The 67,503-nt window shown below is 46.0% G+C and overlaps 1 protein-coding gene and 1 long non-coding RNA gene across 2 annotated transcripts; one reads left to right on the forward strand and one right to left on the reverse strand.

Annotated features, from left to right (window-relative positions):
- Window positions 1-4,105: 4,105 nt before the first annotated feature.
- Window positions 4,106-17,096, reverse strand: CAV3 (caveolin 3). Its single transcript, XM_012502229.2, has 3 exons — window positions 16,914-17,096; window positions 4,982-5,329; window positions 4,106-4,885 (listed from the first exon to the last, which is right to left on the reverse strand). The coding sequence occupies exons 1-2, from the start codon at window positions 17,025-17,027 to the stop codon at window positions 4,988-4,990; spliced, it is 456 nt and encodes a 151-aa protein (XP_012357683.1). The 5' UTR covers window positions 17,028-17,096; the 3' UTR covers window positions 4,106-4,885; window positions 4,982-4,987.
- LOC115832121 lies at window positions 5,817-48,587 on the forward strand. Its single transcript, XR_004027561.1, has 5 exons — window positions 5,817-6,006; window positions 8,262-8,405; window positions 16,285-16,286; window positions 28,215-28,502; window positions 48,374-48,587. It is a non-coding gene; the product is annotated as an uncharacterized LOC115832121 (long non-coding RNA).
- Window positions 48,588-67,503: the final 18,916 nt, after the last annotated feature.

A 67,503-nucleotide genomic window follows, 5' to 3' on the forward strand; every position in this document is an offset into this window, starting at 1 on the left:
TAGATTGCAACACTTGAATATAAAGAGCTCGTTCCTTAGAACCAGAATGTCCCATTTTTACTCCTAATGTATGACTATGCGCCCACAACTGTTTATACTCACAACTTGTTCAGCAGGCCTTACCAGAACTGGGCGTTCTTCTCACAGTATTTCTCGGGTCCCTGTTCCGGGCGCCACCTCTTGCGGTCCTGCCGCAGGGGTTATTCAGGGATGCACCGAGAAGTAGTGAGAAGAATGATGAAAGAAAGACACAGAGAAGCGGGATTAGGAGGGACGGTTCCCTGATAGGGAAGCGCCGACAGCTCTGGTTTATTCAGTGCTTTTATACATGCCAGGGGTCAAAAGTCCACACAATAATTGTTTTTGTCTTCCTTTGATGCGGCCTCTGCAGTCTGTCCTGTGCTAACTATTAACTATGAAAAGCCATTCACAGTGCTTCACTGATCTGGTAAGAACAGGAAGGTACCCATAACAGGATCTTCGGTGGGGTCTTTGCCATGCCACCTACTTCGGTGGGGTCTTTGCCGTGCCACCTACTTTCCTGTCTGCAGGCTTTGCCAATGCATGGGAATGTGAATTTGGCTCCCCATATATCCACACAATGCAACATTATTAGACTCTAAAAAGAAGTGAAGTACTGATACATGCCACAACATGGATGAACCTTGAAAACATGCTAAGTGAAAGAAGCCAGGTGCAAAAGACCACATATTGTCTGATTGCATTGAATTGCAATGTCTAAAATGGACGAATCTATATAGAGTGAATATAGATTAGTGTTTGCCAGGGCCTGGAGGCTGTGGGAGATGAGGCGTGACTACTAAGGGTTTGGGGTTTCTTTTTTGGGTGATGAAAATGTTCTGAAATTAGTGGTGATTGTGCACGATTTTGAGAATGTACTAAAAACCAATGAACTTTAAAAAATAAAAATAAACAAAAAAAATTTCAACAGATGAATTCAGAGAAGGCCAGCTTGGTGGATGAATTCCTTGGAATCTCTTGCCTCTCACAGCTTTTGTTTCTCTATGTGGCTCATTGCTTGAGAGGGATCTCATGATTTTCTTACTTGGTTTTACTGCAAGAGATGATGTCTCTATTTGGCAAAAAGTAAGAGCAGTGAAAATATATCCCTAATTTGTAAAGGCACAAATGATGCCTTGTAGCTGCAGGTTGTTATGTTTTATTTAAAATAGAAATTCACTAGGGTGCCAGAAGTTTTTCTTACCTAGTGAACATGTTCTCAAATGTCCTCTCAGCCTTGAGGTTAGGACATGACCATGTCTAAGAAATACCTTTAGTCACTAAATACAGGACACTATTGATCAGAGGTTTACTGTCAGGGACTGGCCAGCTCAGTGCATGGTGGGGCACCTTTTAAGTTTCCAGACACATTTTTGTACCTACTGAGATACAGCAGGAGCACTCTCAAAGGCCACAGATCCACTCTCTCTCTTTATAACACACTTTCTTCTTCCTCCATGCTGCAGTAGCCACGTAGCCACACACACGTGCATACACACACAATAGAATGAGCTAGCATTGTCTAGAGGTTCTGGGAGAAGAGAGGCTTGCACTGAAATGTCCATGTTCAAAGTCTAAGGATTTAGCACAAGATCTTCAGTATTACCCGGAGACTGAAGATAGTATCATCTTTGGACTGCAAGGCATTGCTCAGTGTTGCTGGGACATGCATGAAGAGGGTCAACACCAGCCAGTCCTTGCTCTTTGGGAAGCTAACATGATGCTGTTCTGGGGCCTCTGTGCACGTGTACTGGAACACTGGTGTGCTCTGGGTGCAAATGCAGCAGTAGTGGGGTCTGTTAGCATTCATGCCTTGCTGCCCACCAGCCAGAGATGCCCCAGGTCTCTGCTGTTCCCAGGGAAGTTGCCATCCTAGGAGCCAACAGAGGCCACTAGGGATCAAAGGGACAGCAACTCGCAGTAGATTTTCTGACCAGGAGCACAGCCTTCCTGAGAACCCTGACATTTTAAGATTCTTGGGCATCAGAACCAAGTGGGATGCTTTGTCACTCTCTTCATATGAAAGCTCTGGTGGGTACGTTAGGTCTTATTATGGCACAGGAGTCTGTTTTATGGCAAATAAGTGACATTCAATTTCAACAGCCCCACTGGATATACACCCCTACCCCCACCCATCTCCTTGAGAGCATTATCACCATTTCTTAGTCTTTCCCCCAACTAAAGCCTAGAAGAATGAGCGCAGGGGTTCAGAACGCTACCTCGGGCTCGCTTTTTTCTGGCCTCCTCCCCAGACCCCATGCCTGAGGTCTGCCAACCACCTTTCCCTACAGTTTCAGACTTGTTTACAACCATATGCACGGCCGGGGTTGCCAGGAAGTGGGAGCTGCAGATTGTCTTCTGCAATGTTTCATGGCTGTGATCATCAAAAGTGAACGTGGAAACTCTGAGCCTTATTTCTTTAAGCGCTGAAAAAAAATCTGACACATACTTTGGTCTCCTTTTGGGTTGAGTCTATGTGTTGCCACTTCAGGAAATGTAAGGGGACAATGCAGGCTGTCTTTTAAGAAAATCCTGGTTTCAAAGTGTTTAACCCTTTTTGTATTCAATAGCAATGAAACGCCACTTAAGGCAAAATGTGAACACCTTGATTTTGTTCTACTGTGGTGACCTGCTCTGGCACCCCTCTGTAACTGTGCCAGTTGGTGAATGGCATGGCTGATCATAAGGTGTCAGCTTCATTAGCTGCTTGATAGAGAGTGCACTAGATAAACATTTGTCTCCATACATTGCTTTGCCCCCGTTCTTCCTCCCAAGAACGGTGACTGGAACTGGTGGCTTGTAGACCCCAGATCCCTGCAGGGCTTCAGAGCTATTGGCCGGATTATGGCACAGGTGCATGGGCTGTGGCAGGGTGTGGAAGGGGGCCCTGGTCCCATTCTCTGGAATCACAGGTGGACTCACTTATCAGAGTTCTGTGGGAAGATGTTCTAAGACTCAGGAACAAACATTATGTATGATGTCCCTGAACCTGCTCTGAACCACAGTTGATCTCTGGGGATGATAGGATTCTAGACTGTTACCTTGAAAGAACCCTAACAGGTATTTCTTAAAAGTGGATTTGGGAGCCATCTGCAGCATCACAAATGAGTTTATGTTAAAATGCAGATTCCTGGGCCCCACTACTGAATCAAACTCTGGAGCTAGAGCCTTGAAACCTGCATTTCAAACAGGAGTCCCTGGTGGTCCCTATGTATCTTATGAGGGGGAATGGAACTCCATCCTCCTGCCTCAGGCCCATTCTCATCATACCCCCAATGTGATTTTCTGCCTGATACTTCTCAAGGGGATTCCTGGAGGGAGAAGAATTCCTTGGAAACCCATGTATCTCAGATGTGTGTCCTGTCTCCAGTTCTGTGAACTTTGTGGGTAATTAAGCACCGACCATAGTCTGCCCTTAGAGAAAGAGAGTGAGCTTGAAAAATTGGAGTCATCGTCAAATCCAGTTATAGCAAATACCAAGATGGCAAATTCTCTACATAACCCAAGATTCCAAGTCTGAAACAGATGGCCTCGTGATTTCAAAAGACGTTTGAAAGGGCAGGCCCTTTGAGGAGGACATAAGTAACATCAGCCTTCATCCTTTTCAGCGGGGAGGAGCCTGGGCCTGCTGAGCCCCCTGACAATGTGGAAGAGCCCCAAGGGAGAGCACAGGCTGGAGCCACAGTGATAATGCTAGCTAGGTGGGCGCCTTTTGGCAAGGTTGCTGACTTCTCTGGACTGTAACTTTCTCATCTGCAGAAACGAGGGATGAATGACGAAGTGTTTAGGGGTAAAATGTACTGATCTCTACAATGTATTTAAACATGCATAAAGATGAGATTAGTAGGATGGATAGAGGGGTGGATAGACCGATAGGGATGTAAGAAAGCTGGGATAGAAAAATGTTAATGGTAGACCCAAGATGGGTATGTAGCTGTTCAACTTTTCTCTGTGTTTGAAATTTACATAAAATGTTAGGAGAAAACCAAAATTGGGTAAAATTTTGGAGCCAAATTGCACATTAGAGATCAATTAGAGAGTGTGTGTGTTTGAGGAGGGAGGAAGTGATACATGCTCTTTCTGTTGTATTTTATTCCCATAGTGAGTCCACACATGCACAGATTAGACCTTGTTCCTTCATCATATCTCTTGAGGCCAAAGCTACCCTCATGTCAAATGGCAGTGCTGGGCATTTCAGGGGCTCGGTTAGCCAAAGGGGAGGTTCAGGGAGGCTTGAACCCAGGCCCTGACCTCAGTGGTACCCTGGGAGGGTCACTGCCCCTGCCAGCCCAAGGGTCATTTTCCTCCATTGGTGCCCATTATTGGGCTCAGGCAACAGGAGTCACTTAAACATGATCTCCCAAGGAACATGTACAATTCCAGAAAACAATAGAATCCAAAGAAGAAAAAGACTCTGTTCTTCACTTGAATTTGGCCAGGTGAAGAGACAACCAACTTTCCCTGTGTCTGTTTTTCAGGGCAGTGAAGTATATTTTTGGAGCTGGTCAGGACACAAACCAATCTTACAGGCACGAATAAAATGCAGCATTCCCCAAATGCAGCCAAAACCCTTTATTGGAGCCACCCTCCTAACGCCAATGGTCATTGGTCACTTTCCTGAGTGCACGTGGACAGGTTGGCCCCGGGTGGGAACCACGTGCTGGTTTATGTTGTTACAGTACAAGTGAACGCAAAGACTTGCAGTAGCTGCCTCTTAGCAAATGATCTTCCCTCACGCCCAGGCATAGGGGCATCGTGGTGGGGCTGGGGGAGAGCGAAGGGCCACTGTGCTTCCGTGGCTGGGCTGTCTTTTCTTTCTGGCTTCCCTACACTGTGTGCTCCATCATGGGGTATGGAGCAGTCCCTGAAGAGAAAGAGCTCGCCAGCAGCCCCTGTGAAGAAGTCCCCCGGGGACCAGCCTGGCCCAACGCCCCCTGCCCTGCCACCCCCGTTGCCCCACCTGGCTTTAGACCTCCTTCCGCAGCACCACCTTGATGCTGCTGCAGACCTGGCCCAGGGCCGCGAAGAGTGGGTTGCAGAAGGTGCGGATGCAGAGTGAGTAGATGTGGCTGATGCACTGGATCTCGATCAGATAGCTCTTAATGCACGGCACCACCGCCCAGATGTGGCAGAAGGAGATGCAGGCAAACAGGAAGCCCCAGAGCAGGGCCAGTGGGACGCCCAGCAGCGTGGACAACAGGCGGTAGCACCAGTACTTGGAGACGGTGAAGGTGGTGTAGCTCACCTTCCACACGCCGTCAAAGCTGTAGGTGCCCACGGGCTCTGCAATCACGTCTTCGAAATCCACCTGCAGGGGCGGCAAGAGGAAGCCTCAACTCACAGAGGCCACCCGATTCTCAAGCTTTTGGGTGCGTGCGTGCATGTGTCAGAATCCCCTAGAGGTCAGGTTAACCTTGGCAGCTGGACCCTACCTGCATTAGGCTATTCTTGCATTGCTCTAAAGACATACCTGAGGCTGGGTAATTGATAAAGAAAGGAGGTTTAATTGGCCCGTGGGTCTGTGATCTGTGCAGGAAGCATGGTGCTGGCATCTGCTTGGCTTCTGGTGAGGCCTCAGGGAGCTTTCAATCATGGCAAGAGAAGGGAGAGCAGGCGTCTTCCATGGTGAGAGTGGGAGCAAGAGAGAGAGCTGGGCAGGGGGTGGAGTGCCACACTTTACAACAACCAGATCTTATGAGAACTCTCTCACTATTGCGAGGACAGCACTAAGCCACGAGGGATCTGCCTCTGTGATCCAATCACCTCCCACCCGGCCCCACCTCCAATATTGGAGTTTATGTTTCAACATGAGGTTTAGAGGGGACACCGATCCAGACCATATCATCACCCCAGGGATTCTGACTCCCCCAGATCTGCAGTGGGGCCTAAGGCTCTGTATTTCTAACAAGCTCCCGGTTGAGCCCAAGCTGCTGTTGTTCCTAAGCACCGCTGACCAACGCTACGTGCTCGTTCAACCCCCTCAAGGTGAACAACTTGCTTAAAGCCAACAGTGACTTAGCGGCAGTGCTACAGCCACAGCTCTCGAATTCTATTGTTTTATCATCTGAAGGGTGTTGGATGGTCGTATGCATCCTACAGCGACTGACTGAGCACCTGTAGAGTGGATGGTGAACAGGCAGAGGTTCCTCACATCACTTACCTAACCTCTCTCGAGCCCTGCTATGCATGAAGCACCTTCCTAGCTGCCTACACATGGGTGATGTCACTTAGCATCACTAATCCTCAGCTGTTTTGTCTGTAAGATGGAGTCAATGACCGTCTTCCAGTGGTATCATGAGGATGAAAGGACGGGAGGCTGTAAAATCCACTGGTCCATGGTGAAACCCCATCTCTACTAAAAATACAAAAAAAAAAAAAAAAAAAAAATTAGCCAGGTATGGCGGCAGGTTCCTGTAGTCCCAGCTACTCAGGAGGCTGAGGAAGGAGAATGGCATAAACTCGGGAGGCGGAGCTTGCAGTGAGCGGAGATTGTGCCACTGCACTGCAGCCTGGGTGACAGAGCGAGACTCCATCTCAAAAAAAAAAAAAAAAAAAATCCACTGGTCAATTAAACAGCAGTGAACCAAATTAGCTGCTTCATGACTGGTCTCCCCATGATTGTTACCAGTACAGCCTGCCAAGTGGGAGGTTGCAGAGCTGTTTGCTAATGCCTGAAACTGTTCTGAGACATTTTTTTTCTAGCAGTGCTCCTGGGCCATTCAAATAAAAAGGGGGTGAATGGAGGTACAGACTCATCAGATCAACAGGAGGGGCCTGTGTGGCGGCCTGCAGGGCCGAGGCTCCAACTTCAATCTTCCTGGTTAGTTAGTCCCTTTCCCACTTTGGTTATGGGGAGGGGATCCTCTCCTCTATTGCATCGCCAATATTAAAATTATTTTCATTATAAAAAAACATGGCCATATCACAGAGAATTAACAGAATAGAAAAAAGAAAAGAGTCTTGGGTTTGTATTTCTCTAATACTAAAGATATGATTGTTTTGGTGTATTTCTTTCCAGCACAATATTTTCTGTGGAAAGAAGTGACTAGAATCATATTGCTCAGACAGTGTTGGGCCCTCTTTTCTCATGTGACTTTAGCTTCTGAGCTCCTGCACCCCACCTCAGGTCCCTGATCCCCCTGTGCTCTGAGGCTGGGGATCCCTGAGGATGAGGCCTCACTCAGGGTAGTGTGTTAGCAGGCAGCACAGTTTACAGGGTGAGACTCTGGGCTTCAGGAGATATGGAAAAGCTGACAGCTGACCTCCCAGGACCTTCGTTGTATAATCTCAGCCCCCAGCTTTCTCTGCTGTAGGTTTCATCAGAGATGACTTAATCTCTTATGCAACCCTGTGGATGGGAGGAGAGGAAGAAAATGGGCCTCATCTTCTCAGAAAGGATGTCACTTCTTCTTGGAGGGCTTCCAGGAGGTGGTGGCTGGTTGGGAATTTGGGGGACTTTGGGATTGGAACAGGGATGGAAAAGTCATATTCACTCCCCATGTTTATGGAGGTTCTAGTCAAACCCCCAGGGCCTGGATCCTGCCGACTGAGATCATTTTTCTTCCATGTATTCATCCATACATCCACGCCCCACTGAGATGGTTTGGATGTTTGTCACCTCCAAATCTCATGTTGAAATGTGATCCCCAGTGTTGAAGGTGGGGCCTGGTGGGAGGTGTTTGGGTCATGGGGGCGGACCCTTCACCATGGCTTGGTGCCCTCCCTGTGGTCATGAGTGAGTTCTTGCTCTGTTAGTTCACATGAGACCTGGTTGTTTAAAAGAGCCCCACATCTCTCTTGCTCCCTCTCTCGCCATGTGATATGCCAGCTCCCCCTTTGCCTTCTGCTATGATTGGAAGCTTCCTTAGGCCTCACCAGATGCAGATGCCTGCACCATGCTTCTTATACAGCCTGCAGAACCATGAACCAAAATAAATCTCTTTTCTTTATAAATTACCCAGTCTCAGGTATTCTTTTATAGCAATGAAAAACAGACTGACAGTCACCATCTATCCATCCACTCATTTATCTATCCATCTATCCACCTATCTGCCTGCTCATCTATCATCCATCTATCCGTCCATCCATTCATCCATCCATCCATCCACCCACCCACACACCCAAATAAATACTGATTGATTACCACTTTGCCCAGGCACACTACCTCTTGAGCAGTGCTTAGCACAATACCTGGCTATTGTGATGGTAATATCGCTCAATGATGGTAATTATTCCTTCAGGTGCTCTGAAGATTCCTCGAAAATACATCTCAGAAATTCCTTTGATATCCCGGATTATTCTCCAGCCTACCTAGTTATAAATGAATCTGCGTGTGTCTCAGTCTGTGCTGATAAGACGGATGGAGTCCTCCTTTCCTTACAGTAGTAATTACAGTACTTACAGTAATAATCCTACCGCCAATGGCTTCTGTATGTGTCTTTTAATTATCTTTCTTCTTCTTCTTTTTATTTTTTTATTTTTATTTTTTGGTGTTTGCAGAAGCCATTGGTGCTAACATTTGAATTATTTCCAGGGATTGCCTTTGGGTGCTGTGTGTGGGGCAAGTGCTCTATTTTCTGTGAATCTCAGAAAACATGCTCTCAGAGGGCTAGGCTGGGCTTGGAGGAGGCAGCTGTTCCCCTAGCTCAGATTTGAGCATTGAGAGAGCTTTGGCCACAGCATGCTAGTTTGGGGAGATATTTATAAGGCCCGGCTCAGGCAGCTCTAGGCAGCTGTACCAGTGTAGCACAAGCACACAGTGACTTCATTTCTTAATTCCTTTCCAGAAGAGAGGAGATGGCTTTTTCTTGGAGGGTGGTGGGCTGAAAGCCTGCATCTGCGGGCTGAGGCTCAGGACAGTGTGTGCAATTGGAGAGAGGGGCTGGAGGGTGAGGAAGGGGGAACGATGGTGCACATTCTGTCGGTGTCCCCTTCTCTGGCATATTTATTTTTGGAACAGCAAGAGACCCAGTTGATTAATTGAAACCAGCCAGTGCAGTCCCTGAAGTCTCTGAGAGGGCGGGGAAGGTGCAGGATAGCAGGGCTGGGGATTGCTTGAGGATGCGGGCGGGGGGAGGATAGCAGTCACCCACGGTCAAAAATACCTCCCCCAGAGTCCTGCATGACTCAGTCCATAGGCATCCAGGGCCTTGGACAATTCAAATGGATATCTGTGGGTGGGGAAATAGCTCTTAGCAGGGGCGTAGGTATACGGTCCCAGTATCCACTGGCCATTGAGTTACTGTAGGATTTGGGGCATGGTACTTTCCCTCTCTGAGATCCTAGGCTTTTTGTTTGTTTTCTTTTTTCAACTCTACACAGAGATGATTGGGCCAAGATCTGTAATGACATGGAGTTAGCTTCATAGTCAGCAAACCCAAGTGAGAGGCTTAGCTTTTGCCGGATCCCAGCTTCCTCCCCTATTACCTTGCTACTTAAAAGGCAGTTCATGATCAGTGTGTCCTGTCTCCCAACAAGGTAATTATAGAAGTTGAGAGTGCTTAGAAATATTCATAGAAATTTGATGCAGTAATTTTGTGTTTATTGAATCTAACAATAAAAATTGTTGCTTATAACTGCATGGTTGTTTTCATTTCATTTTTCCAGTGATTAATTTTTGCTGTATTTTGCAAAAGTATAGCTGTACAATGGATTAGAATAATAATACTAAAACTGGTCCTTCACTCAGTTTTAGAGGCACTGGCCTATAAAATAGGAAGTAAAATGAGGTGATAGATGCAAAAACTGTAAAAATGACAAAGCTCTGCATCTTTTCTTATAAATGGTAGCAACAAAATAATAGAATTCTGTACAATCTGGGATAACCATGCTAACACCCACAATGTATTTGGCCCTTTATACATGTCAGTTTGGAGCCATGTATCTTACATGTGTTATTTCACATGGCACGTAAGGGACTGGCAGAGTGATGCTCAGGTCAGCCTGACAGCAGGGTGATTGAAGGGGCCAGATACCCCAGCAGGGCCTGAGGCCAGAACACAGCATAGGTTGGCTCTGATGGGAGGAGGAGGTGGCCAGGCATCATCTGGAGCTTGGAGTCGAGAACATCTCTGACTCATCCTTCAAGAAGGTGCTCTTGGAGTTGACAGCATCCTAGGTAGGACCACATACCTACCCCCATCCTAGTGCCCTCCAGCCTCTCTTTTCAGCTCCACGTCTACCTTAAGGGATGTAGGGCACCTGGGCTGGGGCATAACAGGACTTGGTTTTATGTAAAGGAGCTGGGAAGAGACTGAGATAACAGAGGGCTGCAAGGAGAGAGAGAGGGAGAGAAGAACCTGTCAGAAGAAGCTCCTCAGCAATCCACTGAGCCCTGATCTTTGCCTCACTGCCTGTCCCTTCCCATCCACTCTTCTGCTCTCTCAGTCTCTGCCTTCAAGAAATTTGGTGCATATTGGAATAGGGAGCAATAGAAGTACCCTGGGTGGAGCTCTAGGCTTGGCTGTGCATGAGCTTTCAGTGGATAGTTTGGTGGTCTCCAAAGATGACCCTCCATTAGTCATGCTTCTCAGTGTTTGTCCTCAGATAGTCTCATCCCATCTTGAGTCTGGGCTTGCCCTGTGACTCACTTTAACCACAAGAATGTGGCAGAAAGGATGTTGTGCCAGTTCTAGGACTAAGCCTTCAGAAAGCCTAGTAGCTTCTGCTTTTGGGAGCATTGAGCCCCCATGTTAGAAGTCCACTTTTACACTCTGCTCTGGAGACTGGCAGAATTAGAAATGCACTGCTGAATGCTGCTCGAGAGACTAATGGAGAGGCATGTGAATAAGGAGGCCCGAAACTACACGGAGATAGAGGGCCAGCCACCCCAGCACCACAGCTGAGCTGTGCCTCCCAGCCATCTCTGCCAGTACTCCAGGGCTATGAATGAACCATCTTGGATGTTCTAGCTCAGTGGAGCCCCCAGGTGATTGCAGCCTCAGCCACCATCTGACTGTAGCTGCATGAGAGGCCCCCAGTGAGACCAGCAGGGCTGCCAAGCTGAGCCCTGCCTACCCACAGAACTGTGAGAAATCAAAAAATGGTTGTTTCCTTAAGCCATTAAGTTTTGGAATGACTTGTTACTGAGCAATTGATGACTGATACAGCTGTCTTTAGGGAAAACAAGGGATAACTCTGGGCTCCAGGTGTCTTCTATAGGATGAATGGGACTTGGTTGCTGACAAGCTGACAAGTTTGAGCATGAAACTCTTTTTTTTTTTTTTTTGAGAAGGAGTTTTGCTCTTGTTATCCATGCTGGAATGCAGTGGTGCGATCTCGGCTCATGGCAACCTCTGCCTCCTGGGTTCGAGCAATTCTCCTGCCTCAGCCTCCTGAGTAGCTGGGATTACAGGCACCCACCACTACACCTGGCTTTTTTTTTTTTTTTTTGGAATTTTAGTAGAGACAGGTTTTCATCATGTTGGCCAGGTCAGGTTTTGAGCTCCTGAGCTCAGGTGATTCACCTGCCTTGGCCTCCCAAAGTGCTGGGATTACAGGCTTCAGCCACCGTGCCTGGCCTGAGCATGAAACTTTTATGCTTAAAGTGTAAACACTCACCAGCTCAGCTGAATAAGAACTTCTGGGGGCAAGGCCAAGGAATCTGCAGTTTAGTAAGTGCCCCCACCACTGGACCCTGGGAAAGTGGACTGCATTTTGAAAAACTCTAGATCAGTTGATACCCAGGAGTCCTCATAACACTAAGTTGTAATACCTCAGTGTGAATTAGTCTGATGCAGCCCTTCTTAGAGGTCATTGACAGAGGGCAAGACATTTCCAAAAGGAAGGAATTGCCAATATGGAATGGCAAGTGGATTGGATGACCCTCCATTATTTAGTTTCAACCTGCCCTTCCTGCCTTCTCTCCCAGAAATTCCCTTTCAGATCCTCTGTCCTAATCCTCTTCGATAGTTCATTATTCTCCTGCAGACAGAGCAGCGGAGAAGTGTTATCTGTTGTACCCACTATGACTAGCTGATGGTGCATGGCTTCCATGGAGCAGTGCTGTGATCCATTAGTCATGGAGCAGTGCTGTGATCCCTTAGTCATGTCTGCCATGAACACTGGAAGAGGCAGTGGTAATGACAGCCTCTTACATTTGCCAACTCTGCCCAACATTCTTCCCAGTGTTGGGAAAGCCTTTGCTTATTCCATTTCTTCTTGGAAGGCTTTGTTCCTCCATTTTACATTTTTAATTTTTCTCATTTTTATAATGCACCATGGATACCACCTCTCCATAAAGCTGGCTTCCGATTTTTCCAGATGAAAGTAATTCTTCCTCTCCTAACCTCCCATGACACCAAACCTGGCACTCATTTATGGTGTTCAGCTCCTTCTCCTGTATGTTCTCATTGTTCTCGTCTCATCTTCTCCCCAGGACTGGATTCCCTTCCAGGAGAGGTACCAGGTCAGTTCCATCTTTGTGCAACAGGGTGTCCCTGATGAGCACAAACCTGGAACAAGTGTTTGTAGGGCTGGTGGGCATCCGGTTCCTCTGGGTGTTGTGTAGCCTGAGCCGAGGGGCAAATGGGTGTTTGTTTTTCTGAAGAAGGCAGGAGTTCTGTGGCAGATGTGGGTGGAGGGGGTTGGGGAGTAGTATCATGGAGGGGCTGGGATCCTATCTGTCTCCTTCCTCTGCTTGAAGGGCAACTTGGGAGAAGCTCAAGAGGGAGGAGTTGACTGCAGAAGCTGGGGGACCTGCATAACTCTCAGGTTCAAGCATCACTGCTTTAGGGCCTTGGGGGCCTATGTGTGAGTCAAGAAAGGGAGATAGAGAGAAGAGAGAGAGAGGAGAGAAAGAGAGAGAGAGAAGACAGAGGAGAGAGAGAGAGAGAAGACAGAGGAGAGAGAGAGAGAGAAGACAGAGGAGAGAGAGAGAGAGAGAAGAGAGAGGAGAGAGAGAGAGCATGCTGTCAGTGAGGTGGCCCCAAGCCCTCTCGGAAATAACTTGGAGGCACCTTGGGGTGGCTCTGAGGTGCTGAGGTATACCTGTAGTGGGGCTAGGACCTTTCCAACCTGGGTCTGAAGGTTGAGGCATCCTTGAGTGTACCTGCTGGTAAGCTGAGAGCCCTGGGGACCTTTGGCAGACATTCCCACCCCTGCAGCCTGGAGGGTTTGCATGCAGTGAGCCTGCCCTGCTCATCACTATGTCCTCTGGGACAGCACAGTGCCTGTGCTGAACACGCATTCAGTTGCGACTTGTGGAATCAGTGTTGGTGAGGAGGGCAAGTGGCAACAGGAATGGGGGTGTGCTCCCCCCAGTTCCTCTGCTCCAATGTCCATGACCTTCTACACTGCCCTGGGCCCAGTCCTGAGCCTTGGAGACTACAGTTGGAGTCTGTTGGAGTATACAGGGCTCTTCTTCTGTTCTTGGCTGCCCGGGTTTAAGGGCAGGGCCTAAAAGGGGTGCCTCCCCTCTACTGGGGGTCAAATCCATGGATGTAGTATGTCTATCTCCTACTCTTCATCCTTGGCTTTTTTTAAATGTGAAACGGCAGTGGCTGGTGGCACCAGCGACTTGGGCCCAGAGAGGGCAAAGGATTTCCTCAGAGTCACACAGCAAGTTACTGTCAGGTCTTGGGCCAGAATTTGAATCTGTAGCCAGGTCCTATTCCAGCATTCTTTCCCTGTCACTCATCCTAGCCCGTGAGAAACGTGCTACCACCTGTGAGGCCACCCTGCCACCTGCCACCTGGGGCACTGCCAGGGCCTCCTGCACCTTCCTCTCAGCCTCTGTCCAGTTTCTCCATCCCTCTCGGTCTCCCTCATTCCCTTTTCCTTCCCATCTCTCTTTTCCTCTATCGATGGCAAAACCCAGGCAATTGAGAGGCTGAACAGTCTGGCTTCATCCCTCCTAGCCACAGTCCCCTCTCTCCTTCTTTCTTTTCGTTATTTTTTAACAGACTGTAACGGAGACCTGAAATCTACCTAAACCTGTATGTGATATATATCTGAGTCTGCTTTATGATCCTTGTTCTGCAGTAAACTTTTTTCATTTCTCACTCACTAACAATAAAAGAAAGAAAAAGTCAAATAAATCCCTAAAGCAGAGAATGTCCAAAATGTAACAAATAACCACCTCCTCTGGACAAAATTATTTGCGGCACCTTTTCTTAGCCTTTGCTATTTTTTCTAGGGCTCAGGGCCTCCAGGAGAGGACAGCTCTCAGCCCCAGGAGGGCTGCGTAAAGCCGCTGCACCTGTGCCGCCGCCCCCGCTGCTCCCTCTGTGTCATAATCCAGGCCTGCGGCTTGGAGCTGGCTCCCTCCTGGCTCAGAGGGATCCAAGGGCTCCCTCTGTACTTACCACCCATAGTGGGTGTCTAGAAACCATGTTCTCCTGTGGGATCCTCTTTACCATCCCATCCCCCTGCAGCCCACCAGGGTGTGTACCAGATGGTTACCTGGGCATGACCCAGGCTCCTGGCTTAGCTCTCTTGCCCTCTAGACTGCAAGCTCTTTGAGACCCTTCTTTGACTCACACTGTCACATCCTTGCTGGGTGCCAGGTACCGTGATAGACACTTTCAAACCCTTCATCTCATTCAATCCTCATGTTATATTTCTAATGCACAGTGCTGGCTGCTTTCAGATTCATTTACCTGGTGGAGGTAAATTGGGAAATGATATTATTCCCACTTTACCGGGGAAACTGAGTCTCGGAAAACCTAGCTGGCTTGTCCAGTATTATCATTTTTAGGTGAAACGGACTGGATTTGAAATCAAGTCTATTAAAGTCAAGTCCAAGACTATTCCTGCTAGATGACACTGATGGAAACCATAACTAATAATATTTTACATGTACAATTTTATTTACATGTATATGGTGCTTTACCATTTGTGAAATTTGTTTCCTAATTTTCCTCATTGCAGCTTTCACACCGTGCTATACTATATACTCTATCTCCATCACTAATGATGTATAGAAATATAATAGTATAATAAGAGCTGTTGTGGAGGAATGCCCTGAGTGAAGCAGGGGGACAGAAGTGGGAGCAACTAATTGCCTGGAGGAGTCAGGGAAGGCTTCCCGGAGGAGGTTGCATTTGAGTTGGGCCTTGAAGGCTGAGTGAGGCATTCACCACCTGGAGAAGAGGGGACATGCACTTATGGCAATGGCACAGGAATGTACTCTGGTGGGTGGGCTGGCAGGTGGGAGCAAACCAGGCAGAAGAAGCAGGTTGGGGCCAGATTGTGTTGGGTTTGGACAGCCACGTGGAGAGGCTAGGCTTCTCCAGCATGGGAGGTGCCCCATTGAAAGACTGCAATACAGGCCTGTGCTTTAGAACAAGTCCTCAGCCACACAGTCTGACCCAGTGGCCAGGAGCTTTGAGCGCTTGAAATGTGGCTAGTGAAACTGAAGAATTCTAGATTTTGTTTAACTTTAATTAAAATGTAAACCCTGATTTCATTATTGAAAAATTTTTACAGAATATTTGAAACAGTACAGGCATGTGAATCAATTTTCACACGTACATTTTATGAAATCTAAATGCAGAACAAACATTTTGTATGAAGATGTGGAGTCTGAACTGAAATATACTGTGGGTATAGGAAGCACCCTGGATTTCAAACTTGAAGACTGTAGAATAGTTCATTGATAATTATTTTATATTGCTTATATGTTAAAATAATACTATTTTAGATATATAGGGTTAAGTAAGAAATATCATGAACGTTAATTTCACCTGTTTGCTTTTGCATTTTAAAATGTCACTGCTAGAAAATTTAAAATTCCCTGTGGTAGCAGTATCCCTATTGGACAGCACCGGCCTGAGATTCCAGTGCTTTCAGTAGGATTTCAGAGGCCCCAGACACTGGCCCTCTTAACAGCCCCTCCAGTGACTCTGATGCTGGTGGCTGGGGACCCTTCTTGCAGGAATTCTGCTTTAGAAAGGTCCCTCTGAGCCAGTTGCGGAGGCTTGCACCTGTAATCCCAGCACTTTGGGAGGCAGGAGGATCACTTGAGCCCAAGAGTTTGATACCAGCTTGGTCAACATAATGAAACCCCGTCTCTACTAAAAATATAAAAATTAACTGGGCATGGTGGCACTCGCCTGTGGTCCCAGCTAATCAGGAGGCTGAGGAGGGAGAATCGCTTGAGCCTGGGAGGTTGAGGCTTCAGTGAGCCATGAGTGCACGACTGTCTCAAAAAGAAAAAAGAAAGATCCCTCTGAGTGCTGGGTGGAAGTTGGATTGAAGATGTGGGCCTGGAGGCAGCAGGGCTGCTAGTGTCACCAGGAGGCAAGGAAAGAGGCCTAACTTCAGACGTTGAGAGACTCCCTGAGGGCTGGACAACCCCGAACATTCTCCTCCAGGGTCCCGGGTGCCCTCTGCCCTGTCCTGGCCACTAGACCTGGGGTGAGGGGGGAGCTGGGGGAGGGCTGGGCATGGCCTCCAGCCTTGGGGACAGATATTGGGTAGTGTTCTGGGGGAGTGAGTATACCTCGAGGGGCTGCCGGCCCTGCTGGACGCTGCCCTCTGGGGATTAACCCTGCACCCACTGGAGAGACCGCAGAAATGCCCCCTGGCAAGGAAAGGAGCCCAACTTGGCCGCCTGTTCGTTTCCTCCCAGGACGAGGGCCAGGAGTGAGTGGCAGGAGCGTCACAGTAGTAAGGAGGGATTTTCTTTGTGACTCGCTTCTCCCGCCCTGATTAGCACTTGGGTCATGGAGATGAGGCTAATTTTTTGCTCTTGATTTTACTAAAGGTCCTTCGGTGATTTACAAGCCTTTTTTGGGGGGGTGGGTTTGGGTTTGGGGGTGATACAGAGACAACAGAGCAACAAGTCTCTTTTCAGGGAAGCTGTGTCTGCAGCAGTTACCCTCCCCTGCCAAGCGCCCACCTCTCGCAAACCTGACACCCTCCGCCCGCCGAGGCAGGCCCGCAGAGCCTACCTTGACAATGTCCTCGTTAATGTTCTTGGGGTCTCGGTTCACCAGGTCAATCTCCTTGCAGTGGATATCCTTGACGATCTGGGCCTCGAGGTCTGTGTGCTCTTCTGCCATCATCGCGGAGCTGGGGGGATCCACAGGAGGAGATCTGAGCCCTGTGGCCGGCTGGGGCTGAAAATACTTGGGGCAGAGAGACCAATTCAGTGTCCCCAGACTTACGTCCCTGCCAGCTAAATAGGCCCCACCCAGCATGCCGGCTGACAGCTGTCCCACATAACTTCAGCCTGCGTCTCGCTAAAGCCTCCTGTGGCAGGCCTCCAAGCTAAAATTAAGACTGGAGCTCTTCTGGAAGGCTGATCACTCCTTAAAGGGGGCTGCCTCAGGGCACTGGACCTCGGGAAGGGTGCAGAGGGCCTGGCATTTCCTATGTGTCGTGTGGCTGGGCCCCCTGGAATTTGCTCCACTGCTGTCAGCATTTGGGTTCCTTTGGGGTACACTGCCCACGGAAGGAAGTGGGGTTAGTCCCTCCTCTACTTCTGGCTGGCTGTGTGACCTTTGGCACACTTCACCTCTCTGGGCCACTCTGTCCCCATCTGTAAAATGGGGACAAGATAATAACAATCAGGGCTCTTCCCACAGGGAAGGCTTCCTGTGGGAGGTGGCTTTGCAGATAGGTATTGAATGGCAAGCAGGAGCTCACCACCTAGAACGCTTCAAGTTACAGGATTATGGATACTGAGGAGTGGTATAGACAGGAATGTTGAAAAGTGTGGAGTGGCTGGAGCACAGGGTGACTGGGACTGAGGCAGGACATATAGCTCAGCTCAGGCCTGGGGGGTGCAGTATCCCAAATGCCATACTAAAGAATGTGGATTTTGTCTAGGGGTGCTGGAAAGCCACTGAAGGCTTCAAAGCAGGACAGAGTTGGTATCAGATTTGTGTGTGAGGAAGCTCCCTGGTGGCCAGGTGGAGGGTGGATTGGAGCTGGGTGAAGTTTGAGGTAGGAGGGGGAAAACCAGAGGTGATTAAGGCTTTATCAATAATTACACCTGGCTACTAATACAAAGGATGCAAAAGTAATAGTGGCTTGAATAAGGTAGGAACTTTTTTCTCTCACTTAACACAAATAGTTGAGAAATATTATAGTGGCTCCATGATGTCGTCAGACATCTGGACTCCCATCCTTCTGTTCTGCTAACCTTAAGGCCACCTCATAGGCACAAGATGGCTACTGCTCCTCCAACCATCATCTCTGAGTCTGGATAAGAAGAAAGAGGAAGGGGCAGGGACAAGAAACGACATCTGCGAACTGAGTCGGCTCTGTTAGAAAGCTTTGTTAGAAGTCCAACCCAACTACTTCTGTTTAGATCTCATTGGTCACTCCTGTCTTGGCAAACAATGACGGAACTGTAGATTTTTAGCTGAGCACATTTTCAGCCCCCACAGTGTTACTAGGAATAAATGGTGGGCAACCAGAAAACTGTCCCTAAGTCTCTTAGGATTAAAAGGTAACATTTTTTTTATTGCTTTTCCATTCCCTTGCCTGGGTCCCCAGATCCCCCTGGTCCCAGGTATGTGAATATTCTGCAAAGAGATTGTAACAAAAAAAGAACATTGCTGCTTGTATTCATGAGGGATGTGGCAGGGATCTAAGCCTGAGCTTAAGCTTTGTGCACTGTAGAACCAGATATGTCTCGTGAAAGGTGGGCCAGCTAATGGCAGTCTTGTCGCAAGGGGTGGAAGAGCCACCTGGAAGAACTCATCATCCTAAAGGGGAAGTAATAATAATGACATAGTAATAATGATTATGGAAGGCCGTCTTTTCCAAAGATGAGATTGACACTCCTTCCACCGAGAGAGAGGGTCTGTGTTCCCTCCCTGGCTGGCTTCCTGGCTCTCTCCTCTCAGGATTCTTGCCCTTGGACCTCAGTCACCATGCTGGGAGGAAGCCCACACCAGCCTATGTGGGGAAACCACATAGAGAGGAGCTGAGGCTCCAGCTGTCAACCAACACCAGCCTCAGGCACGAGGGTGAACAAAGTTTTAGATGTTCCCAGTCCCCAGTCTTCAAGTCATCCCCAACCTTCCTGTCTTCCAGCCGAAGCCTCCGACACCATGAAACAGAGAAACTGTCTTCTCTGTGTCCTGTTTGAATATCTAAACCACAGAGTTCATGATCATAATCTTTTTTTATGTCACTGGATTTTGGGGGAGCTTGTTTCACAGCCATAGTCACTGGATCAATGAGCGCTAATGGCAATAGCAACTACTGTTTGTTGAGATTCATTATGTGCTTGGCTTCCTTCTAAGGCACCCTTGGTGTGTGTAAGGAGGCTCATTTGTTATCTGAAAGGGTCACTGCCCCTAGCTGGTGATTAGTGCTGAGGGCCAAGGGAGTGGAGCAACTAATACACATTGTGGATTTCACAGGAAGGAAGTATATACTTCAGCTGGGCCAGAAGGATGAGTGGACTCAGAGAGGCAGAGAGGAAAGGGCCAGATGCCAGAGGCAGAGAAAGAGTCATCTCTCACTTTCTTATGACAATTGTATTTCCAAAAACCTCGCTGGTGAAAAGAGCACTGAAGCCGGGAACCATTAGTTGTTTCTTGGCCCTATCATGAAGCAACTCTGAGCCCCCTCTCTGAGGCTTGGGGTCCTTACTTGTCAAGTTTGGATGGTAAAACCTGCCTGTATTTCCCACACATGAGTCTGTGCTCCCGCACTCAGTGGGAAAACCTAATGGGGCACCAGAGGGACTGTGTACTCACAGAAAAAATGTTACGAAGAGAACGTACTGACAGATGAAACTTTCAAGTCAACCCTGGGGTGATGTAGCTAACAAGAGAAAGCAATTAAGGAGAGAGAGTGGCTTTCTGGAGCCCATTTTGTGTCTGGGGTTTTATAGAGGACGCTGCGTTCTTATTTTAAAGGATTTTTTTGTCGTTGTTGTTGTTATTTGGCTTGCCAGGGAAAAGAGAGAGAAAAGAGTTTTGAAAATGGGATGTGCAGGAAGACAAATTTGTGGAGTATGAAAAGGGGAAGTAATGGGAAAGGGAAAGGTTACATGAGCTGACTCACTAAGAAAGTGATGGTACCATGGACTGAAAACTCAGTGAGCCAACAAGTCCAGGGCTACTGTTAACAAGCAAGACTGATCACTCATGCAAATGTTTCCAAGGCTAGTAAGTCTAGAATGATCATCGGGAAAGGAAGCGATTTTTTTTTTGTTTGTTTTTTCCTACAAGTTTTAGATCTGGGCTGAGAGCTTCTATTATCTTCATGACTTGGCTTTTGGGGTCTGCATTTAGAAAATAAATCACAGTATGCTTGAGCTGGAAGAGACCCAGCTTTTCCATTTTACAGATGAAGAAACCAAGGGCCCAAAATCTCAGTTGGTGGACGAGAGAGCTTGGGATTTGGAGACAGAAGAACTGCTATATGCCCGTGAGCAGGCCACTCCCTTCCAAACTTCAGTTTACTCACCTATATAATGAGCATAACAGACCATCTTTTCCTACCATCAGGGATCTGGGAGATTTTTGGAATGGGTTCCAAAATAGACAGAGTGATCTCAGGATGCATCAATAGAGATAAGCAATCTAGAATAATGGAGGTGACTGTCCTACCCAACTGTGCACTGGCCAGACTACACTTGGAGGTCTATTGGGCCTCCATGCTTGAAGAGGGGTGTTGGGAAACTAGATCATATCTATAGAGGAAGGAAGCTCCTTTAAGAAAGAGCTTGAAACATGTCTTGTGAGAAACAACAATTTTGGGTTCTAAAGAGAAGACTCAGAGAGAGGGATGGAAGAACTTTCCTCAAATCTCTGAAGGCGTAAGGGATGAGATTTATTCTGGGAGTTCCCAAGGACTGGTGAGTAAGTGGCAGACTTTGGCTTGACTCAACCCAGGGTCTGGGTCACAGTTGGCCCCACTGATAATGATAGCTGATGTAGTTCTCGGTAAGGGTACCAGGAAGGACTGCCTCAAAGTTTCCCAGAGATGTAATAGACTGCTTCAGAAAGGGGCTGGCTTCCTGGGTCCAGAAACATTAAGGTAGAGGAGTGAAAGGGAATCAAGGACTAAAAAAGGAGAGGAACAGGGCAAACTGTAGGACCATATAGTAAGTCTTTCAGGCAGGACTGGCTACATAAGTTGAGGGGTCCAGAGAAAAACAAAAATTCAGCTCTTGTTAAAAAATGATTAAAAATTTCAACATGGTGAAATCAAGCTGTGGCGTCTCCCAAGCATGGGGCCCTGTGGGTTGCACCACCCTGGTTTCAGATTCCCTGGGTCATATGGTCTCTGTCGCGACTACTCACTTCTGCCCTTGTAGCTCAAAAGTTGCCATAGAAAATGCGTAAACGAAGGGGCTATGGTTGTGTCTCAGTAAAACTTTATTTACAAAAATAAGTGGCAGCCAGATCATAAAAACACGATTTTGGCTCATGGGCTGTATGTAGTTTGCAGACCCTGTTTAGAGTCCTGGGTCATCACAGCCATCTTGGGCTGGTGCTGTCCTGAGCCATGTCTGGACGGCCTCGGTTTCACATTTGAGCCAGTACAGACTCGCTCTCCTTACCTACTTCCCCCACCTGGGGGAAAATAGCTCTGACTTGAGTCCCACGTCTGACTGGGATTCCTTCCACCCTGACATGGATTTTCCATCAGAGATTGAGAATGAGTAAGTGAACCCCAAGTTGCCATACTCCCCTCCAAGAGCAGATGCCAGGACAGAGGAGACTGGCCCTTGCCATACTCAGGTAGAACCTGCTTTGCTTCCCAGGTGAAAGAAAAGAGATGGAAAATTTTCCAGCCTCCAGGACCAACAGTGAAAACTCCCTGTTCAGAGACCATGCTGGAGCAGGTTCCAGAGAAGGGGCATGTGTTCTTGTGGGTGGGAATAGCGTTTGCTGTTTTCTTTCAGCAAGGCCCAGGTTGGGCCTCAGTCTCTGAGAATATCAGGTGCTTTGGCATTCAAAACGTCTTTATGAATTCACAGAGTCCTGACACTCAGGCGGGGCTCTCTGGGCTGGGGTTTCCGCATGTCTCTTTGAGCTCTGTGATGTATACCCCAGACCCAATGGATGTTCCAGAGACTGGGTGCCCTGAAGATGAGCCCGTGGTTCTGTCTGCAACCTCATTCTGCAGAATTCATGAGGGATGAGGATGAGAGAGAAGTCATCACTCCTCCTTGTCTTTGTCTACTTAGCCTCCCAGAGGATCTTGGTTTCTGAGTCAAAAAGAGCTGGCTTCAATTTCATCTGGCCTAAGCCTCAGATGTGAGCCACACACGCTGCCCTGGAGATTCAGAGCATGCCCCACCTCATACACCACACTGCCTTTTTTGCAAACAGGTTGAACTCAACTCTTCTGCATTGAGGGAAGCTTTCCTGGGGCCATATTTTCATTCAACACATAGTGATTTCACGCTGGTGTTTTTCCTAGGCTCGGTGGATGGGAAACAAAGATGAATAATGCATAATTTCAACAAACGCTTACTGGGTGTGCATCACGTAGCAGATGCTGAGGATAAAACAGTGAAGAAGACTTGAACCCTGACCTGGTAGATTGCACAGTTCTGCTGGGAAGGCAGACAAGAAAAAACAATGATGAACAGAGGGCCTGGCACGCTGCCTGCTGGGGTAGGCAGGTGGCAAACACTGGGAGGAAGCCCTAGGATCACGGATGGACATGGCTCCCGCCTGGGAGGATTTCCCAGTCTTGTAGGGAATTAGTGAGACCCTTGAGCACCCCCAGATCCCTGCAGCTTTGGAGGCTGGACATCCGTGCTGAAGCGCGTGCTGAAGTTCCAGTGAGTCGGTGGGGGAGGTGAACACTGCCCCAGAGCACTGGGTGTTGGCCTCTGGGGAACAGAGAGAGGGAGCTTAGGGAACAGACAGAGGAAGTTGGAGGGTCATTTTCTTGCAGGGAAATAATTATTGCCCTCCTCCCCTGCAATTTGTAGAGGAGGGCAACTTTTAGGAATAATGGTGTGTTAGGAGTTGAACTGTATTCCCTCAAAAGATGTAGAAGTCCTGACCTCCACTACCTGTGAATAGGACCTTATTTGGAAATAGGATCTCTGCAGATGATGAGAGTTAAGATGAAGCTATTAAGTCATTGAGGTGGGCTGGAATCCAATATGACTGGTAATATTAGATTCCAGCCTATATAATATTCTTATAAAATGGGGAAATTTGAATATATAGACACACACACACACACACAAAACACAATGTGAAGATTGGAGTTCTGCTGCCACAAGCCAGGGAACTACCAGCAGCTCAGAGAGAGGCCTAGAACCGAGCCTACCCTGGCGCCTTCAGAGGCAGCATGACTGCCCACCTTGATCTCGGATGTCCAGCCTCCAAAACTGTGGGATAATACATTTCTGCTATGTAAGCCCCCAGTCATTGGTCATGGCAACCCTAGCAAACTAATACATGCTAGAAGGACCCAAACTTCTAACTGTATTCGTTTCCTATTGCACCTGTAATAACCATAAACGTATCTTAAAATAACACAGATCTATTATCTTACAGTTCTACAGGTCACGAGTCCTCAAATCAAGGCATCAGCAGGGCTGCATTCCTTCTGGAGGTTCTAGGGGAAAATCTGTGGCCTTACCTTTTCTAGCTTTCAGAGGTCACCTGTGTTCCTTCTTCCATCTCCAAAGGGCATCCTTTCAACCTCTGCTCCAAATCAGGAGCTGTGATCCAGGTTCTCACCTCCTCTCTGCCTTTCCTGTTCCCCCTCAATCCCACACTTTTGGTCAACCAGGGGTTCCTGTGCTTCTTGCCTGTTGGCTGTGAGTTCCTAGATTCCTTTCCAGCCCACAGCCACTGGCTCCGTGGAAATCCTGGGGCCCCATCTCTAGGGCTGTCCATCCAGATAGTGAAGACACTGCTGGTCCCCCGCTGAGCAGAACCTGCTGGTCAGCCAACATGCACCTGGCGCCCAAACTCACTTTCCCTCCCTCTCTTTCTATGTGTGTGTCATGTTTGCAGCTCAAAAGCAGATTGGGGGCTTTATTTAAGGAGGAATTTCCAACTGCCAGTGCTCTCTGGGAATAGTGCAGGGTAGGGTCCTAGGGTAGCTCACTTGAAGAAGGCAGGATCCTGCAGATCTTAAGAACTTGGGCTTTTGAATCAATTGACCTGAGGGAATCTGCTAGTTATAAGCTGTATGACCTTGAGCCTCAGTTTACTTGCCTGTAAAATAGGAATGATAATAATAGGATGATGTGAGGACCATGTTAGGGTCACAAACTGAAATGCCCTCAAGGTAAATGAATGAAGCAGCCCAGGCGGAAGACACCCACAGCCTCATTGATCATCTCTTTTTTGATAGACATGGGGATGAGAAACACACCTCTTTCTTTAGAGCTATAGGGAAACTGACAGGGCAATCATTACCATAAGAATCAGGGGCTGGGCACGGTGGCTCATGCCTGTAATCCTAGCACTTTGGGAGGCAGAGGCAGGCGCATCACCTGAGATCAGGGGTTCAAGGCCAGCCTGGCCAATATGGTGAAACTCCATCTCTACCAAAAATACAAAAATTAGCCGGGCGTGGTGGTGCATGCCTGTAGTCCCAGCTATTCGGAAGGCTGAGGCAGGAGAATCGCTTGAACCTGGGAGACGGAGGTTGCAGTTAGCTGAGATTGTGCCACTGCACTCCAGCCTGGGTGACAGAGCGAGACTCCATCTCAAAAAAAAAAAAAAAAAAAAAAAAAACCAAAAAAAAATTCAGGGATGCCCAGCCTCAGTGTGGGGAGACAACAAGGAGAAGTGGGGACTGTGGAAAATTGGAGATCACATGCCCAGCTCACTCCAAGAGCAGTGGGGGTTGCAAACCCAGGGATGGGGCAGAATGGCCCAGCCTGAGAGGGGACCTGCAATCTGCGGCTCTGACCTCATGGGCTTTAAAGAATTTCAGTGCCCGGGCCACACCCCAGACCAGTGATAGCAGAAGGTCTGGGTTAGAACCCGGGCACCTGTAATTTTTAAAGCTCCCCTCCAGTGATTTCCTAGTTTTAGAACCACTGTCTGGCAGTGGGGAGGAGGCGGTCAGACCATGGGGCTCCCAGGTGGTTGGGCCAGGGAGACAGACTGAGGGAGAGAAGGAGTTGGTGGTGAGATTTGGGGGTGGAGCACCATCCATCTGCCCTGCAGTGCGACTCCTCACCATGTTCATAAAAGCTTCACAAGTTCAACGTGCCTGATGTCACTGGATTCTGGAAAAGGGGCTGAGTCTAGCATTAAATGATGGGGGAGGGAGGCTGGAACAGCTACTGTGAATAAGAAGAGCGGCTGCTTCAGGTGGAGGAGAAGGCTGATATTCTTGTGGCATTGCCTAGTTGTGGTGGGTCTTTCATGGGGAAAAACACAACCTTTTTCAAAATCCAGGCAAGAAAATTTACAGAATGTGCATCTACACAGTGTGGGGCTTGCAAAGCCACACTGAATCCTGATGGATTGGAAATTAGAAAGACAGAGCCTTTGGGAGTTACAGAGTAAGCAACTAACATTAGGAGCAAATGTGCAGGGTTAGCTGCCCAGGACCCGAAATGAAATAAAATGCCTCAACCACCTCCAGCTTGGTCGACTCTAGCTTAAAGTTCAACCCTGCCTCAAAGGAGATGAAGATAATGGCACGTGTAGAAAATGACTGTCAGAAGTTTAATAGAATGTTTAAACAAATGGGATCTTGATCACCTCGAGGAAAAGCTGTGAGACATTCAATTGGATCATTAAACAGAGGCAATGAAGGAGAATGACTCATTAGGTCGCATGTATCTGATGAACTTGGCACCTCTGCCAGGTAAATAAAAATTACTCTCATGGAAATAAAACTTTTGTGGTTTGCTATTGGTCTTTATTTTGTTTTGCTCAGATATGTGAGGCTCTCCCTGTAATATTTCATTTCAACATCCTGTAGGGCGGGTGTGGGGTTTAAGAGAGGTTTTAATTTTTGTCAGCTTGCATATTTACCTCCATTGTTTATTTGTGTGTGGTAATGTAGGAGGCATTCATTTTATTAGGGAAAATGGGACGTAATTTTTTGTTTTTTGAGACAGGGTCTTGCTCTGTCGCTCAGGCTGGAGTGCAGTGGTGCGATCATGGCTCACTGTAGCCTTGACCTCCTGGGCTTGAATGATCCTCCCACCCCAGCCTCCCAAGTAGTTGGGACCATGGGCGCATACCACCATGCTCAGCTAATGTCTTTTTTTTTTTCCTTTTTTTAAAAAATCTTTTTGTAGAGAGGAGGTCTTGCCATGTTGCCCAGGTTGGTCTTGAACCCCTGGGCTCAAGTGATATTCCTGCCTTGGCCTCCCAATGTGCTGAGATTACAGATGGGAGCCACTGTGCCTGGCTGCAATGTCATTTTAATAGACCTTAATTTTATCTTTGTTTAGTGGACCAGGTAGAGTGGTCCTGCTGTATGGTTTCCTGAAGCCAAGCGTTGGAGAAAAGAAGCAGGAATTAGGCGTCTGGCTCTGCAGAGGTGCGGAGGAGAAAGTGGCTCTGCGGTTGGTGCATGGAGACCAGTGCAAATGGAAGAAAGCTTGCAAACTGAGCGAGGAGGGTAGAGCCAGAATAAAGGAAAAAATATGGAGGGAGAAGCAGAGCCTCATAACCCGCCCCAGGCAGGCTTGCTGGAGTGCCATGGATTTAGCCAATGGGTTGGCACAGGACAATCTTTTCTTTAATAGAGCTAGGTTAACTGAGAATAATTGAGCCCATGGAATTTTCAAGGTTTCTGACCATATGTTCTGAGGACTTCACTGTACCAACCCCTGCAGAGACCAAAAGGAACTTCTGGAAGACACCGGTTCCTAGGAAGTGAATAAGAACTAGGAAGAAGTTGTTGTTGTAAATTTAGCTTTTGGAACAGGGCCTGGCACCCGGTAGAGACTCTATAGATACTTGTTGAATGACAACATGAAGGTAAGGTCACACTGATTCATATATGGAGTGAATAAATGAAGATAATTTCATACTGATTCATATCTGGAAAGAAAATTAGAGCAGAAGTGCTCAACCGAGAAATTCTGTGAATGAAGAATGTTGGAAAAAATTGTGCCTTGTTGTATGTGTTCATGCGAGCTATTCAGGTTTGAACCCCTGGCATCTCTGCATTTGTTTCCCATGGAGAGAAGAAGACAAGGATTGTGAATGTGGGTCTGGCTCCAATCAAGGTGAATGTCTGCTCTAAGAGCAGGGAGGTGGCTGACAGACAGTCTGCTTTGCATGTGCTGCCTCTTGGTTCTTCCAAAGCTTTTAGGGGTGGCTATTTCTATGCATATGTAATGACTCATGTCACAGGTGAGTCAAGAAGTCCCAGCAGCTTTCAGCTAGATTCTCAGTACCTTTGAATTGATATTTAAGGCCATCATATTTACATTAAACACAGAAAATCTTGAGATTTGTGTTTTTGAAAAGACGAGGTGTATATTGGGTCATATAAATTTGGATTCCTCCTAGCTCTTACTTACTCAGTGTGACTTCAGGCAAGTTACTTAATCTCACCATGTGTCAGTTTCCTCCTCTGTAAATGGGGTGATTATGTTTCCCAAGTCACAGGATTAAGGGAGTGACCCCATGAGTTAATGAATGTAAAGTACTTATAACAGTGGTGAGGAGTCCAGGTATTAGTTACTATTGGTATTAGTTGGTTCTTGCATTGCTATAAAGAAATACCTGAGATTGGATAATTTATAAAGAAAAGAGGTTTAATTGGCCTATGGTTCTGCAGGCTGTACAGGAAGCATAGCAGCAGCAGTAGCTTCTGGGGAGGCCTCAGGGAACTTACAATAATGATGGTAAGCAAAGGGGGAGCAGACGTCTTATATGGCAGGAGCAGGAGGAAGAGAGGGAAGAAGAGGAGGTGCTGCACACTTTTAAACAAGCAGATACCACGAGAACTCACTCACTATCTTGACACAGCACCAAGGGGAAAATCTGCCCCCCATGATCCAATCACCTCCCACCAGGCCCTACCTCCAACATTGCAATGGGATTACATTTCCATGTGAGATTTGGGGACACAGATTCAAACATATCAGTGTAGTTGTTCTGTTTTTTTTTTTTTTTTTTTTTTTTTTTTTTTTTTTTTTTTTTTGAGACAGAGTTTCATTCTGTTGCCCAGGCTGGAATACAGTAGCATGATTTTGGCTCACTGCAGCCTCTACCTCCTGGGTGGAAGCAATACTCCCACTTCAACCTCCTGAGTAGCTCCTAAGTAGGCGTGCACCAACATGCCTGTCTAATTAAATTTTTTTTTTTTTGTAGAAACAGGGTCTCACTGTTTTGCCCACTGACACTGGTCTTGAACTCCTGGGCTCAAGCAGTCTTCTCGCCTTAGCCTCCCAAAGTGCTGGGATCACAGATGAGAGCTACCGATCCCAGCTATCATTGTTCTTAATCAATGGTAGCAATGTTTTTTTTTAATGGAGGGAGGGGTAAAATTTGTCAGTTATATGTTTGTTTGTTGAATGCATGGGCTCTGAGGATTAGACACCAGGCACTGTGCTAAACACATTGTATCCGCTGTCACTGGATCTCCACCATGACTCTCAGAAGAAGGTGGGTGCTACTGAGGTTCAGAGAGGTGCAGCAATGTGCCTGCTGGAACACAGCTGCTAAGCAGTGGTGCTGGGATTTGACTGCAGTGAGGCCAAGGCTTTTCCTTAGGCCTCAGGGTGGTTCTGAAAAGGATCAGGATGACCTGTGGTTTACAACTGAGACGACCTTTGGGTTGGGAGTGGGGATCAGCCTGTGGGAGTGGGGATCCATGTGCTGGATTCCTCTTGGTTGGAGGGTCCTCACTTGGAGTGTGAGATTGGGGCTCATGGCTCTAATTGGGCAAGCAGTCTCTAGACTGTCACCTTGGTAAGTCAGTTCCTCCTGGTGGAGAGGGGGAAGCCCTTGGAACTGCAGCCAGGAGGAAAGTTGCTTGGGTGAGGGCCAGGTGGGCAGAGCTGAAACCAATGTGGTCAGGAGCCCAGGAGGCAGAGCATCAAAGGAGCCCAGGGCATCGAAGCTGCCATGTGTGGGACTAGGGCCGGCAAGAGGGCACAGTGGTGGAAGCTTCAGCAGTGACCACCAGTGTCTGGGGTCAAATTTAAAACAATCACAAAAAACACCAACCCCTGAAGCCCTCAGGTGTTGGTTGATGGTAAGATATTTTTGAACCCAGGTGAGATTCCCTCGGGTGAGTCCTGGAAATTGGGATGCAGGTCGGGTTGGAGGGAGGGCTGGCATTCAGCAAAACCAGGCAGTAGCAGAGAAACTTGGTAGTTATCTTTTTCCCATTTCACAGATCAAGAAATAAAGGCCTGGAGAATTGTAGCAACCTGCTCAAGGTTGATCTGGTAGAAAGTGGAAGATCTTGCTCATTAATTCAAGCACCACATGTTTTCCATCTTTTGAATTGGCCATTAATCCATTCAGCAGGATTGTAGCCTCAGAGTAATATGCGGATCTAAGCAGGATAGAGGGGCAGGGTAGAGACACGAATGTAGATGCAGGATTAAAATGCAAAATGCTGTTATGATCTGAATTGCTTCTTCAGGAAGGCACCCTGGGCCTTCAACAGGGTTAGGGAACCAGAATCTGCAGCCAGGAGGCTGTGGGTCTGCATCTTCCACCCTCCCTTTCCGAAGGTGGGCGAGGATAGGAGTGGACGTGGCTCCCTCTCAGAGAGGTGTGGGTTCGATGTTGGGCAGCGCTTCTCTGGGAAGACTGAGAAGTTCAGTAACAGTGCCTGGGACTGAAGGTGGGCTGAGGGAGGGGAGCATCTTGGGGGGATCACAGGAACTGTGGGTGCCTTGCCCCTATCCCCTGTCTGGGTGACCCGATGGCCTGATTCCCTGTGCCTGACACTCAATGTTTCCCTGCCGAGGGCTTTCCTTGGGCCCTGGATCCTGCTTTGGGGAATTGCTGCCCTGTGGGAGAAGCCAGCAACCACTGACTGTTGGGAACTGGTGTATTATAAATATATACACCCGAGCTCCCTCACCCTTGGAAGCCTGGGGAGATAAGTCTGAGGCATGTGCTTGACACTGCCGCCTAGAGGTCCCCAGCAGGATCACAGGCCAGTCACCCCCAGGGGCCGTTATCTTGATCAGCCTTTATCGACACCTTCCTTTTCCTGTATCAGTTCCCTACCCCCTGTCAGTCTTCCTTGCCCCTTTCATATAAGCTACTTGTTCTGGAACCCTTGTCTGAAGGTCTCCTCCTGGGATACCCAAATTAAGAAACTCTCTATTCTAAGACCTGGCCACTGATTCCCCTTTAAATGCTCCGTTGGTACTTTTGTCCCCTCTTTGTGACAGTGGACCTGTTGGAACATATCCTCACTGTTGACTTGGGAACTTGGATTATTTCTTCCTGGGCAACCCTGCCACCAGGGCATCCCAGTTCCCTCTGGCAGCCCAGCACACAGGGCATTGGCCATGCATTTAGAACAGTGGATCTCAACCAGGAGCAATCTGGGGACATTTGGCAAAGGCTAGAGACACTTGATTGTCATAGAGGTGCTCCTAATATCTGGTAAATAGAGGCTGGGATGCTGCTGGACATCCTATTCTGCACAAGACAGCCCCCCGCAACAAAGGATTATCCAGCCCCACAGTCAGTGGTGCAGAAATGGAGAAACCCTGTTTTAGATGATGGAAGCCAGTAGCCCTGGCCTGATTCTTGGGAGTCCCATGCTACAGGACAGACCATCAACAACAGAAGCAGCCCTGGAGACTCACCCAATGGCACCCAGCAAGGTAGCTGGGGGCGGAGGAGACCAATTTCTTGCTGAGAATGTGCCAGCATCTTTGAGGTGCTAAGGAATCAGCTGGGAGGAATCTCAGAGAAGTAGCACCACAACCAGATAAGTCTTAGCTGCCTGATTGTACAGGTGTGAGTGGCAAACTCAAGATATTACAAGTTATGTAAAGGAAATAGCGCATTTTCATCCGCAATGGAAAAATGGAAGCTGCCTGACGGAGCAGCTGTGGCTGTAGCAGCCACCACCAGCCCCAGGCTTGGCTACTGTGGAAGGTGCCACTATTTGCATTTTTATGAATCTGGAGTTAAAGTGGCTGTGAAGATCAACCTGGACAACAGGCCAGAAGGGAGGGGGTACAGTGAAAGCCTGTAGAGCTAGAGAGGAGAGACAGTGGTTTCTGCAGGAGCTGGGCTCCGATTTGGCTTTGTTTTCTCTCCCACCACTGCTTCAAGCTCCTCTCCACCCCTTGTTGACCTTCTGGGCTGAGCCTCCAGCCTTCGGTTCTCTTTGGGGAATTGGAACAGACTCAATTTCAGGCTTAATTAAGAAAACCCACTGTAGGGCATCCAGCAGGAAGGGCCCCCAGGAGCCGCCTGGGGAGGTGGAGGTACGGTAAATATCTGGGTGCCGGCTGCTTGGGTGTGTCCGTGTGTGGGCATTTCTGCAGCTGTTCATGTATTACACCAGCGCTTCTCAAACGTTTGTGGGCTTGTGACTCACCAGAGGTTCTTGTTAAAATGCAGGCGGTAGGGCCTGAGACTACGTTTCTGCCAGGCTCTCTGGCGATTCTCCATTTTGGATCACTCTTTGGACAGCAAAGTGTCACACTTCAATTTAAAAAAAAAGTAAAGAAAGCCCAACCCATTACAACTATAATTTAATTTCATTTTCAGCACCAAGCATTTCTCCTCTCCTCAGGTGAGGCTGCCCCTGCTGGGACTGGAGTGGGGAGGGCTGTGGTCTCATCATTCAAGTTGCAGCTTTTTTTTTTTTTTTTTTTTTTTTTTTAAACTGCCACTGCATCCTGGAAGAGGCCGAAAGGCCTTTTCACACAGCTAGTGCTGTCTGGGACTGCTCTTTCTGGGTGGACAAATGGCTGACACCCCAACCCAAGTTCCCCCTGGAGAATGCTATACAGGGACCTCTCTCCAACCCTCCCCAAATGCACTCTTGGTCTGATTGTTGGTCCTGGCCCAGGCTACATACCCCTGGGACTCCCAGAGTCTGGCAGGCTGCCCTCCACAGAGTACTGGTGCTTGGGAATAGGCACATACCCTGGGTGCCTTAGTCTGCTTGGGCTGCCATAACAAAATACCCTAGACTGCATGGGCTTAAACAACAGAAATTCTATTTCTCACTGTGCTGGAGGCTGGAGGGCCAAGATTATCCAGGAGCTGGCCAGGTGGTTTAAGGTGAGGACTCCATTCTTGGCTTGCAAACGGCCACCTTCTCATTGTATCCTCAGGTGGCAGGGAGAGCAAGTGAGCTCTCAGGTGCCTCTTATAAAGACACGGATTCTATTGGATCAGATTCCCAATTTTGTGGCTTTAATTCAAACACAGTCACATTGAGAGTTAGGGCTTCAATATAAGAATTTGGGGGAGATGCAATTTAGCCCCTAGCATTGGGCCTGCCACACTAGCAGGCTGCTCTCCTGGCTCTGCCGTTGTAGGTGGCTCCTGCCAGCCACCAGCCTTAGGCTTACCTTGCATGACCCTGCGCCCCACCCCCTGCCCCCCCAATTCCTGGACACTCATATTAGGCACCATCAAGAACTCCATGAACTTTGTTGACACTTAGGGTGGCCTTTGTGAATCTGCAGCTCAGTAGAAATCCAGCAAGGGAGAGGACAGCTACGTCCTCATCCTGCAAGCCCTCCCCACCAGCCTACCCAAATAGTTCTCCTGGGCTTCCCCTCACTTGGCTTGGGAGGCAGAGGAATGACCCCCTCTTCTCACACCCATAGCAAAATGCTGTGGTACTTGCTACCGGAGCAAATTCCCTCCAAAAATCTATAGCCTTCCCTTACAGAGGTAATGGCAGTTGATGGGTTTGACAGTTAAGTAGCCCATTTGACTATCTTTTAAATAAATAAGCACTTACATAGCACTTGCTAAATGCCAAAAGTTGTTCTAGGTGCTTTATATCTTATTTAATCCTCATAGTACTCCTGTCTGATAGCTATGATTATTAACCTTACTTTACAGATGAGGAAACTGAGGCTCAGAGAGGTTAGGTAACTTACAAAAGTCACACAGCTTGCACATGGCAGAGTGAGGATCTGAATCCCAGCAGTCAGGCCTCCCATCACTGCTCTCTATAGCCTCTCAGAGGCTGGGATGTAGGTGTTAGCATCTCTCTCACAAGAGAGGAAAATGAGGCTTAAGAGGGGAAATAATTTTGCTGAGTTTACATACCTCCTAAGTGGCAGAGGCCAAATTCTAACTTGGGCTGATGGCTCAAAATCCACTGCTCTTCTCCCCAGGGTTATATGTTAAACATCTCTTTCTCACCTACTTCCCCCACCGTTTGGACTTTTGAAAACTTTCAAGCACAATCAGACGTAGAGAACAGAACTACTTCCAAACAGACTGTAATGTGCTTTCCTTAGGATGGAGGTCTCTGGGGATCTGGGAATGAATTCCTTGGCTAGGTTTCCAGAGGAGCTATCCCTTTAGAGTCCTAGAACAAGGATGAGCAGGGATTTGTCCTGCACACACTTCTCTGGAGGTCTTGTCAGAGTGAGCATTTTCAGAAGCCTGGAGCACCCAGGCCACCCACGCCCCCATCTTTCCTGTGCCCTCTACTGCCTAGCCCACTATTCTCACACCCCTGATACTCACACCCTCCATCCTTAGACTTGACTGTTGACAAAAGGACTCTGGCTTTCCAGAGTCTCAGATCCTAAAGACAACTCTGAACCATGCTGTCCTCTGTGACAAGCCCTCCTAACAGTAATAACAACACCAGCTGCTAACAAATAGCATTAAAGTCCCAGCTCACCAGATCTGTGATTCAGCTCCCTGCTTCTTTACTCTGTTGATCATTCTAAATTAAAATGAGACAGGCCGATTGCCAATTTAAACCCTGTAAAGCATTAGCTGATGACCATCTGAAGGTGTGACATCACCTGGCCCCTGGTAGAGGCTCTGTAAATATTTGTGGAACTAATGGGTAAACGGACTTACGAAGGACATTTGAACAGAGGATCCTGAAAGACGCCAAAGCCTTCCCTAGAATTCATCTCCGGTGGTGGCATGACAGCCACTGTGGTTCAGGGAGCTGGCAGAAGTTCAGCAACCTCACCTCCCCGCCCCAGGCCCCTCTCCCACCTTGCAGGCTGAGGCAGCTTTTGAATGATATAATAAGTAGAAGTGCTTAGCTTTATGCTGGGCCGTGACAGCTGTCACAGATGGCCACCTGCTTCCTTGGTTCCTGGGCCTCCCTGCCCACAGGAGGTGCATGACACGTCCTCAGTCCCCTGACACCATAGCCAACACATCCAAAGCCCTTCTGCTAATTTCTGGCTGAAATCCAGATGACCAGCCCACTCATCTGGCCATTGTGGGCTGTGTGTCCCAGCCTATTCCCACATGACACCCAATCCGTCACCTCAGTTTCCACACTACCAACCCACTAGCACTGAGTACTCATCACCCTAATTACTGTCATGGAAGTTGTTGGTGGAGTCGCTGAAGGGGTTACTTTGCCAAACCCATGCCTTCCTCCCATCTGCTCGATCCTCTTTTCTCATTTTACTTCCCTTTGGGGAGCAGAAGGATGCATTTCCTCCTTGGTTTCCATGTGGAATCATTTCTTCCCTTCTGCCCCAAGTACAACTTTAAAGTCAAGCATTTATCAAGACTTTCCAACCAGGCCTTCTCAACGTGTGGTCCCCAGACCAGCAGCATGAGCATCTCCTGGAAGCTGGTCAGACATGCAAGTTCTCAGGCCTCACCCCAGACCCACTGACTTGGGAGCTCTGCAATGGGGCCCGGCATCTGTTTTGATGTCCTGCAGGGGATTCTGACTGGTGCTCAAGCTTGAGAAGCTTTGGTCTAAACAGCAAGTATGCTTTCCCTTGGGAGATTTCTGGCTAATCAAAACATCTTCTTGTTAAGAAAGTTTCAAGGGGAGTTGGGCTTTGTGGGAGGCAGCTCAGCTTCTTCCTATTCAGCCAACAGAGCGTGGGCTTCAGAGTCATCCTGCCTGGGTTTTGGTCTTGCTGTCTGCCTCTTATAGCCTGTTCAGCACTGGGGAGGGTGGTTTACCTCTCGGGGTCTAATTTTCTTTCTCAAATGAGTCTTCATTTTACCTTTTCCCAGGACTCGTGAGTCTCAGGGGAGATTGAAGACATGGAGGTCCTTTATAAACCATAAACCTGGGAGTCAGGGTAGGGGTTACCGCATGACCTTTAGGCACTTCCCAAGGTGGGGGCTCCAGCGGTGTCTCTCTCTCTCTTCCTCTGCACAATCTCTGGGTGCTGAAAGCCTGGGTCTTCTGTTGATGAAAAAAGGAGTTGGGTGTGGGGTGCAGGGCCTGTTGGGAAACTGGGTTTGAAGACAGTGAGAGGCATGCTGGGCATGGGCCAGAAGGCTCCCTCCACACCTGACCTCAGGCTCCCTGGGCAGCTGCCCTGACCCTGCAGGTCGCACCCTCTAGGAACCCTGAGCTGAAGGGAGAAGCAAAGAAGAGCGTAACGTGGCACTGTGCAGCATTCTTCCCATATATTATGTCATTCATAACCCAGATTGCAGGAAAAGGAGAGAGGGGAGAAAGGAGAGGAGAGGGATAACACACTGCTTCAGATTGCTTGATGCAGAAACTGAGGCTGAAAATTACCCACACTCCGTTAGCCTAGCAAAGTACAGCACTTTTCATTATCCTGAGCTCTTTTTATTGTTGCACTCCTGCGTATATAAATTTTCCATAATTGTAATCCCAACTTCTATAGGCTTTTCTTTTTTGCACTAAGCATATTAAAAACATTCTTTAAGATGCTACATAATCTTCAAAATTACCGTTTTAGATGGCTCCCAAATATTTCATTAGGTGGACATATTATAATTTGTTGAACTATTTTCATACTGTGGACATTTAGATTGTTTTTGTAACTTTTTTTGGTGCCATCAAATTATGTTGCAGTGCCAATGTCTTTGGGCATTTAGCTTTTAAAGTCTTTTAGAAGAAATACTTTGGAGTTTGATCATTGTTGGGTTATAGGGTATCAGTCATTTTATGGTTCAAGAAACTTACTTTCCAAAATACCCTGCCACTAGCATTATTTGAACTTAACAGCTTTGCTGCAACCTTGCCAGCATTGGGCATTATTGTTATTCATTCTTTTTGCTAATTTAATAGCTATTGTGTGTCACATCGCTTGCATTTCTTTAGTACTTAGTGATGCCAAACATTTTTTTCTGTTATTTTCTTATTTTTATTCCCTCCTGGGGAAATTTTCACCTCCTGTCTTTTGCATATTGTCTTAACATTATGATTGTTTGGATAAGCTCTTTATATATATATATTAGCTCTTTGATGGGTTTGTTTGCTTATTTGTGGTAATATTCTTCCCTCAGCTCAACCTAGTTTTTAAACCAAGAGCTGTAATCACATAACTCTGTGTACCTCTAACTTATGATGCTTGATAAACTCACGGCATTGCCAGAGGCTGAGCACTTCGAGTACTGGAAGTTTAATTTGCAATGAAAAGAATTGGCAGTCTGGACAGGGGTGCGTTTCTGAGAGTCTGATGTCTTAAGTGCAGTGCCAACTGTGAAGTTTGGCATTCTCCCCTCCTATGCCCTGAGTTTCCCTTTTCTTCTCCTTTCTTCTAACTGCAGCTGGGGATGAATCCAAACAGGCATCCCGCAAATAAATAGCAAGCTCTGTTGCTGCCATCGGTCACTGCAAAAGAAATCACTGTTGGGATCTAACTTCCTTTACCACCTTTTGGGACACCCCCCTACCCCCCTGGGTATCTTTTGGGTTCCCTGGGACCCAGGTAAAGCTGACTCTCTCTACTCACGACTGCCTATTTGGTCAAGGAGTCCACTGAGTCAGACAGTTTCAGGGAGGCTAAGAAAGGCAATCTGAACGGGAGTGTTAGTGCAAGATTCCACCCCACATTTTATGTGATGACTTTGATGTCAATATTCCCAGAGCAACTCACAGAACCCATCCATTGTAGTTATTGATTACTGGCAACTTTATAACTCCTATAGCTTTAGTTTGCATCAGAAGCAAGGGACTTTGTGAGCTCATATGCCCAGGAATGGATGGGGAATAGCTTGCAGGAACCAGGGCCCCAGAGACCAGAGCAGGGGTTTGGTGGTACCAGGGTGCTCTCTGTTTCACTCCCCATCTCCCTAGTTGTCTGCTAATCTCCAAAGGGCTCCATTTCCTCCTGCTGCCAACAGGCTATCTGTATGCAGCAGGAAAAATGGCCTGTCAGGTCTTAGCTTCCGGTTCTTCTGACACCAAGGCAAGGCTCCGGTCCCAGATCACCACAAACATCATCTCAATATGCACCCAGGGACTCCTCCCAGAAACTTCCAGCAGCCCAGAGAGGACCCACCTGGAACATCACTGGGTGACTAAAACCCTGAACCATAAGTTTAATCTATGCTAGAGTAATACAGCTTTTTTCTCAAAGAAGTTTTAAAAAGGTTCCTCGTGAAGAGGATGAAATGTCCAACCTCCTCAAATGGACAGTGTCAATTAAAATGCCCAAGTCTTCAGCCCTGGCCTCCCTGCTCTGACCCTTCTTTCCCTCCTTAGAGTCACCATCACACCCACAAATTCTCTGAAGTAAAGAAGGTTTGGTCTAAATCTAATCTTTGCCATTCAGTTGCCTTGGTTAGACAGTTCCATACCTGCTTCGGACCTCAGTTTTCTCATCCAACCAGTCTTCAGATGATGCACTGAAACAGAGATGGGGCGACATTCACGAGTGACCTCTGCTAAGATCAAAGTAAAACTCACCCCAACGGGTCACACTGGATTTAACATAAACCAAGTGAAAATCGCACCCAGTGTTTACAAGGACGTCTCTCTGAAAAATAAAATCAAAACTGTAAAACGAATATATCATATTGTAAAATTGCTCAGCAAAAAATATAAGTGCAGACTCTCTCTTGTGATAGAGTAACCTGCCAGTGTCTGTTTTGTAGCCAAGTTTTCCTTTTGCTCTGTTTTAGAACAAAAGCTGCTCCAGCATCGATTTTTCACTGAGCAATCTTCCTGGATAGTCCCGCGGGGGGGCTCAATGATTACGTGCAATATGGAGCATTGTCTTGTTTTTGTGAGCCGGCGAGTCTAGTCTTTCCCCCTCTGTTGTGCTCAACTGTCCACACAAAAATAACAGTTTCTAAAACTCCCTGACATTTAACAAATTTAACCATTGAGACTGCCCATGAGGCAGGTAGGATAGGGACTCTAATCCTTACTTGGTGGCTGAGTAGACTGGGGTCTAGGGGGTTAAGAAGCTCATCCAAATCAGGATGCAGGTAGAGTCCAAGACTGGCTGAGGAGCCAGAGTCCATATTGCCCAGTCGCTCCTGTCTGAGCTCCAGGCCACAGGGCTGTCTGGTTGGTCAGCTTGAGTTCCCACGCGCCCCTCCCTCTGATTGGTCAACTCGAGCTCCCAGACGCTCCTCTGGGACTGCCCCAGGCCTTTGGCACCTCTGAACTTATGAAGCAGGGAGGTGGGGAAAGGATCAGTGGCTGGGGACTTAGACATGTGTTCCTCATCCTGCCTCTATGCTACTTTGTTGTGTGACCTCAGGGGCAGGTCATCTCACCCCTCAGAGGCTTGGGCAGTCGAGATCCAGCTCAGTCTTGAGCTAGATGAAGTTGTGCAGAGGATCGCTTGTGGCCCTCAACCATTTCGTCATTTCTGCCTTGTCCTCTTGAAGATGATGCCTCTGTTAGAACTGGCCTCAGCTTGCTGTGGTTTAGAATCTTTTAGATGCTTCTTGTAGCGTTTCCATTTCTTTTCTCATTGTTAACCACCACTTCTTGTTACTATCATCTGCCTCCAAAATTTCTGTCCCCTCTTAATTCATTATATCTAATCTGCTGTGATTTGGAATATCAGATAACTAACCCTGTTAAAATTTTGTCTCAAATGTGAGTTATGGCTATGAATGAAGGCTTTGGTGATTGCGCTGGGTGATGACAATAACTTTGACTTTTTCAAAGCCTTTTTTTGGCTTTTTTCTACATGTTGAGTAATGAAGGATGAAATTCCCACATCAGTTTTGACATTTGACGATAGAAGGGGAAGTGTGAAAAGCATGGCTCTGAGGGTGGAAGTAATGGTAGATGAGATGGGTCATTGCAGGTTGTCCTGTGTTCAGGGGCAGTGTGATGGGCAGGAGATGCATGTACCTGAAGGCTGATCCACTCTCTTCCATGCATCACCAGGCCCAGGTGATTTCTCCTTTCATGTTTGCAAACAGCTAAAAACCTTGACCCCATGGAGTCTCACTTCAAGCCTTGGACTTAGACAGCTGGCACTTGGTGTTAGATTACTAAGAAGTAATAGCCACTGTAGCTGAAGTCATAGATCGTGAGTTGAATTGAAAGGGGACCAATGTGATTAACTCTAGGGCCAGGGACTTTAAAAGAGAGATCTTCCAATCATCTAACGCTCACATGTGCTTAAAAAAATCCAAATTTAAATTGTCTAAAAAAGATCATCATAGTTATTTATAATGGCAAAAAATCAGAAATGAGTTAAGGTGTACATACATCTGTAACACAATGCCAAACAATAATCATACTATTTAAAAATAATTTCTAATCGGAAACAGCTGATGACATAAAGTCAAGTGAAAATTGTTAATATAAGATGATGTCACATGTGAAAAGTTATTTGTATAGACAAAGGACAGGAAAGATATACTCAGTCATTATAACCCCTTTGATGACTATAGGAGCCAGTGGTTAGTGACTTGGACCAGTTGCAATACAATAGGGAATGGTGGAGACTGAGACAAATTGGAGAGAACATACCCTCTGAAAAAAAGACTCCTGGCCAACTTTTGCTGCATATCGCTAGCTCTTCAAGTTTCTTAATGGAGGTTAGAAATCCTGACATTTATGTGAAATTCCCTAAATATTTGTAATAGTTTACACTTTTAAAAGCACTGTATTGGCCAAATAAAAATTATGTGGTTTGGCTTTGGCCTTTGGTCTACCAATCTACTGCCTTTGAAATACACAAAGATGTTGACCCTAGCTGCCTCTGGGAAGTGTGCTTACTGGAAAATCTAATTTTTCTTTATCATAGCTTTAACAATTTTCTAGTTTTGTAGGATAATATATAGTATTTGTACAATTGAAGAAAAAAATGAATGACCCTAACCTCAGGTGATTGGGATGTGTGTGTGCGTGGTGTGTGGTGGGCATGTGAGTGCTGAGGGAAAGGTATCTAAGAATTCTGAGCACCTCCCAGAACTTTCTGGAGCCTCAGTTTCCTCATTTGTAAAGTGCAGAGAGCAATTTCTACTCTGCTTACCATACAAGATTGAGAAGCAAAGGAGATGGCTAACTTGAGAGGACTTTGCAAATAATGAGGTGCACTGGGGATGAACATGAAGTAGGTGCCCAAAAAATATTTACCAGGTAAATGTGGGGACAGAGGAATGAGGAAGACTGGTCTCTGCAGTACTGAGAAGCACATGGCATTGGGTGCCCGATGCGTGTGCTCAAAACACCCTGGCTCTGCCCCCGACTAGCTGTGACACCTTGGTGAGTAATCCTAAGTATAATTACAACATGTTGCACGGTCACTGTGTGCTAACACTTGGTTAAGCACTTTGTATGCATTATACCTTTCTGAGTTGAATTCTGCGGAAAATCACAGTACAGGTATTTATTTCAAAGTGTTGCTTTGAGGATTCATTCAGACAATCCAAATACCGTGCTCGTGATGGAACTCGATAAACAGCCCTTCCCTTTCAATTCTGGGCCTGGTTTCATCATTGGTCGAACCTCGTTAATTTCACCTGCTCCCACTAATTCCATGAAAGTAAACGGCCCGGGGGTGGAGCCAAGATGGCTGAATAGGAACAGCTCCCATCTCCAGCTCCCATCCCGAGCGACACAGAAGACTGGTGATTTCTGCATTTCTGCTTGAGGTACCGGTTTCATCTCACTAGGGAGTGCCAAACAGTGGGTGCAGGACAATCGGTGAAGCGCACCGTGCGCGAGCCGAAGCAGAGCGAGGCACTGCCTCACTTGGGAAGCGCAAGGGGTCAGGGAGTTCCCTTTCCTAGTCAAAGAAAGGGGTAACAGACGGCACCTGGATAATCAGGTCAGTTCCACCCTCATACTGCGCTTTCCCAACGGGCCTGGAAAACGGCACACTAGGAGATTGTGTCCTGCATCTGGCTCGGAGGGTCCTATGCCCACAGAGTCTCGCTGATTGCTAGCACAGCAGTCTGAGATCAAGCTGCAAGGCGGCAGCGAGGCTGGGGCAGGGGCGCCCGCCATTGCCCAGGCTTGGTTAGGTAAACAAAGCAGCCAGGAAGCTTGAACTGGGTGGAGCCCACCACAGCTCAAGGAGGCCTGTCTGCCTCTGTAGGCTCCACCTCTGGGGGCAGGGCACAGACAAACAAAAACTCAGCAGGAAATTCAGGAGACTTAAATGTCCTTGTCGGACTGACAGCTTTGAAGAGAGTAGTGGTTCTCCCAGCACGCAGCTGGAGATCTGAGAACGGACAGACTGCCTCCTAAAGTGGGTCCCTCACCCCTGAGCAGCCTAACTGGGAGGCACCCCCCCAGTAGGGACAGACTGACACCTCACTCAGCTGGGTACTCCTCTGAGACAAAACTTCCAGAGGAACTATCAGACAGCTGAATTTGTGGTCTCACGAAAATCCGCTGTTCTGCAGCCACCGCTGCTGACACCCAGCCAAACAGGGTCTGGAGTGGACCTCTAGTAAACTCCAACAGACCTGCAGCTGAGGGTCCTGTCTGGTAGAAGGAAAACTAACAAACAGAAAGGACATCCACACCAAAAACCCATCTGTACATCACCATCATCAGAGACCAAAAGTAGATAAAACCACAAAGATGGGGAAAAAACAGAGCAGAAAAACTGGAAACTCTAAAAAGCAGAGCACCTCTCCTCCTCCAAAGGAACGCAGTTCCTCACCAGCAACGGAACAAAGCTGGGTGGAGGATGACTTTGACGAGTTGAGAGAAGAAGGCGTCAGACGATCAAACTACTCTGAGCTATGGGAGGAAATTCAAAACAACAGCAAAGAAGTTAAAAACTTTGAAAAAAAATTAGAAGAATGGATAACTAGAATAACCAATGGAGAGAAGGGCTTAAAGGAGATGATGGAGCTGAAAGCCAAGTTTCGAGAACTACGTGAAGATTGCAGAAGCCTCAGTAGCAGATGTGATCAACTGGAAGAAAGGGTATCGCTGATGGAAGATGAAATGAATGAAATGAAGCGAGAAGGGAAGTCTAGAGAAAAAAGAATAAAAAGAAATGAACAAAGCCTCCAAGAAATTTGGGACTATGTGAAACGACCAAACCTACGTCTGATTGGTGTACCTGAAAATGACGGGGAGAATGGAACCAAGTTGGAAAACACTCTGCAAGATATTATCCAGGAGAACTTCCCCAATCTAGCAAGGCAGGCCAACATTCAGATTCAGGAAATACAGAGAACGCCACAAAGATACTCCTCGAGAAGAGCAACTCCAAGACACATAATTGTCAGATTCACCAAAGTTGAAATGAAGGAAAGAATGTTAAGGGCAGCCAGAGAGAAAGGTCGGGTTACCCACAAAGGGAAGCCCATCAGACTAACAGTGGATCTCTCAGCAGAAACTCTACAAGCCAGAAGAGCGTGGGGGCCGATATTCAACATTCTTAAAGAAAAGAATTTTCAACCCAGAATTTCCTCTCCAGCCAAACTAAGCTTCATAAGTGAAGGAGAAATAAAATACTTTACAGACAAGCAAACGCTGAGTGATTTTGTCACCACCAGGCCTGCCCTAAAAGAGCTCCTGAAGGAAGCACTAAACATGGAAAGGAACAACCGGTACCAGCCACTGCAAAAACATGCCAAATTGTAAAGACCATCGAGGCTAGGAGGAAACTGCATCAACAAGAGCAAAATAACCAACTAACATCATAATGACAGGATCAGATTCACACATAACAATATTAACGTTAAATGTAAATGGGCTAAATGCTCCAATTAAAAGACACAGACTGGCAAACTGGATAAGGAGTCAGGACCCATCAGTGTGCTGTATTCAGGAAACCCATCTCACGTGCAGAGACACACATAGACTCAAAATAAAGGGATGGAGGAAGATCTATCAAGCAAATGGAAAACAAAAAAAGGCAGGGGTTGCAATCCTAGTCTCTGATAAAATAGACTTTAAACCAACAAAGATCAAAAGAGACAAAGAAGGCCATTACATCATGGTAAAGGGATCAATTCAACAAGAAGAGCTAACTATCCTAAATATATATGCACCCAACACAGGAGCACCCAGATTCATAAAGCAAGTCCTGAGTGACCTACAAAGGGACTTAAACTCCCACACAATAATAATGGGAGATTTTAACACCCCACTGTCAACATTAGACAGATCATTGAGACGGAAAGTTAACAAGGATATCCAGGAATTGAACTCAGCTCTACATAAAGTGGACCTAATAGACATCTACAGAACTCTCCACCCAAAATCAACAGAATATACATTTTTTTCAGCACCACACCACACCTATTCCAAAATGGACCACATAGTTGGAAATAAAGCTCTCCTCAGCAAATGTAAAAGAACAGAAATTATAACAAACTGTCTCTCAGACCACAGTGCAATCAAACTAGAACTCAGGATTAAGAAACTCACTGAAAACCACTCAACTACATGGAAACTGAACAACCTGCTCCTGAATGACTATTGGGTACATAATGAAATGAAGGCAGAAATAAAGATGTTCTTTGAAACCAATGAGAACAAAGACACAACATACCAGAATCTCTGGGACACATTCAAAGCAGTGTGTAGAGGGAAATTTATAGCACTAAATGCCCACAAGAGAAAGCAGGAAAGATCCAAAATTGACACCCTAACATCACAATTAATGAACTAGAAAAGCAAGAGCAAACACATTCAAAAGCTAGCAGAAGGCTAGAAATAACTAAAATCAGAGCAGAACTGAAGGAAATAGAGACACAAAAAACCCTTCAAAAAATTAATGAATCCAGGAGCTGGTTTTTTGAGAAGATCAACAAAATTGATAGACCGCTAGCAAGACTAATAAAGAAGAAAAGAGAGAAGAATCAAATAGATGCAATAAAAAAGGAAAAAGGGGATATCACCACCGATCCCACAGAAATACAATCTACCATCAGAGAATACTACAAACACCTCTATGCAAATAAACTAGAAAATCTAGAAGAGATGGATAAATTCCTCGACAAATACACCCTCCCAAGACTAAATCAGGAAGAAGTCGAATCTCTGAATAGACGAATAACAGGTTCTGAAATTGTGGCAATAATCAATAGCTTACCAACCAAAAAGAGTCCAGGACCTGATGGATTCACAGCTGAATTCTACCAGAGGTTCAAGGAGGAACTGGTACCATTCCTTCTGAAACTATTCCAATCGATAGAAAAAGAGGGAATCCTCCCTAACACATTTTATGAAGCCAGCATCATCCTGATACCAAAGCCAGGCAGAGACACAACCAAAAAAGAGAATTTTAGACCAATATCCTTGATGAACATTGATGCAAAAATCCTCAATAAAATACTGGCAAACTGAATCCAGCAGCACATCAGAAAGCTTATCCACGATGATCAAGTGGGCTTCATTCCTGGGATGCAAGCCTGGTTCAACATACGCAAATCAATAAATGTAATCCAGCATATAAACAGAACCAAAGACAAAAACCACATGATTATCTCAATAGATGCAGAAAAGGCCTTTGATAAAATTCAACAACCCTTCATGCTAAAAACTCTCAATAAATTAGGTATTGATGGGACGTATCTCAAAATAATAAGAGCTATATATGACAAACCCACAGCCAATATCATACTGAATGGGCAAAAACTGGACGCATTCCCTCTGAAAACTGGCACAAGACAGGGATGCCCTCTCTCATCACTCCTATTCAACATAATGCTGGAAGTTCTGGCCAGAGCAATCAGTCAGGAGAAGGAAATAAAGGGTATTCAATTAGGAAAAGAGGAAGTCAAACTGTCCCTGTTTGCAGTGACATGATTGTATATCTAGAAAATCCCATTGTCTCAGCCCAAAATCTCCTTAAGCTGATTAGCAACTTCAGCAAAGTCTCAGGATACAAAATCAATGTACAAAAATCACAAGCATTCTTGTACACCAATCACAGACAAACAGAGAGCCAAATCATGAGTGAACTCCCATTCACAATTGCTTCAAAGAGAATAAAATACCTAGGAATCCAACTTACAAGGGATGTGAAGGACCTCTTCAAGGAGAACTACAAACCACTGCTCAATGAAATAAAAGAGGATACAAACAAATGGAAGAACATTCCATGCTCATGGGTTGGAAGAATCAATATCGTGAAAATGGCCTTACTGCCCAAGGTAATTTATAGATTCAATGCCGTCCCCATCAAGCTACCAATGACTTTCTTCACAGAATTGGAAAAAACTACTTTAAAGTTCATATGGAACCAAAAAAGAGCCCGCATCGCCAAGTCAATCCTAAGCCAAAAGAACAAAGCTGGAGGCATCACGCTACCTGACTTCAAACTATACTACAAGGCTACAGTAACCAAAACAGCATGGTACTGGTACCACAACAGAGATATAGATCAATGGAACAGAACAGAGCCCTCAGAAATGATGCCGCATGTCTACAACTATCTGATCTTTGACAAACCTGACAAAAACAAGAAATGGGGAAAGGATTCCCTATTTAATAAATGGTGCTGGGAAAACTGGCTAGCCATATGTAGAAAGCTGAAACTGGATCCCTTCCTTACACCTTATACAAAAATTAATTCAAGATGGATTAAAGACTTAAATGTTAGACCTAAAACCATTAAAATCCTACAAGAAAACCTAGGCAATACCATTCAGGACATAGGCGTGGGCAAGGACTTCATGTCTAAGACACCAAAAGCAATGGCAACAAAAGCCAAAATTGACAAATGGGATCTAATTAAACTAAAGAGCTTCTGCACAGCAAAAGAAACTACCATCAGAGTGAACAGGCAACCTACAGAATGGGAGAAATTTTTGCAACCTACTCATCTGACAAAGGGCTAATATCCAGAATCTACAATGAACTCAAACAAATTTACAAGAAAAAAACAAACAACCCCATCAAAAGGTGGGCAAAGGACGTGAACAGACACTTCTCAAAAGAAGACATTTATGCAGCCAAAAAACACATGAAGAAATGCTCATCATCACTGGCCATCAGAGAAATGCAAATCAAAACCACAGTGAGATACCATCTCACACCAGTTAGAATGGCCATCATTAAAAAAACAGGAAACAACAGGTGCTGGAGAGGGTGTGGAGAAATAGGAACACGTTTACACTGTTGGTGGGACTGTAAACTAGTTCAACCATTGTGGAAGTCAGTGTGGCGACTCCTCAGGGATCTAGAACTAGAAATACCATTTGACCCAGCCATCCCATTACTGGGTATATACCCAAAGGACTATAAATCATGCTGCTATAAAGACACATGCACACGTATGTTTATTGCGGCACTATTCACAATAGCAAAGAGTTGGAACCAACCCAAATGTCCCACAACGATAGACTGGATTAAGAAAATGTGGTACATATACACCATGGAATACTATGCAGCCATAAAAAATGATGAGTTCATGTCCTTTTTAGGGACATGGATGAAACTGGAAAACATCATTCTCAGTAAACTATCGCAAGGACAAAAAACCAAACACCGTATGTTCTCACTCATAGGTGGGAATTGAACAATGAGAACTCATGGACACAGGAAGGGGAACATCACATTCCAGGGACTGTTGTGGGGTTGGGGGAGGGGGGAGGGACAGCATTAGGAGATATACCTAATGCTAAATGACGAGTTAATGGGTGCAGGAAATCAACATGGCACATGGATACATATGTAACAAACTTGCACATTGTGCACATGTACCCTAAAACCTAAAGTATAATAAAAAAAAAAAAAAGGGATCATGCACCTAAATGTAAAAAAAAAAAAATAAAAAGTTCACTGTAATTCTTATCTTTGTTTCTCTGTAGGTTAGATCCCCAAGGCACAAATTTCTCATTTCATATTTTTTTCAGTGCTTTGATTCATCATTATTTATTATTTATTTATTATGCTATCTTAGAGTTTTGAGTCCTGGATATTTGGCTGTATCTACTCTTAAAAGTTTATTTAAAAGGTTGGATTATTTGCTAAATGTATAAATAAAATAATTAAAATGTTTGTAATGTCTTAAACCTTAAATTCAGTCAACAGATTCAGTTTTATAATCAGACATTTTTAAAATTTATATTTATAAGGAAGATTTGTTAAACACAACTTTTAGCAAAAAATCTATATGAACAGATCTTACACACCTACAGAGAGAGAAAACAAATTTGACATCTAGTCAGTTACATTATTTATTTTACATATGTATGTTCTTTTTACTTGCAGAGTTGCATATGTTATACTTGAGAGCATTGCAAATATGGGTTAATGGAGTAGTTATTATGTGAACTAATGGAATAGTTATTATGCGAACTAAAACTAAAGTCAACTGAACAGACTCTAAAACACTTTTGATTGAAAAGATAACTATTTTAGGCCAGCAGCGTGCTTAAATCATAAGTTTTTCAAAATTTGCAGCACTTTGGGCATAAAACAGACATTACTATGTAAATACCATCAAGAGGTTAAATATATGTCTTTAAAATAAATGACCGTTCTAATAACACCAGATAGCCTGACCTAAAAATAAGTAATTTGTTTTAATGCCAAAAAGTCATGATGATTTTTATCATCTATAAAAACATCTTTTCAAATAATTATATTGCTCATTGTATACTTTGTGGAGTAAACTATTGTGTCTACATGGTATTCACTATGGTTTGAACAGGGACTCTCCAAAATTCGGGTGTTGCCAATGTGAAGGTATTGCCAATTCAGGTGTTGCCAATGTGAAGAAGTGGGTTCATTAAGAGGTGAGAAGGCCGTGAGAACTTCTTGATCATGAATGGGATGAAGGTCTTTATAAAAGAGGCTTTATCCAGCATTTGGCCAGCTTGCTTTTTAACCTTCTGCCCTATGGAGACAAGGCCAGAATGCCCTTAGCAGACCAAGTGCTGGTGCCTTAGTCTTGGACTTCTCTGCCTCCAGAATTCTGAGGCAATACATTTCTGTTCTTTATAAATGAACCAGTCTTTGATATTTGGTTAAAGTAACACAAAACAGAGTAAGGCAGTATGTTGCATATACTCCCAATGTGTTTCAGCTTTTTTATTGCATTTACAAAATAATTAAATATAAATTTTCAAGATAAAAAAAAAAAAGAAAGTAAACGGCCCGTAGGTATGAGTGCAATAGATTACTTATTCAAAATATGTGATTTCCCCTTTCCAACACTTATTCAAAATATATAATTTTTTCCCCCTTTATTGGTTTCTTAAAGAAGGAATGCTCATTCCACCCACTGAGATGGCTTTCAAATGGAAAGTAGAATCCAGCACATATTCTGTCTTTGGAAAATTGCTCCAGATGTATCCTCAGAACAATCCAGCCCTATCGTCACTTTCCACAGCCACTGCTTGGCACCTGTGGTAGCTCTGAGAGACTCCGTTATGCGTGTGGCATCAACTGTTTTTTCTAGCAGCCTTGGGTGAGTAAGCACTTTCATATAAATAACCTTGTTAGATTATATATATATATATATTTCAATAAACGGCTAGTGTAATTTATTTCTGTAGGGTGGAGGGTATTTTAAATGCTGAACTCTGATTTAGGCACTTTGTATACATTAGCTCTTTAACTCTCACAGCAACCATGTAAGATGAGTACTGACTTTTGTGAAATTGAGTTTAATTGTTTTTGTGGTTGCTATGACCAAGTATCAAAAGCAATTATCTTGAGGACATCTTTTTGATCTCTCCTATGAGTGCCCAACCCTGCCTCCTAGAGGGCCCCAGCAGGATCACACGCCAGTCATCCACAATGGCAGCTGGTTTGATCAGCGTTTATTGGCACCTTCTTTTTCCTGTACCAATTCCTAACCCCTGCCAATTTTCTTTGCACTTTTCATATAAGGTACTTGTTCTTGAATCTTTGCCAAACAGAAATCAGAATAAGGGCGCCCAGGTCTGCCTTTAGATTCCCTTGAGCTGTGGGAGACATCAGATCATAGGCTGACACTGCCTGTGTCTAGGGAGATAAACAGGAGTTGTGATTCATTGGTCCTAAGAATGACTGGATTCTGGGGACTGCTGCCTCCAAGGCCATCAGTGACACTGTTCATTACCCTGAGAGCGCAATTTGACCTCTTGTCACTGCTGTGGACTCCCTTCTTCTCTTGGGATGCTGTTTGCTGACTATGGCAGCAAATATCCCCTTCCCTTAAGTCTCCAAGGTTCACATCAATTTTGGACCCATGTTTATTGCAAAGAATGGGATATAATTTCTCTGGGATGGGTTATGTCTAAAAATGCTGAGCAATGCCACCACACAGCCCTCTTGACTTGAAAGAAAGTTGAGTCAAATAAAGTGTGGCAAGAACAAAGATACCGGCATATTCCCAGCTTCCCTGACACCTTGAAGGATCCTTTGTTACTTTCTTTGGACTCTGATGGTGAACTCCTGCTACAGCCTGGACTGGGGCATTTGCAGGAGCTGAGAAGGTTTAAGGCTAGGGAAGCAGTCACAGATGAATGGAATAAACAGAGTACTTAGAGTGCTGGGGGTGCGTTCTGATGAATAAACGGGGAAGCAAATCCCTGCGAGGTAGGGGATATTGTGGAGATATAGAGGAGAGGGTCTTCAGCAGAGACTTTGAGAGCCTCAGAAGTCAGGGGTGAAGAGGGTTCCAGCATGTTTCTGTGGGCATCCTCCAATCCTTCTCTATAGGATCCTGGAATCCCCTTTTAGAGCTTTTTAAAGAGACTTCTCTAAAGGCTTAATCAGTAAATATTTACCTTTGCTTTTCACGATGACCCATTTTTTAAAAGCAATCAAGTAAACAAAAACCAAAGTGAAGAACCCAATCAATGTGTATATATAAAAACGTGTGCCAGGCCGGGCGCGGTGGCTCATGCCTGTAATCCCAGCACTTTGGGAGGCCGAGGCAGGCGGATCACCTGAGGTCAGGAGTTCGAGACGAGCTTGCCCAACATGGCGAAACCCTGTATCTACTAAAAATACAAAAACTAGCCGGACATGGTGGTGCATGCCTGTAATCCCAGCTACTCAGGAAGCTGAGGCAGGAGAATCGCTTGAACCTGGGAGGTGGAGGTTGCAGTGAGCTGAGATCATGCCTTTGCACTCCAGCCTGGGCAACAAGAGTGAAACTCCATCTAAATTAAAAAAAAAAAAAAAGTGTTCTTCTAGCATCTTTACAAGAAAAAAGAACCCTAAGGTTAACAACAACTGGTCACTTCAAGGGATGGGCCTGAGGTGGGGAAGAGAGAGTGAAGTTTTTCATACCTCCTGTAGGCTTTGAGCTTTGACTTGTTACAAAAGGATATATTACTTTCTAAATTTTGACATAATTGTAGACTTACAGGTGAGTTGCACAGAGACTTCTCATAAACCTTACAGTCAATTTCCGGTGTTAACATGATGCACTTGGATCTCTGGTGCCATCTCCTGCAATGGATCTTCTGATCTTGGGTGGAACAGAACTTCAGGAGTTGATTTACCTGGGTGGGTGGAGAGGGATCCTTCCTTAGCTATCTGTCCCTTTGCTACTAGTATTGCTGCTGCCTGCCCGCTTAGCCACTGTGGGGGGTCTAGCACCAGCTGTCACCAAGTGTCTATGTATGGGAACTGCTCTAGGTATCCTTTACCAGTTACCTTGTGCCACACCTTAGAAAGAAGGGACCTGTCCAGGCTTCCTTCTGATGGCCAACCCATTTCTAATGGTAGGCAACCTATTTCCCACAAGCCTGTAAGTTCCTCTGGTGGTCTAGTGGTTAGGATTCAGCGCTCTCACCGTCGCTGTCCTGTTTTTGCCTAATCGGCTGGGCCCCAGGCTTAACTTCTGTGAGTAAGGGGGCTTGATTGACTGCCAACCCTGGAGGGTTGTCTTCCGCCGGTACTCTTGGCCACCGCTTAGCCAGAGCTGGTCTTATCTCTTGGCCCGGCTCAGTGAAGGAAAGTCTCCATTCCTCCTCTCGGGGGACCGTAAGGGTCATAATGACTCCCGTTCCGGGGAACTTTAGCAGCAAAGAGCCCTGCTCTGTAAAAGAGATAGTGGCTCTCAGCGTGCTAAGCAAGTCCCTTCCCAACAAGGGTAAGGGACAGTCAGGCATGTACAAAAACTGATGAATCACTTTATGTCTTCCTACCGTACAAGTCCAAGGCAAGCACAAAGCTTGCTTGGCTGAAACCCCCGTGGCTCCGATTATGTCAATAGTCTTTTTGGATAAGGGGGCGACCGGGGCAGTTACTACGGAGTGTTCAGCACCGGTATCTACAAGAAAATCAATGTCTCTACCCCCGACTGTCATTCTGACCAGAGGCTCTTTGGAGACACTTGAGCCCGGTCTCCCTCAGTCCAATAACCCTTCTGCCATGTTGAGCCGGGCCCCTTCCTCCTTGTCTGGGGCCTCCTGCTCTGAGTCACCTTGTTTTCTTTTTAGCTGAGGGCATTGGTTCTTCCAGTGTCCTATTTCTTTACGATAAGCACGCTGGTTATGCTGGAAACTCTGACAGCCAAGCTGAGTTTCTTTCCCAGGGCCCCCCTTCCCTTGCCTCTCTGGGGGGACCCATCTGATTGCTGCAGCTAACAAACAGGTCGGCGGGTCACCAGGCCTGACGTTCATTCTCTCTGCGGTTTTCCTTATGGCTTACCGCCTCTCTGTTTACAAACACCTGGTTAGCTATTTCTAATAATTGTGATGTATTCATCCCTGCAAGCCCAGCCTGTTTCTGCAGCTTTCTTCTCAGGTCTTCTGTGCTTTGACTGACTAAAGCCATGTTAGTCGTGTGCTGATTTTCAGGGCTGTCGGGATCAAAGGGAGTATACATACGACAGGCCTCACACAGTCTCCGGTAGAATTGTGCTGGACTTTCTTCTTTTCCCTGAATGACCTCAGAGACCTTGTTAACATTTGTGGCCTTCTGAGCTCCCCACTTTAATCCTTCCAAGAGAGCTTCCCTGTCTCGGTTTAGCCTTTGCATATCCTCTCTTTCATGTGGGTCCCACTGGGGGTCGGTTTCAGGTAACTGGGTCCTTACATACTCTTGGGGGTTTTGATAATCAGCTGGTGCATGTTCCTCTAGCCACTTAGTTGCTGCTTGGAGCACTCTCCACCTTTCATCTCTGTTATAGAGGAACATGAGCAACTGGTGTCAATCAGCCCAGGTCATGTTGTGGGTCTGGACAACAGTTTGGAGCCAATCAATTAGAGCTTGTGGCTTTTCAGTATAGGACGGGGTATTGTTTTTCCAGTTGAGAAGGTCGGCAGAGGTGAAGGGCTGGTACACAGAAGCACACCTCTCCACCACGTGACCATCCTCATCCATCCCAGGATACTGCTGCTCTCTCAGTGTCATTTGTATCCCCGTTTTGGGTTGTAAACGAGCTGCCAAGGGAGGGGTTTCTCCTGAGTCTTCACCTCCTCTCTTGTCTACTCTGGGGGGCCTAGGGATATGCTTGTCTTGTGGAGGCGCAAGCACTGTGGGCTCAAGAGTGGGGAGCCTCTTTCCCTGGTAAGGGGAGGGCATCAAAACCAAGAAATTAATGCCAGGTCAACACTATTCAGTAAACTATAGAATGTGTTCAGATCTCACCAGTTTTTCCACTCATGTCCTTATTCTGTACCCAAATCCCACATTACATTGAGTCCCATGTCCGCCTGTTCTCCTCCAAACTGTGACAGTTCTTCAACCTGTACTTGTCCTTTTATGACCCTAACAGTCTTGAAGAGTACAGGTCAGGCATTTTACAGAATGTCCCTTAGTTTGCGTTTGTCATGTTTTCTCATGCTTTGATAGATGGAGGTTATGGATCTTGGGGAATAATGCCATGGTGGTGATGTGCTCTTCTCTGCTCAAAATACTGGGGGTACGTGCTATTGGCACATGTGTTACTGGTGATGTTAGCCTTGATCATGTGATTGGGTGGTGTCTGCTTTCCCCACTCAAAGTTGCTATTTCCCCTTTTGTAAATAATACATATTTTGGGGAAAGCTCTTCCTTCTTATCCCTTTTCTTCTTAATATCCTGTATCTTGTCAAACTTTTGTCCACTAATTTTAGTATTCTTTGGTGAATCTTGCAGCAATTATTGCTGTACTGCTCTGATACAGTTTGTCTACTTTCCTTATTCTGTCTCTATTTGTTAACTGGAATTCTTCTGTTCTCCCTCACTTGTTATTTATTCAATCACTTTTTTATATTAGTGTTGACTTATGGTTGTTTATTTTATTCTTTGGGTTATAAAAAATATTTTTGTTACTTATTTTGTTGCTCAGTTTTGTTCCAACTTTGGCCACTGGGAGATCTTTTAGGTTGGCTCCTGTTTCCTTTTGACATGATGTATTACTTTAATAGTTTAAAAAATACAACAAAGTACAAATAATTAAAATGGTTGTCCACCGCTTTTTATTTTGTTGTTTCATTTGAATGAGAGAGTATGCTGAGACTAGCCAAGGAGCAAGTGAGATTCATCTGGGGTACATAAACAAATCTTTAAAAGATTTCCTTCCTTCCTTCCTTTCTCCTTCCTTCCCTCCCTCCCTCCCTCTCTCCTTCCCTCCCTCCCTCCCTCCCTTCCTTCCTTCCTTTTTCCCTTTCTTCTTTCGTCTCTTCCTTCTTCCTTCCCTTCCTCCCTTTCCTTCCCTCCCTCCCTCCCACTCTCTTTCTCTCTCTGTATGCACAATTCTCTTTGGCATATGAGGCTGAATGGTTCTAAAATGCAGACTCAGGAATCTACCTAGGCTGTGAAAATAACATGAAGAATATGTGAAACTGTTTCTTTTTTTCAATCACAAAGAATAACAAGAACTTCATATTGTTAAAGAGACTCATGAAATCCCTGAACTTGAGTGCTGCCCAAACTTCACTTTGGGAGAAAATTACAAATAAATTCCAGAATATTGATTTGTCTGATTTTTCAGTGAAAGGCTGAAAAGATGACTAAGGTTAATTCATCCCTAATAAAGGAAAATTGTACTCACCACTTGTTTATGCATGCTGCAGTGAAAAAGAAACTGTTCCTAAGCCCTGGAGAGCACTCCTTAAGTTGATGATGTCTTTGAAGCATAGTTGAAATTCTTTGAAGTAATGAGATTAATGAGAAAAAAAAAGAGAAAGAATGGATGTCTGCTGATGCTATTTCATTAATGTTAGATTTGCAGTAAACATTTAAGACAATAATCCAAGAGAGATGAATCATTTTATGATGTCACATTGCTGCCAAGCATTGCAGTGAAAAACTCCATAAGAGCATCTCAGCCTAGCTATCCAGATAGCCAACCTGTGAAAAATAGTGTCTTAAAACATCAGCCTGTTTGCCTTTTTTGTGTGTGAAGATTTGAATGCTGATCTTAGAATACTCAGGTTCATTTCTTGCTACAGGGAAATTAACCTGGCTGGAATTAATGAAGGCCACAGTCGTTGTGTTTGTGGAATACCCAGGGAAAGAGCTTTACAAGTTTTTAATAATGTTAACTCTCCACATAGCTGGGTGTAGCAGATCCTCTCAGTGCTTCACCTGGAGACCCTGGGTCTTTTAATTAATTTAATTTTTTTAAAAAAATTGAAAATTAATTTTTGTAAGAAGATGGGGTCTTGTTATGTTGCCCAGGCTGGAGTGAAGGCCTGGGTCTTTTTACTGGTTGGATGCTTTCATCCAGCTCCCTCCATGGGTGAGTGCTAAGGGATTCTCAGGCGTAATGCGCTGAGATATTGTGAAATATTAACTTAGTCTTCATTCCCGTTTCCTGGCAGACAACTCCTAAAGTCCTTGGGATCACCAAAGTGCTGTCTTTTACCTGTCTTTTGTCTGATAGGTTCAGGGTGGGGCTGGTTACCAGAGTGGCCAAGGTAGGATCAGAGGGTTGGGACTTTTAGCCCCAGGAGGGGAGAGGGGCTGAAGGTCAAGTTGATCCCCAGTGGCCAGTGGTTTAATCAATCACGCCTGTGTAATGAAGCCTCCATAAGAAGAAAAGATGACAAAGTTGGAGAGCTTGTGGATCTCTGAACACGTGGTGGTTCCTGGAGGGTGGCCTGCCCAGGTGTCGGAGGCTTTGGAATCAGACTGACTCCATCAAATGGGTGAGCCCGGAATTGGAGGGACTGGTTTTTCAAGATACAGATCACAAAGACCCTGCTGATAAAATAAAGTGTGGTAAAGAAGCCAGCCAAAACGCACCAAAACCAAGATGGTGACAAAAGTGAGCCCTGATTGTCCTCATTGTTCATTATATGCTAATTATAATGCATTAGCATGCTAAAAGACATGCCCACCAGCACCATGACAGTTTATGAATGGCACGGCAATGTCCGGAAGTTACCTATATGGTCTAAAACGGGAGGAACCCTCAGTTCCAGGTATACGCTGCCCCTTTCCTGGAAAACTCATGAACAATCCACTCCTTGTTTGTTATATAATCAAGAAATAGCCATAAGTCTATTCAGTCCAGCAGCCCATGCTGCTGCTCTGCCAGTGGAGTAGCCACCCCTTTATCTCTTTACTTTCTTAAAAAACTTGCTTTCACTTTACTGTGTCATCTTGCTTTTGAATTTCTGTGTGAAGCAGAGAACGTGCGTGGACTCCCAGCCTGAACTCTAATTTTGGGATTCACCCTGTGACATGGGAGGGCATGGAAGCTCTGCACCCTACAAGTCTCTTCATCAGTATCATCTGTAGTGTCCTTTGTGGTAAACTGGTAAATGTGGTTCCCTGAGTTCTGCAGGCTGCTCCAGCAAATTAGTCGAACCCAAAGAGGGGCTTTTGGGAACCCAACTTGAAGCAGGTCAGTCAGGAGTTCCAGAGGCCTGGACTTGCAACTGGTGTCCGGAGTGGGGTGGTCTTGGGGACTGAATATTCAACCTGTGGGATCTGACGTTATGTCCAGGTAAATCGTGTTGGAATTGAATTGGAGGACATCCAGCTAGCATCCGCTGCTTGGTGGTGGGGAAACCCCTGCCCCCTGCCTACATTTGGTCACAGATGTCGTCTTCTGTGTTGATGATTGTCACAGTGGTATGAGAGCAGAGGAAAAACATGGTTTGGGAGAGTTTTTCCCACCACACGCACCTTCCAGAAATGGTCCCCTGGCTGGGCTCTTCTCCCTTCCTTGTTCTTCTTCCCTCACACCTTACAGGTTTCTCCTTCATAAACCCCTTGTGGCTGCATCTTCCCCGAGGGTCTGCATCTCAGCAGCCCAGCCTAAGTTACTTGGCATACTTAGCAGATATATTTGAACTTTTGAATGTATTGATTGTGAAACTTCAAGAAATAAATATCCATCTTGTTTCTCAGTATTGCTTATGTCAAAAAATTATAGCCCACATTTATCTAAAAATACATTATATTAGTGCTAAACGTTTCTTTTTAGTGTTTAGATTTGGTGGTCTTGCTCTTAAGGAGAAAAAAGCAAAAAGCAGTTTCGTCTAATATGTCTGCAGAGTGAATTTAAGAAATCCATATTTTTCTGATATTTTGTCTGAAAAGCACATTTGAAACTCCATAAGGAAACCCTTTCTCACATGTTCAGTCTTTGCCAGATCTCTCCGAGGTGTTTTGGGAGCTCAAGCTAGAGTCTAAGATAATTTAATCAAGTTGGCTTTCAAGATTTTTGGGAGTAAATGATCTCCTTGATCCTCTGAACACAAGTAAACATTTATCGAACATCATTTCTTATTTTTATCAACATTAAAAAAAGCTAGCAACAACTTTGATGTTGAAAATGATCTTCGTTATGTTCTAATGGCCACTTTTGACCAGGAAAGAGGAACCAGGGCAGACAAGCAGATTGAGACCTTGTGACTAAAATAAAGATTCTATTTTTAGGGAAAATGAACTATTTTCATCTAACATTGCCACAGCCTTGCTTTGTTTTGAGTAATGATATTTAATTTGTTAAGACATTTGAAGTGACATGAAAGGCATGTTTTGTGTGTTTGGCTTTTGGGTTGATGAATGGGGGGGACTTTGGGTTGCAGAAGGTTTTAAGGGCTCCCTTAGTGACCTCTGTGGTCTTTACCTGCAATGACATTCATTGATAACAAGATTTACTTATTTTTTCTTAACTAAGACTTGAGTCTGAGTCAGACTGCCTTTTCTTCCAAATAAGGATGTTGTAGAAGTTGCATTAAATTTTGAGTTTCAGGTCCAAACACTGAGGGACAGAGACTGCAGAATGAACCTCTCCCTGTGTCAACAGACTATGCTAATTAACATGGTTGTCTTTGGCTGATCTGGGAAAATTGAAGATGACCCAGGGTCCTCTTTAGCTGGACATTCTGCCTCTCTACCTCCTTCCTTGCCTCTCCTTTCTTCTCTCTTCCTCTTCTACTCTCTTTTCTTCTTTATCTTCCTTCTCTTCCAATTCATTTCTTTCATCCATTTTCCTTTTTTTTCTTCCTTTTCTCTTTTTCTTCTTTCTTTCACGGCAACTGAAATATACCCATCCCAAAATAATTGCAGTCAACATCTCACCTTTTTGATAATAAATATTCTACAACATTGACACAAAAGGACTCCTGCAGTTGAACATGAAGCAGAAAATCCGGTGGAAAAGAAGTGGGTGTAGACAGCAGAGATTGTTCTTGTGGTGAGGGTGATTCTTAAGGAAGGCATTTGTAAGGGAGGGGTCTGCAGGGGCCAGATGCCAGAGAGAATTAAGGCTCCGTGCCTTGGATAAGGATTCAAATCCAGAAATGACTTGCAGGAATCGCAGATCCTTTCCTGAGAAACGTTTGAGTTGGATTGGTGTTGATCATAATGACCTGTTTAGATTGTCTTCTGTATGCCTTAATTTGCTTTTTTGTTAAGTGGGAGCAAGGATTGTGATTCCTTTTCATAGATGAGAGATATTGTGAGGGCCAAGGGCCCATTGGAAGGCAGCATGGTGAGGAGGTCAGAGCACTGAGCCAGGAGCAAAATCTGGGCCGCAGACCCAGCTCTGCTGTCCTCCAGGTGTGTAATCTTCAGTGTGTACATAGCTTCTGAAGATCTTTTCCTCATCCATGCAATGAGATGTTTGAGTTTCTCAAAATGGGGTGCATTTTCATGGTTCAAAGCTGTTTTGTGCCCCCCTGCCCTTTTGGATAAATGTTTTTTAAAGGCATAAATGTGGTAAAAAAAAAAAATTGCTCAGAAATGTTGTTGAAAGAGTGGATGGATGAATGAATGCTCCGAATTGGGGCCTCCAACCATGACTGTGCGGGCTGTGGGGCTGTGCTATACACAACTCCAAGGGGAAAGGGGACATGCTTCTTGAAGATAGTGATGGCAATCCTGCCCCATGGATCTGTGCCAGATGGCCGCCTGATCCCAATGGGCAAGGATTCAATGACCTGAAGTTGCTGAGAAGAACATGAGGCTCTTGAAAGATGTAACATCCCTTGTATCCTTCTATCAAGGGTTGTTTTCTAGGAGCTTCAAAACAATCCACTTGGACTCCCCATCTTCCTCTCTCCCTACAGAAAAACAGGTCTGTGCATGCCTTCTGAGTTTGCAGCAGCCATGGGGGTCTGGGACGTGCTAAGAGGCCCTGGCAGGGCGCCTGGGTCAGCAGAAGCCTCGTGTTGACATGGGCTGGGAGAGAAATAACCTGGGTCTCCCAGCGCTTCCCTTAGAAGCTATATTGTGTTAGTTAACAAGCCAAAGAATCCCTCACTTTCTAACCAAGGAAAATATTTTTATCTTACTCAGAAAGCAAATCCCTCCTTTGTGCAGTGCAGCTAGAAGAAAACAAAATTTTCTTAGGACACGCATCATTATTAAGAATTTTTCCTGTAAATTTATCTGTATGCCTTCTACAGTTACCTGTGTGTCCCCTGTGGTACCTATGGAAACCAGTTGTTGGGAAATCCTTGTTAAGGTAAGAGCGTGTATGGACCAGGATGTCCCAATAGCTTTGGATGGGGGAGGCTGAGTTAATCAGTTAACACATTCCTAGTACTCCCTGGTGGACATTGCTGCTCTAACTGACCTTGGAATTCTTGGACTTGCCTGGGCTGGAGATATCATACCCAGCCAGACACCACCCACCCCGCCCCACTGCTGTGGCCCCCACCTGACCCCAACTGCCAACCATGCCTTCTTAATTTTCTCTGTGTTTTTATGTCGCTTTGTGTTTGTTTCTCACAAAGCCCTGATGAAACTATCAGGGAACAAAGGACGAGAGACAGGGGTCTGAATCCAGAGTAAAGAGTTTTAGTTCCAGGCACTTCCCTGGGCTCAGCACATGCATTGCTGTTCTCTGTATGTCAGACATGAGGGGGTAGGTGAATTCCAAGGCTCCTTGTAGCAGAATAATGCAGTGTGGTAGAGCCTGGGCTTTGGGGTCGGTCAAACATCTGAGATGTCAGTTTACATCTGAGCTTAGTACTTGAGGAAAGTTGCCTTAGTGCCATGAACTTTAGCTTTATGAGCTGTAAAATGGGGATAATAATGATAATAGCTGTCCCTGGATTTACTGTGGAGATCAAATGGGAGCACGCATGCAAAGCCCAGCTCAGCCTGGCACATTAATTATCAGGCTCAGCTCATGGCAGTGGCTGTTTTTATTAATGCCACTGTGATCTTCCAATGATTTGATCCAGGAGATGCCTGCTGAAGACAGCAAATCAATCTCTACACGGTAGTAGGAATAGCAACATCGATGTGGCCTTGGTACTTATTTTGCATTTGGAAAAATTCCAAAATGATTCATTCATCTCAGGTTTTTAGTGGGTAATTCGTCCCAAGTCAGTACCACTGGAGCCTGGAGCCATCTTCAGCCACGTGGGTGTCATCACATCCCTGTCTGTGAGTGCAGAGTTGGGATGAAGACCAGAGTCAATGGAGTAGGAAATTACGTCTACCTAAGTGGCCCTGTTGGAGCCTGGGGAAGGCAGGGCTGGGTAGGTAATGATGTTCTCTGATGTTTCACAGCTGTAACTCTGTTCCTTGTTCCTGAGTAGGGCCAGGCTTTTCTGGTCTAGGTGCTCAGTCTTCTTCTACTTCTGTATATCTATCCTTGTTCCTCCTCCTCTTTCATTCCTTCCTTGATTTTGCTAACACGCACAGCACTCACTGTATACTTGCCTCAGTACTTCACAGGAAAAACTCAGTTCATCTTCCCAACAACCCTGTGAGCTAGTTCCTGTCATTATGCCCCCTTCACAGGTGGGGTGAGTAGTGCCACTCTGGGTCCTGCCATTCGCTGGGAGGGAGACCTCAGGAGGGACCAGGTCAGGGCTCTGACTGTATACTCAGTACTGATGTTTGGTATCAGGAGGGCAGAGTGAGACCAAAGGTGTGCATTTCACACTCAGCTTCTGTTAGGGGACACAGGTTTTGTTAGAGGACAATTTCCCATGGCCCTCTCTTGTTTCTGCGTGTCTTGCAAGCAGAGGCACTGTCTGCCTTTTGTTCTGTGTTATCTCTGCATAACAAACATTCTTGGGAGACAGAGAGAGTGTCTCCCACTGGAACAAAGGTGGGCATGTGTATTAGTGCACTTTCACACTGCTGATAAAGACATACCTGAGACTGGGTAATTTATGAAGAAAAGAAGGTTTAATGGACCCCCGGTTCCACGTGGCTGGGGCAGCCTCACAATCATGGCAGAAGGCAAAAGGCATGTTTTACATGGAAGCAGACAAGAGACAGAATGAGAGCCAAGCAAAAGGGGAAATATCAGATTTCATGAGACTTATTCACTACCACAAGAACAGTACGAGGGGAAATCATCCCCATGATTCAATTATCTCCAGTGGGTCCCTCCCACAACCCATGGGAATTATGGGAGCTACAATTCAAGATGAGATTTGGGTGGGGCCACAGCCAAACCATATCAGTATGCTTACTTACTACAGGTTCCCCAAGCTCAGCATTGCTGTTCTGTAATGCAACCCACTGCATATGCAGTATTACCTGGCCCTCTTCGTGGTCCTGTGGAAACTGAGACTGAGGGCACTGGTGCAAAAACCCTGATTGTCCGGCTACTGCTGTTGCTGTGATAATAAAGTCCTTTGTCTCGGATTCAGGAGTCTCTCATGTCTTCTGTCAGCATCCAGGAAACAGGCAGGCTGACTTGTTGGCTTGCAGGTAGGGTAAAATCTCATCGCCTTCACAGTCCCTGACAGCTTCCAGGTTCATGACTTAGAGGAGGCAGAAGTTTAGGATTTTAATGATGAATCAGCCATAGCACCCAGTGTTAAATTGCTCAAAGACTAATGGGTATAGAGGGAAAAGGATACGTGAGAGAATGACATACAAGTTAAACAGTGAATACTTTCAGAGTAGTTAAGGAAAAGGCAGTTGTTGGGCATGGCTTGAAAGAGGAATGAGATTTTGATGGATTAGGAAGCTGGGCAAGGGAGTTCTAGGCAGAGGGAACAGAGTGAGTGAAAGCACAGAGGTGTGTGCGAAGGCCAAGAGTGGATTCAGGGGACAGTGCCTGGTTACTTACAACTGTAAAATATTTCTTTAGTAAGGTGTAAGGAGCAGTGGCTAGAAGAAACAGCATGAACTTCGGAGTCAGACAGTAAGTCCAAGAGCATGAGAGCCAGAAATGCATGGCTAGCTGGGCTGGACAGCTTCATCTATCCTTCCAGAGTCACCCTTTACCCTTCACATCCTGCTCACTGTCCTGGCAACCTGGCCTTGTCCCCTTGCTCTGTCTGGGTTGGCCAATGGGAGGTGCCAGTGAGAGATGAGTGTGTTGCAGGAAACTGAGGACAGGAGAGACTGATATGGAGAACAGGAGGATTGTTTATTTTAGGTACTCACCGGCTCAGTGGATTCATATGCAAAAAGCTGAGCATCGAACAAAGACTGAGCGCGGTTTTTGTAAGTTGACTTACAGAAGCAAAACAAAAGCAGCTAATCATATGATAGGTCACATAATCTATAGCATAGCATAACTTGTGGCCCTGCATAGCTGTTGGCCTTGTAGCTGCATTGAAAGAAAAACAAGAACTGGCTAAATACAGACATTTGTAAAACATAGCTGTACTTAAGAAGCCAGGGAAAGGAGGAGTAACAGTAAAGGAATTTGTCTTTCTCTCTTTTTTTCCCTTCAAACTTGTTCGGGCAGGGGGTTGTCTGGGGCCCATTCCTTTGGCCTTGGCTTCTCAAACAGTGTTATCTTATAACTGTCCTTGAAGTGAGCTTGCTAGACAGAGGAAAACTTGTTCTTTTCTTTTTAATCCTTGCCTTGCCTGCTACTTTTCTTGGAGTGAATGAATGCATATTTATTTTAAGTTTCTGCCTCAAGTGGATGAGAGGCGAGTGAGGTCAGGGTGTTGATCTTGGCTCCTGGCCTGCAAGGTTGCCTTGGGCTGCTGTTGTCCTTTGACGGAAAGTCACTGTGCCCTCAAGGGGGTCTCTAACCAGCTCTCTCTTTCTGGATTTCTATAAATTCCTTCCTTTCACCTTTTCAAGTGGTAATGGCTCCATTACAACTAGCCAGGTAACCATACTCTCCTGTGTGGTGCTCAATCCTGCCTGTTAGGGATTGTGTATTCCCTGTGGAAACTAACTTGCCTCCTGGGATCTGACTCAAGCAGACTGGCTTCCCTGTTGCAACCCGAGTGGTACAGTGGCTGATGGGGATGAGATGGGAAGAATGTTAGGTCAAACCCTAGAGGACGTATGTTAGCATCCTGTCTGAAGAATGGTTTCCTAGTTTCACCTAATTAACTCCATTCTCCCTTTAAGATCCAACTCAGATGTCTGCTTCCCTGGAAAGATTCCCATGAACCTGTGCCACTTTCCATAGCATTTATTGACTGTATTCTAATTGCCTTCTTCTCTATCTCTCTCTCTTCTGACTGCAGGTATCTGATGAATCTCCATATCTCTTACACCGCACACAATAAATACCCAATGAATGAATAAATACATATATGGATGGATGGACAGACGGATGATGCATGGTAGATGGATGAATACTTGATCCCATGCCCATTGAGGGTTTGGGTCAGGGGACTGATGTGAGCAGACACACGGAAGCACAGGCAGCCCCTGGCCTCCAGCAGATTCTTCCAACCCAGCTGGAAAGACATGATATGGACATGGGAGTTCTCTAACTCTGAAAGGCCCCCTCTGCTGAGGTGTCCCATGTTCACAGACAGTGTGCATGACCAGAGGTCAGGAAGGAGGGATCTCACCCTGCTCTGGGCAGGGGGAGATCAGGGAAGGCTGCCTGAAGGAGGTGAGGCTGGAGTGGGGCACTGAAGGATGGGAAAAGTTATGTGGATGGAGAGGCGGAGGGAACAAAGGCCTGGGAATCTGATGGGCCAAAGGGAAGACAGGAGACAAGTAAAGCTTGGAGATTTTGTCGAGAAAAGAAGAGAGGAGGCAATTAAGGTGGGAGAAATGACACCAGAAAACCACTGAAAATGCCCCAGTGGGGTTTGTTACTTTTAAAAAAAAAGCAACCACAAAGAAAAACAATGAAAAGCCACGCTTTCTTTAGTAAGGTGTAAGGAGAAGTGGCGCCAAGAAACAGCATGGATTTCGGAGTCAGGCAGACCTGGGTTTGAATTTCAGCCTTGCTGATTTTTCACTGTGTGACTCTGGGCAGGTGACTTTACCTCTCTGAACCGTAGTTTCCTTTTCTAGAAAATGGGCCTTGTAATATGTACCTCTTAGGGCTGCTGTGAACGAAGGATAACATGGAAGCAACATGCCTGTCATAGTGCTCTGTGTATGGTGAGTACTTTGTTGATGTTATTGTTAATACTGTGACTACTATAGCCTTTGTGTTTTGTTTTGTTTGGGGGAATGTGGCATTTGAGAGTCCTGGGCATTGTCTGCAGTAGCTGTGGCAGCTGTGATTGTGGGTAATAGAAGGAGAAGTCATGCAGGCACAAGGCTTTTTTTCTTCTCTCTTTTATTTTTTTGTGGCCTGAAAGAATGAGATAGCAGAATATTAATACTGCTATCTAGAGGCTTGACGCTGGGGCCCGGCGGGGGCTTGTTTTTGCAGCCAGAAATAGTCTGGCCTTTGCCTTTCCAGCGGGCAGGTTGCCAGGCCAACGAGTGTGTAAACCACCCAGCCGAACAAAGCAAAACTATTTTTACCTTGGGGAGCCCAAGAATGCATCACAGAGTTTACGCACCTGCCCCACCCAGCCTGGCAGCCCAAGCCAGTCGCCAATGGAGGCTGGTCTCCAGCAAGCAAGTGGAAAGCAAACAGCCCTGCCCCTTGGGGACCAGCTGCCCTGGCAAGGAGACCAGGTGTTCCAGAAAGGCCCAGAGTGCCCCCTCTTTCTCCTCTAGCCAGAGACTAGGAGACCAGAGACTCTCACTGAGAGAGTTTCTGAAGTGGTCAGGCAAGGAGCAATAAAGGTTTAGTTTTACCTCCTAATTCGATATGAATAACAGCAATCCTACTCATAGCAATGCCTTCCACTTACTGAGATTCTGCTAGCCACAGGCACTGCGCTAACCGGTTACACACATCGTCGTCTCTTAGCCTGTAATAAATATCTCCATGAGGGACATCCCCAGTTTTCTGATATAGAAGCTGAGGCTCAGAGAGGTTAAGTGACCTGCCCAGGTTTACCCAGCTAGGATGCAGTTTGACCCCAGGCCCATTCACTGCAAAGTGGATGCTCTTCTCACCTCCCTCACTGTCTCCCCACACATGGGAAGAACAGGGAGGAGCCAGACTCAGAGTCGTCATGGGGAGAAGGGTGCCTGTGGTCCTGCCCATGCAGGGTTATGAAGGCGTGGAGGCCGGGAAGAGATTGGGAGAGCCCCACTGCCTGCTGATACCAGCAGATATGCACACATACTGGAGAGCGAGAGTGGCACCATGACTGGTTCTCTGATGAGCAAGAGGGAGGCCAGGGTGTCAGAGCCTACAGAACTGAATCCTCCATGTATTACCATAGTGAAGGCTTTTCTTCGTTTCTCCCTCCCTCCTTCCCTTCCTTCTATACTCACCTCTTGGTAGGATGTAGCAGAAAGAGCATAGTTTCGGTAGTCAGCCTTTGTTCCCTTCTCCATGTACCTGACTGTTTTCATCCTTCGGTGCCCAGTGTCAGCCTCGCCTCCCTCAGGCAGCCTTTCCTGATCTCCCCCTTCCCAGAAAAGAGTAGGCTCATCTGACCTCCTGTCGTACCCACTGTCTATGAGCATGGAACACTTCATGGAGGGTGGCCTGTCAGTGCTAGAGAACTTCCACGTGTCCATGTCTTGCCTTCCCACCTGGGCTGAAAGCTGCTTGAGGGTAGGGACTGAGTCTTGGGCTTCTTCATGCCACTTTGTATTACTCCTCTGCCTCCTAACCTTCCATGACTTGTACCACCCTTTGGATTGATTATTCATCCACCCACCTATTCAACAAATACTCATCAAGTGCAGTGTGTTATGTGAAGATGCTTGAGATGCTATCCTGAAGTCTAGAGTCAACCAGGAAAGAGAGCTAAGAAAGGAGGTAATTATAAAACAGGGTGGTGGGCCAGGCACAGTGGCGCATGCCTGTAATCCCAGCACTTTGGGAGGCCGAGGCGGTAGGATCACTTGAGGTCAAGAGGTCCAGACCAGCTTGGCCAACATGGCGAAACCCTCTCTCTACTAAAAATACAAAAATTAGCGGGGTGTGATGGTGCATGCCTGTAGTCCCAGCTACTCGGGAGGCTGAGGCAGGAGAATTGCTTGAACCTGGGAGGTGGAGGTTGAAGTGAGCTGAGACTGTGCTACTGCACTCCAGCCTGGGTGACAGAGTAAGTGAGACTCCGTCTCAAACAAACAAACAAACAAACAAACCAAAAATGAAACAGAGTGGTAAATCCCATGGAAGAGGAGGCAGACTCATCGTGGGAGCCAGAAAAACCCACATTCAAATCCTGGCTCCACCACTTCCCACCTGTAGGAGCTTGGTCAAGTGACTTCCTCCCTGTGCCTCAGTTTTCTCATTTATAAACTGAGGCTAATAACAATTCTCAACTCACAGGGTTGTAGTGAGGACTGAATGAGATGATGTGGCCTTTTCGTCCTTTCCATCATGTTGGCTCCACATGGGCAGGGGTTGTGTCTTCCTCGCTCCCCGTGGTGTCCCCTGCCTAGGGCACATGGTGGGGCATGAAGAGTGTTTGTGGAATGGCTGTTGCTCCATCCCTGGGTCACAGGCAGTGACTGCCTGGTGCTGTCAAGAGGGGCTGAGAGTCCAAGAATTGGAATGCTCAATCCATAAGCAGGTTTTGTGCCAGTTGGGAACACAAAACAGGGCAGAGGTGGCCAGGTGGCAGGCAGCAGCGAGGTTCCAGGAGGTCTCATTTCCTGTATGTTAGAGGAATAAATAGTAAAATGTGTCCTGGACCAAACCTTTGTTCCTTTTCTTGCCAGACTTGTTCATGGGAAAATCAGCTGCTTTTAGCAGAACATGGAAAAGAGGGAGAGTATATATTGCCAGAGGTTTAAGTTTCTCAGTTTCAAACCTAAACATGAAGACTTTTCAGTTGTGTGTTCTGTTTGAGATTTGCACAAACCTGGTCTCTCTCTCTCTCTTTGTCTCTCTCTCTTTCTTAAAATCTTATTTCCTTGGTTATTGTTGAAGTGGGACACAAATTATTAAAAAACAGAACAAACCACCCAACAACTAGAAACTTTATTTTCATAGCAGCACAGGCTTATATTTAGTTAGAATATATTCTTTTGAAATCGAATTTCCACTATTCCACAGTGGTAGGAGGAGAAGGAAAAAAAAGTGAAGATATCTGAAAAATTCCCCAGTGCTCTGAACTTCGGATAGAACAGAACAGGTTTTGAAATCCTGGCCTGTGTGTTTGCCTCCCAAGTCTTCTGCTCTACCTTCAATCATTCTTCTGACAAAAACAGAAGAGCGAGAGGCTGTGTTATCAGTTTTCTGATTGGCTCTGAACAAAGGAATGGTGCTCTCTCTCCACGCTGTCAGCTCATTGATGTCAATCAGAAAATTGATTCGAGGCATGTTTGGGATTCCGACTAGTTTGTGTGCATAACGATTCCAAGTCAATATTTTCAGAGGGATGAAACAGATAGAGGTTGTGGGGACTACTGGGGGCAGGAATTACCCACTGAGATCTTGGGAAGCCACCCACTGTGATCTGGGGAGGCCACACACTGTGATCTTGGAGTGGCCGCACACTGAGACCTTGGGGAGGACACCCACTGAGACATTGAGATATTTATATTTTCCCTGGAGCTCCAGCATCTATCTGTAAAGTGAGGTGCTATGGTTCTATTCCTACTAGTTTACCCTATGGAAACACATACACATGTGTAGGCATAAATACAAGGCTATCTTTAAACCACAGCAGTGTAACTGCAGTGAAATAGGAGACAATTTGGGTGTCTATTGAGAGGAGAATGGTTAAATACATCATGATACATTCCTACAATGGGAAACTACGAAGTATTAGAAATAAAGGAAGCTGA

The sequence above is a fragment of the Nomascus leucogenys genome, chromosome 21 (genome assembly GCF_006542625.1).
Source record: "Nomascus leucogenys isolate Asia chromosome 21, Asia_NLE_v1, whole genome shotgun sequence".
NCBI classification, from domain to species: Eukaryota; Metazoa; Chordata; class Mammalia; order Primates; family Hylobatidae; genus Nomascus; species Nomascus leucogenys.

Coding starts and splice junctions, on each gene's coding strand:
- CAV3 (XM_012502229.2), bottom strand. CDS start 17,027: ATGATGGCAGAAGAGCACACAGACCTCGAGGCCCAGATCGTCAAGGAT. Junction 5,330..16,913: donor TTAACGAGGACATTGTCAAG/GTAGGCTCTGCG, acceptor CCGCCCCTGCAG/GTGGATTTCGAAGACGTGAT.